Source organism: Perognathus longimembris, chromosome 13, assembly GCF_023159225.1.
Source record: "Perognathus longimembris pacificus isolate PPM17 chromosome 13, ASM2315922v1, whole genome shotgun sequence".
Lineage (NCBI taxonomy): Eukaryota > Metazoa > Chordata > Mammalia > Rodentia > Heteromyidae > Perognathus > Perognathus longimembris.
The window spans coordinates 49,672,199-49,744,287 of record NC_063173.1 but is presented as its reverse complement, the minus strand read 5'-3'; the positions used below and the strand labels follow the sequence as shown (position 1 = coordinate 49,744,287).

The 72,089-nt window shown below is 38.1% G+C and overlaps 4 protein-coding genes across 4 annotated transcripts; all 4 read left to right on the top strand.

Moving 5' to 3' along the window:
* The first annotated feature begins 7,551 nt into the window (after positions 1-7,551).
* LOC125362487 (olfactory receptor 4C45-like) lies at positions 7,552-8,478 on the top strand. Its single transcript, XM_048361323.1, has one exon. It carries the CDS (start codon positions 7,555-7,557, stop codon positions 8,476-8,478), a length of 924 nt encoding a protein of 307 aa, XP_048217280.1. The 5' UTR covers positions 7,552-7,554.
* An 11,639-nt stretch (positions 8,479-20,117) lies between these two features.
* Positions 20,118-42,305, top strand: LOC125361412 (short coiled-coil protein-like). Its single transcript, XM_048359886.1, has 3 exons — positions 20,118-20,122; positions 29,510-29,519; positions 42,007-42,305. Exon 3 carries the CDS (start codon positions 42,057-42,059, stop codon positions 42,303-42,305), a length of 249 nt encoding a protein of 82 aa, XP_048215843.1. The 5' UTR covers positions 20,118-20,122; positions 29,510-29,519; positions 42,007-42,056.
* On the top strand, positions 37,590-38,525 carry LOC125361411 (olfactory receptor 4C45-like). The gene has a single exon (XM_048359885.1). It carries the CDS (start codon positions 37,602-37,604, stop codon positions 38,523-38,525), a length of 924 nt encoding a protein of 307 aa, XP_048215842.1. The 5' UTR covers positions 37,590-37,601.
* A 24,200-nt stretch (positions 42,306-66,505) lies between the features above and the next one.
* LOC125362486 (olfactory receptor 4C45-like) lies at positions 66,506-67,435 on the top strand. Its single transcript, XM_048361321.1, has one exon. The coding sequence runs from the start codon at positions 66,506-66,508 to the stop codon at positions 67,433-67,435; it is 930 nt and encodes a 309-aa protein (XP_048217278.1).
* The last annotated feature ends 4,654 nt before the right edge of the window (positions 67,436-72,089 follow it).

Here is a 72,089-nt window from a genome sequence, read left to right as displayed (position 1 = left end):
ATATTCAAGGATGTCTGAATTTTTTGAAATATTACTTGATGTGATGGAGTTATTGTAATAATATCAGTGGGGGCTTTATCCCTTAAAGAGTCAAAAAGAGGAAGCAGATCTTCTGTAGGCAGGTGAAGCCAAGGCCTTAACCAACTCACCTAACAGCTTTTGTAACTCCACCAAAGTATAGGATGACTGGAAGGATAATTGAGGCTTAAGGGGACAAACAGAGTCTAGCCTAAGCTCGGCCCCCAGAATCTTAAAGGGAGGTAAGGTCTGAACCTTGTCATTGGATATGTGCAATCCTCCCCTTTGTAGGAGTGTCTGAAGTTTTTTATAGGCGGCGCCCAACATTTGGGCGTCCACTGCCCCAATAATGATGCCATCCATATAAACATATGAAATAATGTCTGATTGGCTCTGAAGGTGTTGTAGGACTTGTGACACATAATGTTGACAGAAGGTTGAACTGTTAGCCATGCCCTGAGGTAGTACCACCCACTCATAGCTTTGGTCTGTCCCCTGGTAGTTAACCGAGGGGATGGAGAAGGCAAATTTCTCACAGTCCTGTGGGTCAAGAGGAATGGAAAAGAAGCAATCCTTGATGTCTATTACAATAAGAGTCAGATCACGAGGAATGGAGGGGATCCATGGAGCGAGAATCAACCGCTCATTAATTTTTCTTAGGCCCTGTAACATTCTCCATTTACCTGTAGCCTTTTGTATAACAAATACAGGACTGGTCCAAGGACTCAACGAGGGTCTAATATGTCCTAGGGTCAACTGTTCTGATATTATTTCTTTTATTTTTGTCGTTTGTCTAAGGGGAGTGGCCACTGTTACACCCACACTGGAGGACCCGGGAGCCATTGATTGGCAGGGACAGTAGGAACAGTGGCCTCTAGGATTGGGGGTGAGGCCTCATATGGGGGACAGGAAACTTCTGCCTCAAGACCTCAAAAGGAGGATCTCCCCGACAGTTGCTAAGGTTACCTGACAGGCCAAATTTTTGTTGGTATTCATCATCCTCTGGGATATCACAACATATCCCTTTATGCTTCAGGTTCCCCCAAAATATCCTGTCCCAGCAGATTAGCTGTTATGCCAGATGCCAACAAAGGGTGTACTTCTCCCTGACTACCATCTACATCCCTCCAGGTAAGCCAATCCTTGGTTTCTTCAGAACTAGTACCACTTCCTACCCCCAACAAGTGAGGCCCAGGGGTCAGCTTCCATTGTGGGGGAACCTCCTCTTTTCTTAATATTGTCTTGTCTGCTCCAGTGTCAATCAAGCATCGGAACCTTTTCCCCGCTATGAAGATATCCATTTTTGGCCTAATTCCCGGGACTATTGGGACTGTCCAGTGGGCCCTAGGCAGGTCACTAGACCGGTCGCCTCCTTTGGGTGATGGGGCTGAAGGGCACCCCACTGTCAGTTTAAAGGCTTCCTCTCAATGTCAAATTTGGACCTACAATCCCTTCGCCAATGAAGTCCCTTTTTCACTGGGGGCAAGGTGTTTTAGGCAGAGGTTGCCCGTTGGCCTGGCCTGAGGGACGTTCTTGCAAGGCACCAGGTCTTACCCAGCCTGTAGTACACTCTCTCTTGAATTGGCCCTGTTGGCCACACTCATAACAGACCCCTTTGTTAGCTCTGCTGAAAGAAGCAAGGGCAGAGAGCACCTCGGTAAGCAAAGCCATCTGGGCCTGTAAGGCCTCCGCCAACGACTGTGTCTGGTGGGCCTGAGTACCAACCTCCTTGGTGGCAACTATCCAACTTCCCATAAATCTATCCTTCATTCCTGTATAGGCAACTTTGTGGTCTGTGGTCATTTCCTCCCAAACCAACATCTTAACAAATTGATCCTGCAGACGCCCTGGAGGGAACTTTCTTTGGAGACTATTTTCCAACCTGTCGAAAAAGGTGGCAAGGTCCTCCATAGCCCTTTGAGTAATTCCTGTTATCGGGGGCTCTGAGGGGCCCTCCTATAACCTCTTCCATGCTGCCAGTACCAAGGTCCGCTCCTGCTCTTGATAGGGGGCAGGAATAGCAGCCTGTTCGAGGCATGTAGAGAATTGATCATTGGACCTCTACAATATTCCAAAAGTTATGGGGACTGGGGGATTAGCAGCTTGATTTCTCTCAGCCTGAGCATGGCATTCGTCGTTAAAAAAAGGCACACAGTGTTAGGTACAGCAGGCCAGGAATTACGGCCTTAGTTAAAATTTTCCAATCTTGGGTAGTGCACTGTTGATGAGCCAGACCCTGGAGGATGGTTTTGGCCCAGGGCAAATTAGGTCCATCCTTGGAAACTGCGTTTTTAAGTTCTTTAAGATCCTGGGCCTCCCAGGGGTACTACAAGGCCAGCCTATTGCCTCCTGGGTTAGCATTCACTGGGAAGGCCATGCACCATGAGTGTGAGCTGCGACTGATCTTACAAAAGGGTTGCTCAACAGGCTTTCCCAGGTTCATACAGGGTGGCAAGGAGCTTCCGGTAGGGGAGGGGTGATAATACGGCGGCCCCTCCCCACCTTGCCTGTCTGCCACATATTCTGGGGCAGGGGCACTTGGCTCAGAATCTAGGGGCTTAGGCCAAGGCTCAAAAGGGTCTATGGGCCCATCATTGGAGTGCGTCCTTAAGCCCTTCTCCTCCTGGGCAGCGGGAGGGCTGTCTTCCCCCCATCCAATACGTTCCTCCGCAGATGCTTCCCAGGCTGAGTCGCTCCCCCTTGGGGGGCCTGGGGAAAAGCAAGCCTTAAGGGAAGAGAGGGTTGGGTAAACTCTGAGAAGGGGGTCCTCTCCCAAGCTAACTTCCCTCTTCCTCACCACTTGTTCTACGCGGTCCCAAGTAGCCCAGTTGAAAAGGTTGGCGGCCACCAACCAGGGCGCAGCACGCATCAAGGTTTCCCAGATCTTTTTGGCCTGGAGTCAGAGATTTCTAAACCTCGGCTTTTAAGCATGAATCCCAGCGCTTTAAGCACTGGATCGTCATGCTGAGTGTGAGATTGCCCCATCTTTTCGGGGATACCCTTACCTCGGAACTCGCTTGGCTTGACGTGCTGAATTTCACTTTTGGCAGACACCTTTGTGCCCCATGTTTGGTGTCATGTGTCGGGGTTTTTAGCCACCCACACTCCCCCAACCTGCAGGAGAGATGGGGAAGGCACACCCCGACAGGGCAAGCCAAGAAAGGAAAGTGCCAGCATATTGCCTGCACCCAGCCCACCCTCACCAGAGGACAATCAGATGCGTCTGGGAGTCAGGTCGATGCAAGATCTTGTTAATTGGGGAAGTAGATGCAACTAATATAAGGTACAGGAGCCAATCAGGTCTAAGATCGGCAGGAAGGGGAGGGGTGTGCACCTATCTAGGGACTGTTCATCAAGAGGAGGAAGAGCCAGGGACCAACCCTAGAGGCGGCCAGATTTGTCAAAGCCCACAGAACCGCATCCAGGTTCACTGCCAGGCGCCATCTTAGCCACACGTGGCCCCAGGGCTGGGAAACAGACGGGGCCAGCCGGGCATGTCTCACACTGTGTCATAAGAAAGCTCTATGGTTAGTCTTTTGAGGCATCTCCATACTGCTTTCCAGAGTCGTTGAACAAATTTACATTCCCACAAACAGTGTGGTGGCATTTCTTTGGGCCACATCCCCACCAGCATATGTTTTTGTTAGTTTTCTGCACAATGACCATTCTAACTGGGGGGAGGTGGAATCTCAATGTAGTTTTTATTTGCATTTCTTTGATGGCCAGAGATATTGAACATGTCTTCATATGTCTATTGGTCATTCTTAATTCTTCTTAGAACTCTCTCTTTAAGTCTTCAGCCCACTTATTAAATGGATTATTGCAAGTCTGTAGATTTGTTTGGGGGCCCTAATTATTTGAGCTCTGAGCATATTTTGGATATGAGACCCTTTTCTGATGCATACCTAGTAAAAATTTTCTCCCATTCTATAGGCTTTCTGTGTATCTTCCCAGCTATGTCCTTTGGAATGCAAAAACTCTGCAGTTTGATGCAATACCATTCATTCAACCTTTCTTTGATTTGCTGTGTTTCTGGATCTTTGTTTAGGAAGTTTCAACCCATCCCAAGGGTCTCTAGTGTTTCTCCTATCCCTTCCTGTAATATTTTTAGGGTATCAGTTCTTACACCTAGGTCTTTGACCCATTTGGAATTTATTCTGGTGCAGGGTGAACTATAAGGATCTAACTTCCATTTTCTGCATGTTTATAGCCAATCTGCCAGCTTCATTTGTTGAACCGGCTGTCTTTCTTCCAACCTGTGTTTTTGGTTCCCTTATCAAATAGGCAGTGATAATAAGACTGTGGGTTCATTTCTGGGTCTTCTGTTCTATTCTGTCTGTCCCCAGGCCTATTCTTTTACCAGTATCAAGCTATTTTTAGTACAATGGCTTTGTAATAGAATTTGAAGTTCAGTACTGATATTCCTCCATAATTGTTCTTCTTTCTAAGGATTGTTTTTGCTACTTAGTGTCTTCCATTACTACATAAGAATTTTGGGATTACTTCTTTCATACCATTGAAGAACGTTGTTGGGAATTAGGTGAGTATTGCATTGAATTTGTAGACAGCTTTGGGCAGTATTGCTATTTTCAAGATGTTAGTCCTTCCTATCCAGGAGCATAGATGGATTTTCCATTTCATAAAATCTGCTTCAATGTCTGTTTCCATGTTTTCAAAGTTTTCATGATAAAGATCCTTCACATCCTTGGTTAAGTTCATATCTAGGTATTTTTTTAAGCTGTTACAAATGGAGTTGCTTTCCTGATTTCAGTCTTTCTCTTCTCATTGTTGTCATGCAGAAAAGCTACTGATTTTTAAACTATACTTAAAACTACACCATATCCTAAGCCAGGTTCAACAATATGTAATGCATAAACATGAAGTTAAATCCAGAAGCATAGTATGCAACTTAGATCCTAAACTAGAGCCAAAGCACAGGATTAATCCTATCTCAGCCTCAAATCTAAAACTAGTTACTAATGACATTTATGTGTACCAATTGGGAAAAGTGAAATACACTAACTATTGTCCTGGCAATGATTCCAGTACAACTGTTTAGTAATCCTCTTGTGGGGTCAAAGGATGACCAAATTCTGCACGTTGTAAAATGTACTTAAGGTTTTCTCTAGAGTCAGGGAATAAAGAATCACAGCAGAGGAAGAGTCTGTGCGTAAATGACAGAAACAGAGCTATGGGACAAAATGAAGATTTATTTTGGAGACAGTACTCTTCAGTGGGTTAGTGGGAGATCTTGAGCTAAAAGAAAAATGCAACCTCTGCACAATGTTTTTGCACACACTAAGGAAAAATATTTGGCCAAAATGATTAAGGATCAGAACTCAACAAAGTTGATTACATTTACTTCCTCCTTTTGTACTTGACTATACTAGTTTCTGAATTGCATAGTTAAGGATTTATTCTACTTGGATTCTACTTTGGATTGAACATAATTCAAAGATAGCAGGATATATATATATATATATATATACATATATATGACTTTCTTAGACTTTTATAAGAAAACAGAAAATGTACAAATTAAATCCTAGAATAATCAGTTTGCTACCTGAAACAATGCATTGCAGCTAACAGTGAGATCTAAAAGAACAAAAATGTCCAAATTGGAGAATTATGTAAGAGATAATGTTTCAAGTGCCCTACATTGAATATTATGGAATCCTTGCACGGCCAAAGGAGAAGAAACCAAAGATGGAATTAAATCTAAAAGCAGATGGTTCCGTAATTGGCTTCACCCAGGTCAGTGAGAACTGTATCTTCTTCAAAAAATCCAAGATTAACTTATTTGGGCAAGGTAGAGTTTTCTGAAACAATTTTAGAGTTACATATATGACTTCAGTCTGAGTATCCTTACTATGAAAATGAATTTTGTCATACTGTCACGGAAGTATCAACAGAAAATATTATCTGCAATTTGCGAATTAAGATGCTCTTAAAATGACTTGGCTTATTTTGTCAGTCCTGGGGCTGACTTGAAATTTTTAAACCAATTTTACTACACACACTTGTGTCTTATTATGCATATTCTATAAATTTGTATTTGTAATAGTATTAGGAGTTGGTTTTCCTTTTTGTGATTTCAATGCTGTCACTCTGATAGGATTTGTGAATTAAATCTATTAAAAATGACTGGGAAATTATTAGCAAAAGCCATCACCTTTAAGAGACAAAATAGAAAGAAATAGACTCAGAAAATAAAATGTCCTGAAAATTAAAGATCTGCCTCCAGACATGTATTGATGCTAACAGCTAAAAATGATAACTTCTACCCTGAAATTATCTTTGGAAAATTATGTGCCATGTGTTTTGGCAGAGATTTGGGATATGAGCAGAAAAAGGAAAAAGGTGAACAAAGCAGATTATGCTCATGTACACCACAATATATGTTCTGTCTGGAAAATGTACCTCTAGATAATTTGAAAATTGCATGTTTTTGTATGGACAATATTTGTACCAGTTAAGGAAAACTGAAAGTATCTTTTAAACTACTGAATTGATGCCTAAGGGAAAACTTATTTTATCTTAGCAGTCTCCTAACATTTATATGTTCTCAGTAAGATATATGGGATAAACTAACGTTTCATTTAATTCTATTAGTAGAATGTGAGATGGGAAAACTGGGAGAGAATGAAGGAAGTTGTAACACAGTTTAAAAGGAAATTGTACTAATTACCTGATTTATGTAACTGTCACCCCTGAATACTTCACTTTTACAATAAAAATGTCAAAAATCTAAAAAAAAAGTTAGTGGAGCTATATACCTAGCAAAAGCATAATGCTAAACTGCTCAAGTTTCAGTTGCAAAGAAAATTTCCATGAGAAAAAATTCATAGGCATTTTGTAGTATTTTCATGTCTCCACCCAAAGGGATAGAAGAAAGGAGCATGAAATAAAGAGTTTTAAAGAGGCAGACATGACAGCAATGGCAATTAAATAAATTATACTCCATTAACTTTAATAACAGTAGGGTCATACTACTCAAAAAAGAAGAAGCTCTATCTGCAGCCCTATTTATGGGGCCCTGTGTTTTCATATAACAAAAAAGAAGAAAAAGTCACAGAGTGAAGCTGCCTTCGATTTAGTAAGACTTCACTCTTAGTATCAGAAAACAAATGACTTTAATAGAAATTGAGTTTTGTATAACTATAATTTGACAGAGAAATAGGTTATGATGAATTCAAAATAATTACTGTTGATGATACCTATTGCCAGTCCACAAAAAGAAAGCTAAGCCATTTTTGAGATTTGTTTTACTGCAAACTGGATCCACAGTAGATATTCATGAGAGAAACTTATTTAGTATGCAAAATGTAAGATATTATTCCATTAAATGAGTGAGGACAAAATTACTATGCATTGGAAATTCTTTACAACCATCTGAAAAGTGGCATCAATTTCAGGAACTAAAATGAAACAGAGGACAATATATTACTGTATTGAATTCAACCTCACATCACTGAGAAGTACTACTTATTTTCAGGTGGACGACATGCAGACAGCCCAAGATATATTAACACAATGAATAATGTGACAGAATTCATCCTGCTGGGTCTCACCCAAAATCCTGAACTCCAGAAGCTCTTGTTTGCTGTGTGTTTAATCACCTATTTGGTGACACTGGCAGGGAACACATTCATCTCAGTCACCATCTTCATCAGCCCAGCCCTGGGGTGCCCAATGTACTTTTTTCTGTCCTACTTGTCCCTTATAGATGCCCTCTTCTCTACTTCCATTGCTCCCAAAATGATCGTGGACTTGGTCTCTGAGAAGAGTACCATAACCTTCAATGGATGCATGACACAGCTTTTTGCTGAACATTTCTTTGCTGCAACAGAGATCATCTTACTGATTGCCATGGCCTTTGACCGCTATGTGGCCATCTGCAAGCCCTTGCACTATGCCACCATCATGAGCAGCCCCTTGTGCTCTTTCCTGGTGGGGGCAGCTGGAGTATTGGGGTTTATTCATGGATTGATACAAGTTATGTTCATTGCCAAGTTGCCCTTCTGTGGCCCCAATGTCATTGACCACTTTGCATGTGACTTAATACCACTGCTGAAGTTGGCCTGCACCAACACTCACACTTTGGGGCCTCTGATCGCTGCCAACAGTGGGTCACAGTGTTTGCTCACTTTCACTATGCTGCTTGCTTCCTATGTGAACATCCTGTACTCCCTGAGGAATCACAGTTCTGAGGGACGTCGCAAAGCCCTGTCCACCTGTGCCTCTCATATCACTGTGGTAATCTTGTTCTTTGTACCTTGTTCATATCTGTACCTAAGGCCCATGGTCTCCTTCCCCACTGACAAAGCTGTCACTCTGTTCTGCACCCTAGTAACACCTATGTTGAACCCTTTAATCTACACTCTCAGGAATGAGGAAATGAAAAGGGCTATGAAGAAGCTATGGGGTCAAATAATGGAAACTGAAGTAAATAAATAAGCAAATCTCATGATTCTTGTAGATAATTGGTGTTGTGTTGTCCTTACTTATTCTGTCTCCTGATAAAATTATGATAGTCATGTTTTTATGAATCAAAATTTAATTCACATAACAAGTATAATTTTTGAAGCATGAAAACTGTTTATATATAAACTATGTGTTTGATCATGTACAACAAATGATCTTTTCCTATTCCTTAAATCTCTACCACTTACTGTGTCAGGAATACTTTTAAGTCCTCTCTCCTTGTGCTCTCGCACTATGTAATCAATTTCAGTGAACAACACCCACCTATTATTTTATACATATTAGTAGATTTCATTACACAGAAGACTGTTTTGGTACTCAGTAATCAGTCTTACACTATGCCTCTTTTTCCTATGCTCTTAGCTGCTTGGACTACTAGTATCTTTTCACCTTCCACAAAAGTGTTTAGTTATTAACAAATAAGAGTAATAACATACAGTCTTCCTCTTTCTATGGAAGGCTTATTTCACATCTGTGATGTCTTACTCTTTGGGCTGATTCTTATTAGTAAAAGAAATTCCCATTGCACAGTATGTAAAATACTGAAAGCAAAATTATAGATACCAAAAGAACCTGTCAGTTCATAATCTGAAAATAAGTTTCAAATAAGTGACAGTAGTTCAAAGACTGAGAAGTTTGATGGATGTCATGAGGAAAAAAGGGATACTAGACACTGGAATGATCAAGACACAGTGCACATAATTTGACATGCTGAATTGAAGTGTCTTTGTACAACTTTTTAAAGATTATTTTTAAATATATTGTATGTAATATATTAAACACATTATACTAGAATTATATTATATCACATATAATACATTACAGTATATGTAATATACAATTTATGCTGTAATATGACATATGCTACATGTTATATATTGTTATATTTTATTTTGTACTATCTATGACAATATTTACAATATATTATATATAACAATATAAAATACACTATACTAAATACTATACTGTATATGGTACATAAGGAGTTGTTTTCTCAATAGATGTTAATTTTCATTTATTATTATAGTAATACTATGTTACATACAATACAGGATAAGTAATATATATGCCATCCAATTACGAGTAGCAATAGAGTAATAATGAGTTATCATCATAGCATGGACATACCTTGGGGCCAGTGTCCTTGTCTCTGGAAACTAAGTGTAAATTCATCACCAACTTTCTACGCTCAGTGCAAAATGTTCACAGATATCTCTGCAGTTTCAAATAGGGATGCAGGAAACAATGACTATGAAATGCCTGGACACAACTTGAGTTCAAAAGTTCTCAGGAATGGCGGATCCTGTATTCATCCTTGACTCTGGAAAATGCAGCTAAAGGATGACATGATCCAAACCCTGCTCAGTGTCTAAGCTTTTGATTTCTGTGAAAAAGCTCAAACACCTGCCCAATAGAGGAATTAAAGTTCACCTGATACTGACTTTCCTTGTGATTTCATCAAGTCAGATCTCACATAGAAAGCCTGGAAGAGAAGCAATGCTGTGTCCCAATGTCCTCTAACTGTCCATTGGGTATACACTTGCAAATGTTGATGAAACATAAATTCACCTTTCAAACACTTAGTTTTGGTTCATCAGAAAGGAAGAATTTTAAGTGACCTAACAAAAAAAAATCAAGAATGAAGATATTGATGATAATGATCATAAATATTTATTGAGGACTTCCTGTGAATAAACTGATCTAATCATGCATTCACATTTTAGAAACAGTATATATCACTTATGAACATATTTATTTGAAAAATAAAATGTCACATTCTAAATGCATTGTATGACTTTCTCCAAATATAATCATAATTTGAGGATATCCAAATCAAAGTAATTAATATGTGTACTATATGTTACAGTTATTCTTTTTCTATCAGTCACTAAAATAGAATTAGCTAATGGTATTCACTAATTATTGTAAAATTATTATGATAAAATTAGGCTTAGGCAGAATCTCTCTTCAAATATCAGAATAGACAAAGAGACAAAAAAGCACTTTCCCCAATCCTATCTTGTACATTATTTGAGTTCTCAGCCAGAGAAATATGAAAGAAAAGGAAATAAAGAGGATCCCTACCCAAAAAAAAGTCACATTGTCTCTATTTGCAGATGACATGACTCCTTACCTAAAGGACACAACCTAACACACTCTTACATCTAGTAAGCACTTTTAGCGAGATGGAGGGGCACAAAATGAGCATTTAAAAAATGAGTCCTACTTCTATGATAATATATGGTAATAATAAACAAGCATAGAAAGAAACAGAAAAATAATTCAATAAAGAAGAGCCCAAAGGTAAAATAACTAGATGTCAACTTATCTAAAGGAGTGAAAAAAAATGAACACTACAAACCATTGAAGAAAGTGAATAAGAAATTATATGATAAAAAGTCCTTTTATGTTTAAGGACTATCAATATTAATATTGTAAGGTTGTATAGACTACCAAAGCAGTATAAAGATTTAATGCAATCACAGTCAAAATTTCAGTGACATTCTTCACAGAAAAAGAGGGTTAAAAACAAATGCTAAAAAGAAAGTCCTATGGAAGTAGAAAAGACCCAGATTGACTCAAAACAATCTTGAGGGGAAAAAAGAATGAGAGAGTTATCTTAAGAAGTGACTTCAAATTATAACACTATTGAATTAGAGTAACATAAACAGCATTGTTTCATGTTGGCACCAAAACAGACAGGGAATAAAAAGACTTAGTGCTAAGCACTGGTAATCATCAATATCTACATCTCAACAAGGGTGCAAACACATATGGTACTGGAAAGATTAAACATTCACATGAAGATTAAGTCCTCATGCAAAATCAATTAAAGATACCACAAAGGCCTTAGTGTGGTCATTAATACATGATCTGAAACCGTGACCTTCTAGAGCAAAAATAGGGGAAGCACCTCAAAATATAGACAGGAACATGCACTTCCTTTTTCTTGTTTATTGATCAATTGAGTTGGTTTGTTGTTGTTTATGAAACCCTGTGTGGAGTGCTCTCAATAGAGGGTAGTGTGAGAGCTGCTGTTGTGTATGAAATGCTGATCCATTGGTTTGGCTCCAGGTTCCACAGCAATATGTGTCACATGACTGTGGAAGCACATGGCTCTCTTTTCAGCCTTATCCCATTTACCAGGATAATGGGCTCTTTGCACGAGTCCATGTCACAACTAATGCTGAAAGGAGTGAGGGGAATAAAGGAGAATGACCTCATGTACACAAGGGTTGAGTCTGGCCATGCTAGAAGGGATGGCTATTGAAAACAACAGAGGAGGCTTCAATGCAGCCCTAACATCTCCTTGGGGTTAAGAATTCCAACTTCAAGGCCTTCGGTCATAATATCAAATATGATCATTTCCCCTCATTGGCTCCTCAGCCAAGCACACACATCAACTATCTGAACCTGTGGTTCCTCCCTTACTGAGCAGGATTACCATGGCAACAACACATTACCACTAATAAAACTAACCTAATCCCAGGTCACATGTCCAGGTTCACATATTAATAGATGAATGATCTAACTCTGACTCTGGAGGATCAAAAGACAAACAGGAAAAAAAACCTGAAGCACTATGAATACTTGTCCAACACAAGCCACTTATCCCTGTATTAAATTTTCTGACGCCACCTTAAAATTGAAAAGGTCAGAATGCCCTTGAGGCCCTGCTTTTACACTCTGTACTCCTACTGTAACACAAGGTCAAGTGAGACTTTGCCCTTCTGCTGCTGAGGAGGTTCCTGAGTTACAGTTTGACAGATGTACCATCCCAATTGAACTCCCCACCTGTCACTCTTCTCAATAGAAGGGGTTTCCCCAAGGAATCCCAGGGGGATTATTGCCTCTCCATTCCTCATAGGTCAGTGAAACTGTAAGGCCTAGACAAAATATCAATACAATCTAAATAATTTAGGTAGCCAGAAGTCAGTGGAGCTAGGATACTTTGAGTCATTATTTAAAACGTACCAATGTTCTTCCCTAAATTATTGAGTTGAATAAAACTGTTTTACTTTCCCACACCTAGAGAGTTAAAATCAGTCCCTCTCAGCCACAGCCAACTATTAACAATGTTAATCCCTAGCAGCTATTCTAAGAAAATACCAAGAATTTAGACTCTAGGAAACGTATATCTAACCCCCTTTTTGCAGTAAACTCCCCTGTTTCAGCCAATCAGCAGGTGGCAGAGAAGGCCTCAAGATCCAGCTGCTTCTTCAGGCAGCAAGATAATGGCTAGACAGCCCTGCAGGATGGCACATATATCATGAGGACCCGGACCATTGCACTTAAGTGATCGCCCCCATGAGCCAGCCAACCACCTTGTCCAGACCTATATCCCCCACCAGCTACACCAAACAGCTTTTCAAATTGTTTTACTATATTTTCGCAGCACGATGCAATTTGCTGTATGATACTATGAAGCCGGAAAAGCCCCCTGACAACCCTATAAAAACCCTGCTATATAGAGGGGCGGGCTCTCAATCCAGGTCAGCTGCATCAGTGAAGGTTGTGAGTCCAGGCTCCAGCTTATAATAAAGACTCTCATGCACTTGCATCGGAATCAGCTCCTTGGTGGTCTTTGGGGACCCCTGAAATCTGGGCTTATCAATAATAAGAGTAGTAGTATTTCACAAGTGGCCTGAGATGGCAGAGATGTCTACCTCCATGCCCCTTGCAGTGGCCACAGAGGGACTAGAGCCAAGCTCTGCAGGCTCTTCTCACCCCCACGATTCCATCAAGCCCATTACCTTGGGTGGAATTTTCTTTAGTATAGCAAGCACTTTCATAAAAAGACTCTAGTAGCTCAGGAAGAAATATCAAGAATTTTAAAATGGTATTACATCATATTAAAAAGAATTCTCACTGTCAAAAGACACAAATGCCAGAGCAAAGACACAAGGAAAGGTCCGGAGAAATACCTAACCACCACCATCTGAGGAGGGATTCCTATCCAAGATATCCAAGTGCAAAAACCTTCAAAACTAACATGGACACAGTGGCCTATGCTGGGAATGCTAGCTATTTAGGAAATTAATATCAGAAAGATGGAGTTTTGAGGCTCATGTGAGCTAAAAAGGTTTCCAGATCTCCATCTCTATTTTGAAAAATGGTAGTGCATGCACAAAAAAAGTGTAATGAGCGGTATTGTGGCCCATGCCAAAACAAGCATAAATGTGTGGCTCTGTTAAAAAAATCACTAAGGTAAAAACTCTTTGTATGTAAATCACTTACTCAGCAAGCACCAGACTCTAAATTAAAATCCAGTAGCACCCAAATGAAATTTAACATCAAAAGAAAAAATCAAGCAATTGATAAATAAATGAGCAAACAAACTGTACAGTTTTCAGAAGAAGAAATACAAATGGCAACTAAGTGTATGCAGGAATGTTCAACCTTCTAAGTCATAAACAAAATACAAACAAAACAACACAAGTACAACCATGGTGAACACATCATGGAGTTTCCACAAAAAGATAATCAAATGTGACCCAGTCCATTATTTCTGAGTATACACAAAAAGGGATCTACTTCAGCACAGAAAAAGAAAAGCCTGTAACCTAGTATACCTCATTATTCACAATAGCCCAATCAGCATAGGTACCCAATCTCATGCAACTAATAAAAATGTGTGTGTATCAAAACTGAATGTTATGTAGCCATGAAAAGATTAGTTGAAATCATTTTCAGGAAAATGAATAGGGCTAAGGATTATGACACTGGGTAAAATAATCCTGACTCAGATAAACAAATATCTCAAACACACAAACTAGTTTTTCTTTTTATTTAAATATATTTTATTGTTATTGTAGAGGCAATGTACAGAGGGGTTACAGTTACATAAGTCAGGTAATGAGTACAATCTTTTTAAACCATGTCACCCCCTCCCTCACTCTAACTGTATTTTTTTAAAAATGAAAGTAGAAAGGGGACTGTTTGGGAACAGGAAGGAAATAAGGAAGTGTTGAATGGTAGTGTATAATCAAAGTATATCATATCAAGTCATAAAAATGTCATTATATAATCTATTACTTTGTACAACCTGAAAAATGATGACTGTTGAAAATGCAGCTGTAAGCTTTACTGTTATTCTCAGGTCCAAGACTTCAGAATTGTGTGAACTTTGCTGCAAAGCAAAAATTGGTGAAAGAAGAAAGAATGAATGGAAGGAATAAAGGAAGGGAGGAAGTGAGGAAGGCAAGAAAGGAGGAAGGGAGGGATGGGAGGATCAGGAAAGGGAGGGGAGGGAGGGAAGGGGATGGAAAGGAAAGGGCAAAGGAAAGGGAAGGAAGGGAAAAGAAAGGAAGAGAAAGTAAGGGAAGGGAAGGGAAGGGAAGGGAAGGGAAGGGAAGGGAAGGGAAGGGAAGGGAAGGGAAGGGAAGGGAAGGGAAGGGAAGGGAAGGGAAGCAAGGAAGGAAGATAGTTGATTCCATTAGTGTTTGTGCCCTATTCTTCATCACTACATAAACTAAAAAAGATAACATAGATTAGTCTCCATTAAGGACTCTGATTCTTAATCTCTAGATATATTTGTTCATGTTCACACATGTGTTTGACTAGGAGTGATTTTCTCAATAGCGATTGTTTGAAAGTTTTATGTCTTAATCATATTGTTTCTTTGTAGAATACAGAAAAAAAACTATATGCCTCTAAGTTGATTATGTAAAGCTGTCATCTGAATAATCACATCGAAAGAAGTTGATGTGGTATTTTTGTGCTGGTCCTGGGGCTTGCACTAAGGGCTGGATCCTGTCTCTGAGATTTTTGACTCAAAGCTAGCACTCTACCTCTTGAACCATAGCTCCATATCCAGCCTTTTTTTTTTTTTTTTTTTTTTTTTGATAGCTAACTAGAGATCAGAGTCTCACAGACTTTTCTTCCCAGGCTGGTTTCAGACCATGATCCTCAGATCGCAGTGACCTGAGTAGCTAGGATTACATGTGTGAGTCACTAGTGCCTGGTAACACATGTGATTTCAATGTCTTCCAATCACTCGCTGGTAGCTGGGAACTCTACCATCTAAATCCCTTCAGCTGTTGATTTTAAAAAATCATTTTTCTAATACCCCAGGGTAATCAGCCACATAATTTTGAATTCTCACATTTCCATTCCTCAAAGCAGCCATACTGTATATATGTACCATATTAAAAAAAAATCACTCCATCTTAAACTGTATGCTTACACAGATATCATATACTAGGCCAGGTTCAATGGTATTACAATGATCCAAAAAGTATTAAATATTCTATTACTCAAGTGTCATGCTAAATGACAGCCAAGACACTTTAATCCCAGCTAACCTGTATTTCTTTTTTTTAATTGGGAAAAAGCACTATGTCATGGAGGAAAAGCCTTCAAGTATGAGCAGTTAGCTGTAAGCTGTATTCAGGGATTACCGGTGTTATCATTTTCAGAATTGTATGTCTATAGTATATATTCTTGTTGATATGATACTTTTCACACTAAAAATGGATAAAAAGAATACTTATTTAAATTTACATTTATAATGCCTATTCTATACACAAGACTCATGCTGAATGACAGCCAAGACACTTTAATCCCAGCTAACCTGTATTTCTTTTTTTTAATTGGGAAAAAGCACTATGTCATGGAGGAAAAGCCTTCAAGTATGAGCAGTTAGCTGTAAGCTGTATTCAGGGATTACCGGTGTTATCATTTTCAGAATTGTATGTCTATAGTATATATTCTTGTTGATATGATACTTTTCACACTAAAAATGGATAAAAAGAATACTTATTTAAATTTACATTTATAATGCCTATTCTATACACAAGACTCATGCTGAACGACAGCCAAAACACTTTAATCCCAGCTCAACTGCATTTCTAAAACTAGTCACTATTGACTTTTGTTACCAACTGGGAAAAAAATAAAACAACTTAACAGTTACCATTGGGAAGATGTTAGCGAGGCAATTACTGATCCTCTGTGTACATGGCCAATGCATGACCAAATCCTGCACTTGGTGAAAGTGCATTTAAACCTTTCTCTAGAGTCAGTGAAGACAGAATCACACAGAAGAAAGGATCTGACCACAAATGGCATAGCGGAGCTATGAACCAACAAGAGGAGGAAGATCCGTTTGGGACATACTAATAAAGCTTAATTGGTTCTTAGGCAAAGAGCATTTAAAGAAATCATCAGTCAGAACTGAGAGGAATGTTTATGGATCCTTACGCAGCAGAAGTTTGGCCTGATTGAAAAAACCATGTCTAACAAAGTCAATTTTATTCACTTCCTGTATTTAGGTTAGAGCTGAATATTATAGTGGGATGCATGTCCTGCTAAAATTTGTCTTTATTCTAACTGTTTCAACTTTGGAAGAATTTTAAGGTTATTTAAGGCAACGTGTGTCTGGAATAACTTTTGTAGGTACGTATATGACAAATATTTTTATTGTTCTAAGAAAATGTTTTGAATATGATAACATGAAAATATCCATAGAAAACACTTCACCTAACTCAAGTCAAATGCTATTGCAAAAATCTGATATATTTTAACATAGTGGTTAATGTTTATGAACATTAAGCATACTGATTGTACACTGTTTTTGGTAATGCCATGAAGTTTTTGTTTTGTTTTGTTTTTTATGCTTTTCATGATTTCCCAGATTCCATTCCTTATTTAGCTGTATTTGTGAATTAAGTTCACAAAGAATGAGGAGCTATAAAGACCATCCATGAGAGCCAAAAGAGAAACTAAACAACTCAAAGAAGTATTTCCCCAAACTCCCATATATGATCCATACTTGTACTGGCGTTATGAGTTAGGAATCCTAATATCTGTGCCCAAAAATTGTCTTTGGACAATTATGAGCTCTGTTTTGGGGCACAGATTGTAAAAAGAAGAAGAAGGGAAGTGAATGAATCATGTAGCTCCTGCTCTTTGTATTAAGAATATGCCTCTCTATTGAAAATTCACACTAAAATCAGTCCAAAATAGGTATTTAATTTATTCAAGAATCTACCTACATCAAGAAAAAACTAAAATTTATCTTACTCAAATGAGTTAATGCTACAGGGAAAAGATGTGTGATCATAGCTTTCCCAAACATAGTTTTTCACATCCACAGGAATGTCAAAGGACCTAATGTTTAATTTCATTCCTTTTGGAAAATGTGAGTGGACATATTTATGGAAATACTTTAGGGCATATTCCCATAGAGGATCAAATTTCAACACCAAGGAAATTTTGTTTATAAAATACCATGAACATATACTTGGAATCTGTATCACTTATGTATCAACCTCTGAAAGTATGAAAGGAATGAACAAGAAATACAGAGACACGTGGTGCCAGACATAACATGAAGGGCTAATAAAAAGAGTTGAATATACGTGTATTAGAATTAGAAAAGGGAAAAGGAACACCAACATAGACAGACAAAAATAAAAATACAACCGAATGCAACAGAAATATTTACTTAACTTTATAGTGTAAACCAATTTTACAACTCAAAGGGGGAGAGAGAAACAGGGATGGAGAAGCAGGAGGAAAATGAGGGAGAAGGGAACAAGGTGGATAAGAAATGTATTCACTGTATTATGGGTGAAACTCTAACCCCTCTGTATTTCACTTTCACAATCAAATAAATTTTTAAACTAAACACCTGTAACCAGTAACTTTGTTTTTCAAATTTTTCTTATCAAACTGATGCACAGAGAGGTTACACTTTCATATATTAGGAATTGGATACATTTCTTGTACTGTTTGTTACTTTGTCCCTCATACCACCCTCCCCCCCCTTACCCTTTCTCCCCCTGAGGTGTTCAGTTCACTTACACCAAACAGTTTTGCAAGTATTGCTATTGTAGTTGTTTGTCTTTTTTTACCCTGTGTCTCACAATTTTGGTATTCCCTTTCAATTTCCTAGTTCCAACCAGTATACACGGTCTCCAATATACTCAGATAAGATTACAGAGCTAGTGTAGGTACAACCATAGAAAGGTGATACAAGAACATCATCAATAGTAGAAGCTACAGATACACATGGGATGTTGAAAGTAGTTACAACTGTGATATAACAATTGTCTCCATAACATGGAGTTCATTTCACTTAGCATAGTCTTATGTGTTCATAAGGGTATAGCAATCGGGCCTTGTGATGCTCTACTATGAGTTGCCTATCCCTGAACTAATTATTCCCAATAAGGGACACAATAGAGTCCATGTTTCTTTGGGTCTGACTCACTTCACTTAGTATAATTTTTTTCCAAGTCCTTCCATTTCCTTAAGAATGGGGGAATGTCATTCTTTCTGATAGAGGCATAAAATTCCATTGTGTATGTGTACCACATTTTCCTGATCCATTCGTCTACTGAGGGGCATCTGGGTTGGTTCCAGATTTTCGCTATGACAAATTATGCTGCGATGAACATTGTTGTGCTGGTGGCATTACTGTGATTTTGTTTGTGGTCTTTTGGATAGATACCCAAAAAGTGGGGAGGCTGGGTCATAGGGGAGTTCTATACTTAGCCTTCTGAGGAATCTCCATACTGCTTGCCAGAGTGGCTGAACCAGTTTACATGCCCACCAACAATGAAGTAGGGTTCCCTTTTGGCCACATCCCCTGCAACAATTGTTATTGTTCATTTTCTTGATTTATGACATTCTTACTGGGGTGAGATGGAATCTCAATGTTGTTTTGATTTGCATTTCTTTTATGACCAGTGATGTAGAGCACTTTTTCATATGTCTCTTAGCCATTCTCATTTCCTCATCAGACAAGTCTCTTTGTAAGTCTTTAGCCCACTTGATGAGTGGGCTATTGGTTCTTTGCGGTTATATTTTGGAAGAGGGTAATGTTTTAGTTCTGCATATATTTTAGATATGAGGCCTTTGTCCGTTGAATGGCCGGAAAAGATCTTCTCCCACTCTGTGGGCTTTGTGATTATCTTGCGAGCTATGTCCTTTGCCATGCAGAAGCTCTGCAGTTTGATGCAGTCCCATTTGTCCAACCTTTCTTTGATTTGTAGCCTTTCTGGGTCTTTGTTAAGGAAGTTCCATCCTGTGCCAAGGAGCCCAAGTGTTTCTCCTACTCCTTCCTTTAGTGTTTTTAGGGTGTCTGTTTTGATTTCGAGGTCTTTAATCCATTTGGAATTGATTTTGGTGCAGGGTAATATACAGGTTCTAGTTTTAGTTTGTTTCATGTGTTGAGCCAGTTTTGCCAGCACCATTTGTTAAAGAGGCTATCTTTCTTCCACACTATTGTTTTAGCTCCTTTATCAAAGATTAAGTAGGCATAGTTCTGTGAGTTCATTTCTGGGTCTTCAATTCTGTTCCATTGGTCTTCAGGCCTGTTCCGGTGCCAATAACAAGCTGTTTTTTATTGCTACAACATTATAGTACAGCTTGATGTTGGGTATTGTAATTCCTCCAGCACTGTTCTTTCTGCTTAGGATTGTTTTTGCTATTCTAGGTCTTTTATTGTTCCATATGAATTTCTGGATTGCTTCCTCTATTTCATTAAAAAGTGGTGTTGGGATATTAATGGGTATTGCATTGAATTTGTAGATAGCCTTTGGCAATATTGCCATTTTGATTATATTAATCCTCCCAATCCAGGAGCATGGGAGGTTTTTCCATTTCCTTAGTTCTGACTTAATTTTGTTTTTCAAGCTTTTAAAGTTCTCCTCAAAGAGGTCTTTCACTTCTTTGGTTAAGGTTATTCCTAGGTATTTTATGTTTTGGGGGGCTATTGCAAAAGGACTTGCTTTCCTAATTTCAGCCTCGGTCTTCGGGTTGTTAGCATAGAGAAAAGCCGTTGATTTTTGAAGGTTTATTTTCTATCCTTCAACTTTGTCAAAGTTTTGGATCAGCTCTTGTAGCTTGGGGGTAGAGTCTATGGGATTCTTTAGGTATAGGATCATGTCATCCGCGAAGAGAGAAAGTTTAACTTCATCTTCTCCTATTTGGATCCCCTTTATATTTTCTTCTTGCCTAATTGCTCTGGCTAGGAATTCTAGTACTATGTTGAAGAGCAGGGGAGAGAGTGGACATCGTTGCCTTGTTCCTCATTTTAAAAGGAATGGCTTTAGTTTATCCCTATTTAGAGTTATGCTTGCTGTTGGTTTATCATAAACTGCCTTGATTATATTCAGGAATGTTCCCTGGAATCCCAGTTTTTCCAGGGCTTTAAGCATAAATGGGTGCTGGATTTTATCGAACGCTTTTTCCGCATCCAGAGATAAAACCATGTGGTTCTTTAGCTTGCTCCGGTTGATGTGATGGATTACATTAATTGACTTGCTTATATTACACCAAATGTGCATCCCTGGAATAAAACCAGTTTGATCGTGGTGTATGATTTTTTTTTTGATAACCTGTTGAAGTCGATTGGCCAGAATTTTGTTGAGAATTTTTGTGTCTACTTTCATCAGGGAAATCGGTCTGTAGTCCTCTTTCTGTGATGAGTCCCTGCCTGGTTTTGGGATGAGGGTTATACTGGCTTCATAGAATGAGTCTGGTAGTGAACGTTCTCTTTCAATTTCATTGAAGAGTTTGAGAAATATTTGTGTGAGTTCTATCTTGAAGGCCTTGTAGAATTCTGCAGTGAATCCGTCTGGACCTGGGCTTTTCTTGGATGGGAGATCATTTATTGCCGTTTCTATTTCAATACTGCATATGGTCTGTTTAGAAGGTTTAAATCTTCATGTTTGAGTTTGGGGATATGAATTTTTTCTAGGAAATCATCCATTTCTTCCCAGTTCTCAAATTTGTTGGCATAAAGGTTTGCAAAATAGTCCCTTATTATTTTCTCAATTTCGGTTATTTCTGTGGTGATGTTACTTGTTTCATCTCTTATCTTGTTTATTTGAGTGTGCTGCCTTCGTTTTTTGATCAGGTTTGCCAGGGGTCTGTCTATCTTGTTGATTTTTTCAAATAACCAACTCTTTGTTTTGTTGATTCTTTCTATGGTTTTTTTCGTCTCTAATTGATTTAATTCTGATTTGATTTTAATTATTTGCTTCCATCTATTGACGTGGGGTTTGGCTTGTTGTTCTCTCTCAAGGAAATTAAGGTGCTTCTTTAAATTATTGAGTTGCTGTTTCTCCAGTTTGTTGAAGTATGCACTCAGAGAAATAAATTTTCCTCTGAGTACTGCCTTTGCTGTGTCCCAAAGGAGCTGGTACTTTGTGTCCTTAACTTGGTTGAATTCCATAAACAATTGAATTTCCGTTTTAATTTCTTCAATGACCCTCTGATGGTTCAGCAGTGTGTTGTTTAGTCTCCATGAATTGTAGGATTTTCTGTGGAGGCTGATTTAGTTGAGCTCTAATTTTATTCCATTGTGGTCTGAAAGAATGCGGGGAATGGTTTTGATACTTCAGAATTTGTACAGATTTTCTTTGTGCCCTAAGATGTGATCTATTTTGGGGAATGTTCCATGTGCTGCGGAAAAGAATGTGTATTCGGTTGTTGCTGGGTGGAATATTCTGTAGATGTCGGTTAAGTCTAGTTGGTCTATGGAATTATTTAGTTCTGCTTGGTTTCTTTGTTCAGTTTTTGGCGTGTTGATCTGTCCAGAGGTGATAATGGGGTGTTAAAGTCCCCAACTATCAATGTGTTTGGGTCTATGAGTGTTTTTAGAGTCAGTAGTGTTTGTTTGATGAAGTTGGCTGCTCCTGCATTTGGTGTGTATATATTTAGAATTCTTATATCTTCCTGTAGGAGAGATCCCTTTACTAGTATGTAGTAACCTTCTTTGTCTCTTCTTACCTTTTTTAATTTGAAGTCAATTTTGTCTGATACTAGGATTGCAACTCCAGCCTGCTTATGGTGGCCATTTGCTTGATAGATTTGATTCCAGCCTTTCACTTTTAGAAGATGTTTACTTTTGCTGGATAGATGTGTCTCTTGGAGGCAGCAGAAAGATGGATCTTGATTTTTGATCCAACTTATGAGCCTATGTCGTTTGATTAGAGAATTTAGTCCATTAATGTTGAGAGTTAGGATTGAGAGATGATCGTTTGTTCCCTTCATTATCACTATCTTGTTTAAAGCTGTGTCTTCCCATTTCTTGATCTGATGTTAACTATTTAGGGTTCATTTCTCTGTCTGTATTGGGATCTTGATTATTTTCCCTGTATAGTAGATCTTTGAAGATTTTCTGTAAAGCTGGTCTGGTGGTGATATATTGTTTCAGTTTTTCCTTACTTTGGAAGACTTTTATTTGACCTTCGGCTATGAATGAGAGTTTAGCTGGGTACAGAATTCTTGGTTGATAGTTATTTTTATTTAGTGTTTGGTATACTTCATTCCAGGCTCTCCTTGCTTTCATGGTCTCTGCTGAGAAGTCTGGGGTAATTCTGATTGCTTTTGCTTTATATGTGATTGTTTTCTTCTCCCTAACAGCTTTGAGAATTTTTTCCTTGCACTCTACTGAACCTGTTTTGATCACTATATGTCGGTGGGATGTCCTATTCTGGTCTGGTCAGATTGGGGTTCTAAATGCTTCTTGTATCTGTATAGGACTTTCCTTCTGGATATTTGGGAAGTTCTCAGCTAATATTTTGTTAAATAGGTTGCCTATCCCATTAACCTCTTTCTCCAAGTTTTCCTCAATACCTATTATCCTTAAATTGGGCTTCCTGATGGTGTCTTGAATCTCCTGTAGCGATCTGTTTTGTTGATTGGACTGGATTTGTATTGATTGTTGATCTTTCTCCATAGAATCTAAGGAATCCTCAGCTCCTGAAATTCGCTCCTCTGCTTCAGTTAGTCGGGACTGTAAGCTAGCTACTTGATTTCGAATCTCTTTTCCTTCTGACTGGTCTTTCCTGATGATTTCCATGTCATTTCTTAGGTCTTTATGGACTTCTTTACTTCTTTAACTTCATTACTTTGGTTTTGAGTCTTGTCTCTTAAATCTTTAAGCTGGTTAGCTATCTTTTCATTTGACTCTTGAAGATCATTTATCTTTCTATTTGTGGATGCCATGAAATTCTCCATTAATTGTTGCTTTGCCTCCTCACACTCTAGAATAATTGACTGAAGAGATTCAAACTTTTCATTTATCATGTTTATCAGTAGACTTTGTAGAGCATTTTGAGGGTTCTCTTCTATGTCTTTGATTGACTGCTCTGCTTCCTGCTTGTTTTGAGTGGGGGATAAGATTTCATTGTTTGCCATCTTTCTTGTGTTCCTTCTGCCTATTTGGACTGGGAATGCCAATCTACAAGCACCTATGAGCACCGTTTAAGACCCAAAGCAGCCCTTACCAAGCACTGTTGTTGAAATTTTACAAGTTCACAGTTATATACAGATACCCTGTATACCTGTCTATAAAATTAGATTTGGTGTTACTTAAGAATACAATTTCAATATAGCAACCGATCCTGGGCCCTGTAATCAGTAGTTACTTATTTACTGTTACAACCCTAAAAGCAGTTCTTGTTTTTATATTAAGTTCTTTTAGGATTGGCTTTCTCTGTGAACCCCTTTGATTCACTCAGATTAAGCTGGGATACCCTCTATCCAATAACCAGGAGTCAATGGAAACTGGAGATCCAGGCACTAAGGCAGGAGGGTAAGTTGGAGGTAGTAAAGAGAATAGAGTAAAATGTATTGGGCAGGGGGGTGGTGGTTTTGGTTTAGTTTCAGTGACGTGGAAATGTGGAGAAGAGTAGAATCAGTAGAAAGAACAAGGTTAAAATGATTGACAATGGAGAGTTAGCAGGAAAGAGTGGAGGTGTTATTCATAGGAAAGTAATTTTTAGAGAAAGAGAATGCAAAGAGAGTAATAAAGTAAAGATAGTGGAAGACAGATGCACAAAACAGAGAAAAATCACTTAAAAAAGAAAATAAATAAAAAGGAAAAAAAAAACAGAAAAGGAACAACCCAAACAAACAGCAAAAAAAAAAAAACTTGATAAAACAAACAGGTAAAAATGGAAAACAAAACAAACAATAAAACCTACGAAGTTTCAGAAGTGAAAAAAAAATGGAGTCCTCCTTGTTTGGGTGGTCTTTCCCCAGTCTCTGGTTTCCTCGCGATGGCCTGCTCTCTATTTTGCTGCTTGGCTGCTTGCTTGATTTCAGTTTGCAGGGGGTGGTTCCATTCTGATCCTTCACCTCTGTTGGTGCAATCCTGGGTCTCTGTGGTTTGCACAGCTTGCTGGCAGTCCTTGGCGTCCTCTGTAGATGGGGACTTGAGGAGTCTCAGGAACCGTAGCTCCTCTGTCTACTGTGGGGCCGCTGCCTTTAACGCCTGGCTATGAATAGGCTGTGGACTCAGCAGAGTGGGGCACCTTTGGCCTGTTTTATCCAACTGAGAGTTGCTTGCCTGGGGGAGGCTACACGCTCCTGGGCGGGGTGGCCTCCTTGGTGGAGGTGGCTATGGAGTGCAGCTCAGTTTCGGGCTGGGAATTGGGCTTCCTCTGTGGCAGGACTGTTTAACTTTCTCAGGAACTGATTGTTCCCCTGTCTGGTGTTTCCATGCCACCGGGAGCTGCTCTCTGCATTCGCCGTGAATTTAGAAATTCCAGCAGGCAGGACGGGGCACCTCTGGCTGAGCCGTGGCCCAGGACACGCCTCCCGCCTGGGCAGGGGGCATTCTCCTGGGTGGAGGTGACTCACAGGTCGGTCCCTCTTGCCCTTTTCAAAGATGGCTACTTTGACCTCACTTTCCCCAGGCCGCTTTAGTTCCAATCTGGTCTGACTCAATGCCAGTGGCAAAGATGTTGCTTTGCTCTGGTGGTGGGGGAAGGGCTGCCTTCCAGAAGCTGCTCTGTGGGCGAGAGTGGGAATGTCTTTCGTGGGGTACTCACGCTTTCTCTGCGATTTCAGGTCGTCCGTGCTCAGCCACCGTCTGGAGTATTTCTCCATGGTCTACGCTGTGTGCTTTAGCTGCATGGCTTGCGGGTTGCTGTGCTGGGCGCTGTGCCAGCACTGGCACTGGCATGGCAGTAGGACGCTGCCTGGAGCTCAAATCTGTGTTTTCAGATGAGCAAAGTTGATTTTTCCTTCCTGGCCAGAATCCCTGTACTGTTAGAACTTACTCTAGCTGTATTTCTAGGCATAAAAGTTTCTATGGGGTGATAAAACTACAGTGTTGGAGGGAGCGCAGATAGTGCTCTGCAGCTCCTCCGCTGTCTTCCTCCTGTCTCACTAGTAACTTTTAATAACAAGATTTTCTTGGCTTCAGAAAGGAAGAAACTCCAACTGTTGCTTCATTTGCACAAGTGTGTGCATTCATGTGAGAGAAAGGAAGCATAAATCATAGAAAAAAGCCATTTTAAATTTAACAAAACTGAATGTTCAATTTTAGATACATAACAGACTACATGAGAGAATTCTGTCCCTATGCCATAAAGGTTATTATAGCTTCAAACTATATGATATTTATGATAGTGGATGCCACTCCACAAGATATAATTACACCATTTTGAGTTAGTTAAAAGAAAGAAAGTTAGTTTCGTACTAAAGTCCCAGAAATGCAACAAATCAAAGGAAGGTTGGACAAATGGGACTGCTTCAAACTGCAGAGCTTCTGCAGGGGAAAAGACATAGCTTGCAAGATGAACAGAAAGCCACATATTGGTAGAAGATCTTTCCCAGCCATACAATGGACAAGGCTTCGTATCTAAAATATACACAGGACTTAAAAAATTAAATTCCTCCTAAACAAATCCTCAAAGAACCAATGGCTCCCTCATGAAATGGGCTAAAGACTTCAAAAGAGACCTCTCTGAAGAGGAAATGAGAAAGCCAAAAGACACATGCAGAAGTGCTCTACATCATCTATATAAAAAATCTATATAAGAAATCTATATAAGAAATGCAAATCAAAACATCATTGAGATCCCACCTCACCCCAGTAAGAATTTCCATTATCAGGAAAACTAACAATAACAAATGCTGGAGGGGATGTGGACAAAAGGGAACCCTACTACATTGTTGGTGGGAATGTAAACTTGTTCAACCACTCTGGAAAGTGGTATGGAGGTTCCTCAGAAGACTAAACATAGAAGTCCCCTATGATCCAGCATCTCCACTTTTGGGCATCTACCCAAAAGTTTACAAGCAAGATTACACTAAAGCCACCAGTTCATTGCAGTACAATTTGCCATCGCTAAATTATGGGACCATCCCAGATGCACCTGAGTAGATGAGTCGATCAGGAAAATGTGCTACATAAATACAACGGAATTCTAGGCCTCTATCAGAACGAATGATAATCGCCCATTGGTAAGGAAATGAAAGGAATTGGAAAACATTATACTAAGTGAAGTGAGCCAGGCCCAAAGAAACAAGGAATCTATGGTTTCCCTCATAGAGAATACCTAGTACATGTTTATGCTAGTCATAGCAGAAAATCCCAATAGCCACTAACTATGCCCTTATGAACATATAAGATGATGCTAAGTGAAATGAACTCCATGTTATGGAAAAAAATGTTATATCATTGTTGTAATTATTTTCAACATGCCATGTGAAACCATACCATTCTTTTCTTCTCTCATGTTCTCTTCTTGTTGTTTTACCTCCGCTATCACTGCATCTGATCTTAGTTACCCTGGATAACTTGTATACGTGTATCAGAACTAGGGACCAGAAAGGGAATACCAAAATCAAGAGACAAAGGACAAAAAGACAAACGATTCCAAAAACAATATTTACAAAAACATTTTGTGTAAATCAACTGTACAACTCATGGGTGGATTGGAAAAGGGGGAGGGAGGAGGCGGTGGAACAATGAGGGAGGAGGTAACAAGTTGAGTAACAAATGTACTCACTCCTTTACATATGAAACTGTAACCTCTCTGTACTACACTTTGACAATAAAGGAAAAATTATAATTTTTTTTAAAGAAATGAAGTTAGGAAGTGAGGCCTGGTACGTAAAACTAATGACACATTGATTTACTAACTAATTCAGAAAACAATTCCATGAGTTTAGAATGGAAGTCACGAAGGACCTTCAGGAAGTCAAGAAAGAAATGGAAGCAAAAAATGGATACAGTACACTCCTCCGTTAAAGAAGACCTTAACATCCTGAGAATCAAAATGCATTAAAAAAAAAAAAAAGATTTAAAATACAACTCTTTAACGGAAGAAATTTCCACAATCAGAGCTGATCTGGCAACCATAAATAGCTCGCTGACATCCATAAACTCCACACTTGGAGCCACATCACAAAGAATTGATCATATTGAATCCTGAATCTCTCTTTTGGACGATGATGCAGCCGATAAGGACCAGAAAATTACCACACTCCAAGAAATGGTAAAACTCCAGGGCAGACTAATCCAGTAGCTAGTGGACAAAGACAAGAGCTATAATCTCCACATAATTGGAATAGATGAAGGAGCCGAATACCAGAGCAGAGGGCTACAACATATTTTCAATAGAGTAATTGCAGAAAATTCCCCAATCTCACAAGGGACCTCACCCAACTAACCGAAGTCTATAGGACGCCTGGCAGACCAGACCCTAGAAAATACTCGCCCAGGCACATAATAATCAAGATTTCAGATCTCAAGAATAAAGAGCAAATTTTGAATGCAGCCAAAACGAAGAAAGAGTTATATTGCAATGGAAAAAGGATCAGGATCTCAGCTGACATCTCCACACAAACCAGGCAAAGATTCAACAAAAAAAGAGAACTACAGACCAGTATCACTAATGAACACAGACGCAAAGTTCTTCAATAAAATATTAGCTAACAGGATCCAGAAACTGATCAAGAAAATTATACATCATGATCAAGTAGGCTTCATCCCACAGACAAAAGGATGGTTCAACATCCGTAAATCAATCAATGTAATTCACCACATAAACAGAACTAAAATCAAGAATCACATTGTTATCTCAGTCAATGCCCAAAAGGCCTTTGACAAAATATAACATCCATACTTATTAAAAGCTCTGGAGAGAACAGGAATAGATGGAACATTCCTTAAAACAATAAAAGCCATATAAAACAGACCAACTGCTATTATCGTATTAAATGGGGAGAAACTAAAATCATTCCCCCTAAACTCAGAAACAAGACAAGGAAGCCCACTCTCCCTACTTCTTTTCAACATAGTGCTGGAATCCCTAGCCATAGCAATAAGGCAAGAGGAGGACATCAAAGGGATACACATCAGCAAAGAAGAAATCAAGCTATCCCTATTCGCAGATGACATGATCTTATATCTGAAGGACCCAAAAAACTCAGTCCCCAAACTCCTACACCGAATAAACCATTTTGGAAAAGTAGCAGGATACAAAATCAATCCACAAAAGTCAGAAACTTTTCTGTACACCAGCAATGTACAAACAGAAAAGGAAATTATGGAAACAATACCATTTACAGTAGCTAAAAATAAAATAAATTACCTAGGGATCAACCTAACTAAAGACGTGAAGAACCTATTTAATGAGAACTATAAAAAATTAAAAGGGGAAATCAAACAAGACACCATGAGATGGAAAGACCTTCCATGCTCATGGGTAGGCAGAATCAATATAGTGAAAATGGCCATATTGCCCAAATTGTTATGCAAATTCAATGCAGTCCCCATCAAGATCCCAGCTACATTCTTCACTGAAATAGAGAAAGCAACCCATAAATTCATATGGAACAGCAAAAGACCTAGAATAGCCAAAGCAATTCTATGCCAAAAAAGTAGTGCAGGGGGCTGGGGATATGGCCTAGTGGCAAGAGTGCTTGCCTCGTATACATGAGGCCCTGCGTTCAATTCCCCAGCACCACATATACAGAAAATGGCCAGAAGTGGCGCTGTGGCTCAAGTAGCAGAGTGCTAGCCTTGAGCAAAAAGAAGACAGGGACAGTGCTCAGGCCCTGAGTCCAAGCCCCAGGACTGGCCAAAAAAAAAAAAAAAAAAAAGCAGTGCAGGAGGTATCACAATGCCAGACATCAAGCTCTATTATAGAGCCATCATAACAAAAACAGCCTGGTATTAGTATAAAAACAGACCTGAAGACCAATGGAATAGAATTGAAGACCCAGAAATAAAACCGCACTCTTACAGTCAGCTGATAGTCGACAAAGGAGCTAAAGACATACAATGGAAAAAACAGAGCCTCTTCAACTACTGGTGCTGGGAAAACTGGGCAGCCATATCCAGAAAACTCAAAGTAGACCCTAGCCTATCACCATGCACCAAGATCAACTCAAAATGGATCAAGGACCTCAATATCAGACCTGAATCCTTGAAACTACAGAAGGACAGAGTAGGAAAGACGCTAGAACTTATAGGCACAGGAAGGAACTTCCTGAATATAGTCCCAGGGGCACAACAGAAAAATGGGACTCGACAAATGGGACTACTACAAAATAAAAAGTTTCTGCACAGCTAAGGACATAGCCACCAAACTAGAAAGACAGCCAACCATATGGGAAATGATCTTTACCAGCACAGCAACAGACAAAGGCCTAATATCTGCCATCTACAGAGAACTCAAGAAACTAACCCCCTCCAATCCCAGTAAACCAATTAGGAAATAGGCAAAGGAGCTAAAGAGACACTTCACAAGAGAAGAGATAAAAATGGCAAAGAAACATATGAGGAAATGATCAACATCCCTGCTAGTAAAGGAAATGCAAATAAAAACAACCCTGAGATATCACCTCACTCCACTTAGAATGGCCTATACTCAGAACTCAGGCCACAACAAATGCTGGAGAGGGTGAGGGGAAAGAGGAACCCTTCTCCATTGTTGGTGGGAGTGCAAATTAGTACAACCACTTTGGAGAACAGTATGGAGGTTCCTCAAAAAGCTCTACATAGACCTACCCTATGACCCAGCCACACCACTCCTAGGCATCTGTCCTGAACAACAGGTCCCAAGATGTCAAAAATACATCTGCACTTCCATGTTTATTGCTGCACAGTTCACCATAGCCAAAATATGGAAACAACCCAGATGCTCCTCCACAGATGAATGGATCCAAAAAATATCGTACCTATACACAATGGAAGACTACATAGCGATTAGGAATGGTGAAATATTGGTATTTGCAGGGAAATGGTCAGAACTTGAACAAATAATGTTGAGTGAGACAAGCCTAGAACACAGAAAACAAAGGGGCATGATCTCCTTGATATATTACTGTAAAGGTGTGGGGGAGGGGGAGACAGTAGAGACCAGCTCTGTGAAACCAAAAACTTCTTGTCAAATGGTATTCCCCACAGGTTTGGGTCAGCGACCCTACATTATGTAACTAAAACCAAACAACTACTCAACATATAAAGGCTAGACCTCTCAGTGGATCACAACAGCTCAAAAGCTATGTATGTATGCTCATATAAGACAAGGATAAGCAAATTCTATTGTTGACGTTACATTTAAAGTCCTAGGTGAATTTCCTTTGGCGTAGGCCACGTGGCTACTGTATATGTTTTTGGTACACTGTGTAATGTATATATGTCTACTGGATCTAGGGAAGGGAAAGGAAAACATGGTGTAAGATAGCACAAGAAATGTGCACACTGCCCTATTATGTAACTGTACCCCTTTTGCATAACACCTTGTCAAAAAAATTTGTTTAATTAATAAATAAATTTTTAAAAAACTAGAAAAACAAAACAAAACAAAAAACCCAATAAAACAAATAAAAATGGAAATAAAAAAACGAGGTCTCAGAAAAGAAAAATTTCAAAACAAAAAAGTTTAAAAAATGTTTTTTAAAAAATGGAGTCTTTCTTGTTTGGGTTTGCTTTCTCCAGTCTCTGGTTTCCTTGCAATGGTCTGCTGTCTATTTTCCAGCTGCTTCCCTGATTTGACTTGCTTTCAGTTTGCAGGGGGTGGATTTCCTTTGACCTCCCTCCCCTATTAGTGAAATTCTGGGGCTCTGTGGTTCACACAGCTTGCAGGTAGGACTTGGGTGTCCTCTGTAGATGGGGATGTAAACAGTCTTGGGAACCGTCGCTCCTGCTGTCTGCTGTGGGCCCACTGCCTTTAATGCCTGGCTCTGTGGACTCAGCAGGGTGGGGCGCCTCTGGCCTGGTTTACCCGACTGAGAGTCGCTTGCCAGGGGGAGGTTCCTCCCTCCTGGGCGGGGCAGCCACCTGGGCGGAGCTGGCTATGGAATTCAGCTCTGTTTCCGGCTGGGAATGGGGATTCCTCTGCAATGGGATCCTTTATCTGTCTCAGGAACTGTTTGTGCTCCCGTCTGGTTGTTCTGGGCCACCAGTAGCTGCTTGCTGCTTTCGGGTTTTATTTTAGAAATTCCAGTGGGCAGGGCAGGGCACCTCTTGCTGAGTTCACCTGAGTCTGTGAGCTGCGGCCCCGGGAAGGATGAGCCTCCTGCCTTGGCAGGGGCCGTTCTCCTGGGCGGAGCTGGCTGTCACTGGTTGGTCCCTCTTGCGCATTTCAAAGATGGCCCCTTTGTCCTCACTTTCCCCAGGCCCACTTAAGTTCCATTCTGGTCTGACCCTATGCCAGTGTCAAAGATGGCGCTTTGCTCTGTTAGTGGGGAAAGGGCTAGCTTCCAGATGCTGCTCTGTCGGCGTGAGTGAGAATGTCTTTTGTGAGGTACTCATGCTTTCTCTTTGATTTTGGCCCATCCATGCTCAGCCTGTGATCTGTATCTGTCTGCCGCCATCTGGAGGATTTCTTCCTGATCACCACTGTGTACTTTAGGTGCATGGAATGTGGTGTGTTGTGCCAGCACCGGCACTGGCATGGCAGTGGGATGCCACCTGGAGCTCAAATCTGTGTTTTCAGGGCAGCAAAGTCAATTTTTCCTTCCTGGCCAGAATCCTAGTACTATTATAATTCACTTGGGCTGTCTTTCTAGGAGTAAAAGTTTATCTGGAGTGGTAAAACTGGGATGGCTGAGGGAGCTTAGCTAGGGCTATGCTCTTGATCACATTTTTAATGCTGCTTTCTTCCTATATAAACATCCTGTTCTCCCTGAGGAATCAGTTTTAAGTGATGTCACAATGCCCTGTCCAACTCTGATTCTCACATCACTGTGGTGATCTTATTCATTGTAACTTGCTCATACCTACACATAAAGCCTGTGGTCTCTTTCCCCATTGACAAAGCTGTGGCTGTGTTTTTCACCCTTTTAACATCTATGTTGAATCCATTAAACTACACAATCAGGATGAGGAAATGAAAAGGGCTATGAAGAAACTCTGGGGTCAAATAATGAAAGTTGATGATATGTAAGTCTCATAATTTCTGTGTCTAAAAATATACAGATATTTTATAGATATCATTCTTCCTCATCATTAAGTAAATTTAAAATAGTGATTCTTTCTGCTTCAAAATTTATGTGACAGAATACTAACAATTATGTACAGACTACAGCCAGTGAGTTCTGTTGAATCACATAAAGGTAGTAAGCATTTCTAGTTCCTTTATTACATTTTATTTCTGTATCAGCAATCTTTAATCTTCTCCATTTTGTTATTCATGAAATGTAAGAAAAATATTCATGAATTACTGTGTGGTAGTGTATTAGAAAAAAAGAATAAGCCCTGATATTAGAAATGCCCTTGAGGAGGACAAAATAGACCTCTTTAGGATGCAGTTCCTCTACAATTGGGGTAGGCTGGCAAGATGTAGAGCCTCTGAGACTTACCCAGAAGGAACAAAAAAGACACATTCCACAACCTACTGATCTCTGGGCTCTTTTGCATTGAAAAATCTACAGTGTCCTCCTCCTAGCCAAGGAAACAGATAGAAATCACTGCATGTGACACCTTCATATCCAATCTGGAGGACTATAGCATGCCAGCTAAGAGGATTTTGTTTCACAACATTCCCTGGCACTTTACTCTTCCATTCACTAACATTGCCTCTGTTCCCACCTTCCATCCATCAGAATTCTCTGTTTGGTAAAGAATATAAAGGATCCAAGACACCTGTTACGTATGACAGCCCACTGGAAAGAAGTTAGTAGGCCTTCGAAATTCCCCAACCTTGGTAGCTGAAATCCTCCACCTAAATCCCTTCAGTTGTCAAGGATAAAACATTTTCCACATTCTTTGCCTAACCAGAGTATTGGCATTTCTAGTCCTCAAAGCAACTATGCTATTTAAATAAGTCAGGGTTTATGAGAGGAATCCGTTCTCTAATGCTCACTAATGTTTATCACCACAAGATATCCTCAGCATTGACCCGATGAGATTGCAGAAAAACTCAATCGAGAGGTTTTCAAATTTATGTTATTGATGAATGCCAAACTATAGCAAGGATATACGCTTTAACTTTATTCTAACTACATTTCTAAAACTGGTCACTAATAATTTTTGTTCATAGCATCCATGATTATTTCTACCTTGTTCATAATAGCCAAAAAATGGAAACAGCCCAGATGTCATATAACAGATGAGTGGATCAAAACAACATGGTGCCCATATACAGTGGAATGGTACATAGGCACAATAAAGAAAATATTAAGTCACTTTCTGGGAAATAGATGGACCTAGAACAAATCCTGTTAAGGGAGATAAGCCAAGGTCAGAGACACAAAGGACTCTTATTTTATCTCTTTTAGGGAAGTTAGATCTAAATACCCTAGGACTTGATAAATTATACTGAACTCTAAGCATTCACACACAGTGAGACAAAAGGAAGATACTCTTAGGGGGAGAACACAGCAGCAGTGCCTTTGTGCTTCTGATCATACATAATAGTATTGGTTGAATAAAAAAATCCAGAAAATGAAGATAGAGAATTTTTCTTTATGTTTTCATTTCTTTCCATCTTGTTTGTTCATTTATCAGATTTGGGGAAGGCAAGAGGGGCACAAAACGGGAGGGGCAAAGGGAAAACAAATGTAGCAGTGGTACTCACTAGAGTCTACATTGAAAATGTTCTATACAACTTGTGAATGGTGATGGGAGGGAAAAACTGGATGGAAGCAAATGAAAGGGTAACATTGTCCACAAAGAAATGTACCCATAACATCACTTATGTAACTGGAACTCCACTGTTATATCACCTTTATATTAGCAATAAAAAAAACAAAAATAAATGGAAAGAAAATGGTCACTAATGGTTTGCTCATACCAGCTGCGATTAAAATAAATCACACTGACTTTTGTCTCACAAAGTTTCTAGCAAAAGCTAATTACTAATCCTCTGGGTAATTCAGTAGCCAAAGCATGACAAAATCTAAATTCTGTAAGTATATTTAACTATTGCTGTAGAGTCAATACAGAAAGAATCACAAAGAAAGACAGTGGGTAAATTGCAGTGTAGAGCCAAAGACCAGCAAAGGAAAGATTTGTATGGGAGACTGCACTTGAGCTTGGCTGGTCTTAGAAATGAGAATTTAGGTGGTAAGTGAAACACTTTATATGTCCACTTGGCTCATGTGCTTAACAAGGCAAATACATTTTAGCCTGTAAACCAACTTGAACATGTAGCATCTATTATTGATGATGTTCTTGTATCACCTTCCTGTGGTTGTACCTACACTATCTCTGTAATCTTATCTGAGTATATTGGAAACCGTGTATACTGGTATTAGCAGTAGGATATTGAAAGGGAATATCAAAATTGAGAGACACAGGGTAAAAAAAGACAAACAACTACAAAAACAATACTTGCAAAACTGTTTGGTGTAAGTGAACTGAACACCTCAGGGGTGGAAAGCGAAAGTGGGTGGAGGGAGGGGGGGAAGGGACAAGGTAACAAACAGTACAAGAAATGTATCCAATGCCTAACGTATGAAACTGTAACCTCTCTGTACATCAGTTTGATAATAAAAATTTGAAGGAAAAAAAAAAGAAATGAGAATTTAGGTGATAAGTGAAACACTTTATATGTCCACATGGTTCATGTGCTTTACAAGGCAAATACATTTTGACCAAATTGACTGTAAAACCAACCTGATCATGTTGATTTCTTTCATTTCTATATTTGAAAATTGAAATACTAATTGCTCATTTGGACGATTGGGCCTTGGTCCCATTATTTTTCCTTGAAATTGAGCATAATTGAATGGTGGCAGGATAATATTAATTATTGAAAACTTCCTTACACCTTCATTGGAAACCAGGAAAATAAGTAGATACTGAGTTGTAGAAAAATCAAAGTGTCCTAATGGATGTATCATACTTTTTTCTTCAAAAAGAAACTCACAAACAGATATACTAAAAATGGTAACAACACAAGCAAAAGTGTCCATATTGGAAGGATGTGTAGACAGATAATCATTCTGGTGCTCACACCTTTCAACTCATGGAGTCCATCTAGTACAGATTGTTCACAGGAGAAGAAATAAATGGCAGCATTCATTCTGAAAACAGAGGGATCCATAATCAACTATACCCAGGTCAGTAAATACTACATCTACGCCCCAAATTTTAAGATTATTTAGGGAATTTTGTAGGTACATATATGACTTAAATATTTTATTGTGGTAAGAAAACAAATTTGAGTATGATAACATGAAAATATTCATAGAAGATACTTCATCTAATTCAATTCAAACGCTATTGGAAAAATCTAATACATATTAACATGGAGGTTAATATTTATGTACATTAAGCATACTGATTGTACACATTTTTATTAATTCCATGAATGCTTCTTTTTACTTTTTCTGATTTCAAAGCTGTCATTCTGTACTTAGCTTTTGTGAATTAAGTTCACAAAGAATGATGAGCTATAAATACCACCCACTTGAGCCAAAAAAGAAAATAAAAAACTCAGAGAATTATTTCCCAAAACTCCCATATATGCTCCTGACTTGTATTAATGTTATGAGTTAGGAATCCTAACTTCTGTGTCCAGAAATTATCTTTGGACAATTATGAGCTATGTTTTGAGGCAGAGATTTGAAAAAGAAGGACAGTGAATGAATATTGTAGCTCATGTTCTTTGTATAAAGAACATGCCTCACTATTTAAAACCGACTTAAATATAAGTCCAAAATATGTATTTAACTTATTCAAGAGATCTACCTGTATCAAGAAAAAAATAAAGGGCTGGGGATATAGCCTAGTGGCAAGAGTGCCTGCCTCGGATACACGAGGCCCTAGGTTCGATTCCCCAGCACCACATATACAGAAAACGGCCAGAAGCGGCGCTGTGGCTCAAGTGGCAGAGTGCTAGCCTTGAGCGGGAAGAAGCCAGGGACAGTGCTCAGGCCCTGAGCCCAAGGCCCAGGACTGGCAAAAAAAAAAAAAAAGAAAAAAAGAAAAATTCCTCTTACTTAAATGAATTAATGCCACAGGGGAAAATTGTGTTATCTTAGCTCTCCCAAACATAGTTTTTTCATGTCCACAAGAATGTCAAACTACCTAAAGTTTCCTTTGATTCCTTTTGTAAAATTTGAGTAGAGATATTTATGTAAAGAATCTAGGGCATACTCTTATAACAGATCAGAGTTCAACAACAGGAATATTTATTGATAAAATACCATGAACATATACTGGGAATCTGTATTATTTATGTATCAACCTCTGAAAGTATGAAAGTAAAGAGCATAAAATGCAGAACCATGTAGAGCCAGACATAACATGAAGGGCTTTTGAAAGAGTTGTAACAAGTAGCCTTTAATAACAAGAGTTGTTTGACTTCAAAAGGGAAGAAACTCCCAACTGTAGCTTCATTTTCACAAGCATGCGCATTCATTTAAGGAAAAGGAATCATTAATCATAGAAGGAAGCCATTGTAAATTTAACAAAACTGAATGCTCAATTTTACACACAAAATGGACCACATAAGAGAATTCTGTCCATACACTTGTAATTGGCCATAAAGGTTGGTATAACGTCAAAGTATATGATATTAATGATGCTGGCTGCCACTCCATAAGCTACAATTAAGCCTATTTTGAGATTTTTAAAAGAGAGCAAGTTAGGAGTAGAGGCTTACTCCATGAGCCAAATGCTAAATTGATTTACTGTGTTACCTATAAGGTATTTTTAGTATTTAATTGAAGTGAATCAGAATAGATTATCCTCCTTCTGTTCTTTACAAAGATCTATCAAAATGGCACAGGTGAGAAAAAAGCAAAGTTGAACCAATTTCAGAGGGAGAATGAAAACAGATGACTAAGTATTTTTGTACTGACTCCAACGCACATCAAGACGTAGCACTATTGATTACCAGGTGGACCACAGGCAAACAACACATGATATATTAATACAAACAATGAACAATGTGACAGAATTCATCCTGCTGGGCCTCACCCAAGATCCAGAACTCCAGAAGCTCTTGTTTGCTGTGTGTTTAATCACCTATTTGGTCACAATGGCAGGGAACACATTCATCTCAGTCACCATCTTCATCAGTCCAGCCCTGGGGAGCCCCATGTACTTTTTTCTCTCCTACTTGTCCCTTATTGATGCTCTCTACTCTACTTCCATTGCTCCCAAAATGATTGTGGATTTGGCATCTGAGAAGAGTACCATATCTTTCAATGGTTGTATGACACAGCTTTTTGCTGAACACGTGTTTGCTGCAACAGAGATCATCTTGCTCATTGCTATGGCCTTTGACCGCTATGTGGCCATTTGCAAGCCCTTGCACTACACCACCATCATGAGCCGCCCCGTGTGCTCTTTCCTGGTGGGGGCAGCTGGAGTATTGGGGTTTATTCATGGATTGATACAGGTTATGTTCATTGCCATGTTGCCCTTCTGTGGCCCTAATGTCATTGACCACTTTTTATGTGACTTAATACCACTGCTGAAGTTGGCCTGCACCAACACTCACACTTCGGGGCCTCTGATCGCTGCCAACAGTGGGTCACAGTGTTTGCTCACTTTCACTATGCTGCTTGCTTCCTATGTGAACATCCTGTACTCCCTGAGGAATCACAGTTCTGAGGGACGTCGCAAAGCCCTGTCCACCTGTGCCTCTCACATCACTGTGGTAATCTTGTTCTTTGTACCTTGTTCATATCTGTACCTAAGGCCCATGGTCTCCTTCCCCACTGACAAAGCTGTGACTGTGTTTTGCACCCTAGTAACACCTATGTTGAACCCTTTAATCTACACCCTCAGGAATGAAGAAATGAAAAGGGCTATGAAAAAGCTCTGGGGTCAAATAATGGAAACTGCAGTAAAGAAGTAAATCAATAAGCAAATCTCATGATTGTTGTAGAAAATCTGTGTTGTGTTGCCCTTACTTATTCTGTTTCCTGATAAAATTAAGATAGTCATGTTTTTTATGAATCAATATTTAATTCACATAACAAGTATAATTTTTGTAGTATATTAATTATGTGTTTGAAAATGTACAACAAATGATCTTTTCCTTTTCCTTAAATCTCTACCACTTACTCTTTCAGGAATACTTTAAGTCCTCTCTTCTTGTGCTCACGTACTGTGTAATCAATTTCAGTGAACAACACCCACCTATTATTTTATACATATTAGTAGTTTTCATAACACAGAAGACTGTTTTGGTACTGAGTATCCAGTCTTATACACTATGCCGCTTTTTCCTATGCTCTTTGCTGCTTGGACGACTAGTATATTTTCAACTTCCACAAAATTGTTTAGTTATTAACAAATAAGAGTAATAACATATAGTAGTCCTCATTCTATGGAAGGCTTATTTCACATCTGTGATATCTTACTGTTTGATCTGTGATGTTTCTTACTAGTAAAAGAAATTCCCATTGCATAGCATGTGAAATACTGAAAGATAAATTATGGATACCAAAAGAACCTGTCAGTTCATAATCTGAAAATAAGTTTCAAATAAGTGACAGTAGTTCAAAGACTGAGAAATTTGATGGATGTCATCAAGAGGTAAGGGATGATAGCCGCAGGAATGACCAAGACACAGTGCACATAATTTGACATGCTGAATCAAAGTGTCTTTGTACAACTTTTTAAAGATTATTTTTAAGTGTATTGTATGTGATATATTAAACATATTGTATTAGAATTATATTATATCACATATAATACATTACAGCATATGTAATAATCAATTTATGCTGTAATATGATGTATGGTACATGTTATATATTGTTATATTTTATTTTGTACTATCTATGACAATATTTACAATTTATTATATACCAATATAAAATATAGTATACTAAATACTATATTGTATATGGTACAAAAAGAGTTGTTTTCTCAATAGATATTGATTAATATTAACTATTAACTTATTATTATACTAGTCCTATGTTACAACAATACATGATAAGTAATATATATGCCATCCAATTATATGTAGCAATAGAGTAATAATGAGTTATCATCATAGCATGGACATACCTTGGGGCCAGTGTCCTAGTCTCTGGAAACTAAGTGTAAACTCATCACCAACTTTCTACTCTCAGTGCTAAATGTTCACAGATATCTCTGCAGTTTCAAATAGGGATGCAGGAAACAATGACTATGAAATGCCTGAACACAACTTGAGTTAAAAAGTTCTAATGAATGATGGATCCTGTATTCATCCTCGCCTCTGGAGAAAGCAGCTAAAGGATAATATGAGCCAAAAGTTGCTCAGTGTTTATGCTTATGATTTCTGTGAAAAAGTTCAAACACCTGCCCAGTAGAGGAATTAAAGTTCACCTGATACTGACTTTCCTTGAGATCTCATCAAGTCAGATCTCACATAGAAAGCCTTGATGAGAAGTGATGCTGTGTCTCAATGTCCTCTGACTGTCCATTGGGCATACATTTGCAAATGTTGGTGAAACTTAAATTCACCTTTCAAAGACTTAGTTTTGGTTCCTCAGAAAGGAAGAATTTTAAGTGAGCTAACAAAAGAAATCAAGAATGAAGACATTGTTGATGATAGTGATCATAAATATTTATTGAGGACTTCCTGTGAATAAAGTCCAGATCTAATCATTTATTTGCATTTTAGAAACAGTATATGTCTTTTATGAACATTTTTATTTTAAAAATAAAATGGCATATTTAAAGTGCTTTGTATGACTTTCTCCAAATGTGATCATAATTTGAGGATATCCAAGTCAAAGTAATTAATATGTGTATTATATGATACAGTTATACTTTTTCTATGAGTAATTAACATAGAATTAGCTAATAGTATTCACTAATTATTTTAACATTATTATGCAAAAATTAGGCTTAGACAGAATCTCTCTTCAAATATCAGAATAGACAAAGCGACAACAAAGCACTTTCCCCATTCCTATCAAATACAGTGTTTGAGTTCTCAGACAAAGTAATATGAAAGACAAGGAAATAAAGAGGATCCCTACAAAAAAAAAGTCACATTGTCTCTATTTGCAGATGACATGACCCCTTACCTAAAGGACACAACAAAACATACTGTTACATCTGGTCAGCATTTTTAACGAGTTGGAGGGGCACAAAATGAGCATTTAAAAAATGAGTCCTACTTCTATGATAATACATGCTAATAATAAACAAGCGTAGAAAGAAACAGAAAAATAATTTAATTCAGAAGAGTCCAAAAGTAAAATAACTAGATATAAACTTAACTAAAGAAGTGAAAAAATGAACACTACACACCACTGAAGAAAGTGAATAAGAAATTATACGATAAAAAGTCCTTTTATGTTTAAGGACTAACAATATTAATATTGTGAGGTTTATAGACTACCAAATCTCTGTACAGATTTAATGCAATCACAGTCAAAATCTAAGTGACATTCTTCACAGAAAAAGAGGGTTAAAAACAAATGCTAAAAAGAAAGTCCTATGGAAGTAGAAAAGACCCAGATTGACTCAAAACAATCTTGAGGGGAAAAAAGAGGAATGAGAGAGATATCTTAAGAAGTGATAAACAGCATTGTTTCATGTTGGCACAAAAACAGACAGGGAATAAGAAGACTGAGTGCTAAGCACTGGTAATCATCAATATCTACATCTCAACAAGGGTGCAAACACATATGGTACTGGAAAGATTAAACATTCACACGTAGAAGATAAGTCCTCATACACAATCAATTAAAGATACCACAAAGTCCTTAATACATGATCTGAAACCGTGACCTTCTAGAGCAAAATAGGGGAAGCACCTCAAGATACAGGCACAAACATGAACTTCCTTTTTCTTGTTTATTGATCAGTTGAGTTGGTTTGTTGTTGTTGTTTATGAAACCCTGTGTGGAACGCTCTCAATAGAGGGTAGTGAGAGAGCTGCTGTTGTGTATGAAATGCTGAACCAGTGGTTTGGCTCCAGGTTCCACAGGAATATGTGTCCCATGACAGGGGGAGCTCATGGCTCTCTTTTCAGCCATATCCCATTTCCTAGTACAATCGGCTCTTTGCACGAATCCGTGTCACAACGAATGCTGAAAGGAGTGAGGGGAATAAAGGAGAATGACCTCATGTACACAAGGGTTGAGTCTGGCCATGCTAGAAGGGATGGCTATTGAAGACAACAGAGGAGGCTTCAATGCAGCCCTAACATCTCCTTGGAGGTGAGAATTCCAACTTCAAGGCCTCAGTCGTAATCTCAAACATGATCATTTCCCCTCATTGGCTCCCAGGTCACATTCCCAGGTTCACATATTAATAGATGAATGATCCAGGTATGACTTTGGAAGATCAAAAACCAAACTGGGATGCCGCCCCTCCCGGCCCCTCAGACGACCATTCATCAGGGGTTTCTGGTCCCAGGCGCAGTTCGGTGGCCAGGATGATGAACGCGGACATGGACCCAGCTGATGCTGAAAATCAGGTGGAACTGGAGGAAAAAACACGACTTATTAATCAAGTGTTGGAACTCCAACACACACTTGAAGATCTCTCAGCAAGAGTAGATGCAGTTAAGGAAGAAAATCTGAAGCTAAAATCAGAGAACCAAGTTCTTGGACAATATATAGAAAACCTCATGTCTGCTTCTAGTGTTTTCCAAACAACTGACATGAAAAGCAGAAGAAAGTAAGGGATTGAGTTCCCTTCTCATTTATGGACTTGCTGCCTCTCTCTCTCTCTCTTTCTCTCTCTCTCTCTCTCTCTTTCTCATTCTCTCTTTCTCTCTCCCATTCCCTCTCTTCTTCCCTTCCTGCTCCCTCCTCCTCTTCTCCCTTTAAAACTTGGGTAGATTCCAAAAGTTACAGTACCTTTGTTTGTGGCTTCCTTGAATATTTATGAAGATAATGTCAAATCTAGGCAAAATTAACTACTTAACCAAAGCCTTCATGAGTCTGTGTATTATGTTAGTCTAAGAAAATGTGCAGATTTATTGTAGAGACTTTATAATTAGAATTGCATATATTTATGAAACTTGAAAATGAATGTTTTATTGAATTTGCTTTGATATATAGGCTTAGCAGTGTCTTTTATTACACACTTACTTAGTAAGATATACAAGCAAATAACCATGTTGTGAAAATGTGACCAAAATCATGTACTGGATGCACAGCTTTATGTCTGTACCCACCCGCCATTGTGTGCCTCTCCTCCATCTTCATCCCCCTCTACTCCCCTCCTCTTAAGTCAAGATGTGTTCCACATTTGTAAAAGTAGTTGGACTTGTAATCACCTTGACAGTAACATGATCAGTAACTCCTGAAGTTAACCAAACCCTTGCCTAAAGATTCTCAGTTGTGCTTTCTAGTAACAAAAAAAGACTGCCAGTTTCTCTTTAACCAGTTGAAAAACAGGTGGAGGCTACTAAGAGGATTTAGTTTGAAACTAAATTCTCAAGTTGAGGTTTGTTTAAAAAAATTGTTTTTGCACTAAATAACCCACTTGGTACCTGAAAAGATAGGAATTTTGGTTATGTGTCTATTAGAAGTAGAAAATCTTGGAGGAATAGAAATGGTAGAAAATAGCATGATAAAAGTAACAACCTACTCCAGATATTTTCACTGGAGACTCGTATTATCTCTGGCACAGAGCAGATCTTCTGAGGAATGAATGAATGGGAAATATATATATATATATATATATATATATATATATATATATATGTAAAAATGGATGAAGTTTGACTGATCTTACAGAAGCCACATGCTATACCAGCTCTATGGTTTGGTTGCAAGGTTTATTTGTTGTACCCAGTCAATTGTTACCAAATTCCTTGAAGAGTGTATTAGTATTAGAATCACGAATGAGAGAGTTTTAGATGTATAATTGGTAACTCGTATTTTTATCTCACCCTTTCTGTAAAGTCAACTAATTGGTTTGTAGACTTTTAGTCATTCTTTTAACAATTTTTAAAAATTCAGTTCATAGATTCCATTGGTAAAGGAATCAATATCAGAGGTAATATTGATATTATACTAGGAAAGGAAATCCACTAATAGAGCTTGTGGTTATTAGATTTGAGCTATTTTAATGATGGGATAATTTTCTGTGTTAGTATAAGATTTGATGAATGACTTTAACTATATGAAGGTATACTAGTCATACTGCAAACATTTTGCATCCCTTTTGTGACTTCATTTTACAAATATTGAAAATCGTGTCACATTTCTGCTTTGCTGTTTAATAAAAAGATGTTTCAGAGGGAAAAAAAACAAACAGAAAAAAAAATGAATCACTATGAATACTTGGCCAACACAAGCCAGTTATCCCACCTTAAATCTGAAACGGTCAGAATGCACTTGGGGCCCTGCTTTTAAAGTATGTACTCCTACTGTAACACAAGGTCAAGTGAGATTTGCCCTTCTGCTCCTCGGGAGGTTTCTGTCCTCCTGAGCTCACTTCAGGACAAATGAGTTACAGTTTGACAGATGTACCATCCCAACTGAACTCCCCACCTGGCACTCTTCCCAAAAGAAGGGGTTTCCCCAAGGAATCCCACGGGGATTATTGCCTCTCCATGCCTCATAGGTCAGTGAAACTGTAAGGCCTAGACAAAATATCAATACAATCTAAATAATTTAGGTGGCCAGAAGTCAGTGGAGCTAGGATACATTGAGTCATTATTTAAAATGGGCCAATGTCCTTGCCTAAATTATTGAGCTTGAATAAAACTGTTTTACTTTCCCACACCTAGGGAGTTAAAATCAGTCCCTCTCAGCCACAGCCAAATATTAAAAATGTTAATCCCTAGCAGCTATTCTAAGAAAATACCGAGGATTTAGACTCTAGGAAACACATCTCTAACCCCCTTTTTGCAGTAAACTCCCCCATTTCAGCCACTCAGCAGGTGGCAGAGAAGGCCTCAAGGGCCAGCTGCTTCTTCAAGCAGCAAGATAATGGTTAGACAGCCCTGCAGGATGGCACATATATCATGAGGACCCTAAACATCGCACTTAAGTGACCGCCCCATGAGCCAGCCAATCACCTTGTCCAGACCTATATCCCCCTCCAGCTGCACCAAACAGCTTTTAAAATTGTTTTATTATATTCCCGTGGCACGATGCAATTTGCTATATGATAATATGAAGCTGGAAACACACCTTACAACCCTATAAAAACCCTGCTATATAGAGGGGCGGCCTCTCTATCCAGATCAGCTGCATCAGTGAAGGTTGTGAGTCCAGGCTCGAGCTTGCAATAAAGACTCATGCACTTGCATTGGAATCAGCTCCTCGGTGGTCTTTGGGGACCCCTGAAATCTGGGCTTATCAATGATAAGAGTAGTGGTATTTCACAAGTGGCCTAAGAAGGCAGAGATGTCTACCTCCATGCCCCTTGTAGGGGCTACAGTGGGACTAGAGTCGAGCGCTACAGGGTCTTCTCACCCGATGATTCCATCAAGCCCATTTCCTTGGCTGGAATTTTTTTTAGTATAGCAAGCACTTTCTGAAAAAGACTCTAGTATCTCAGGAAGAAATATCAAGAATTTTAAAATGGTTTTACAGCATATTGAAAAGAATTCTCAGTGTCAAAGACACAAATGCCAGAGCAAAGAGACAACCAAAGGACCAAAGAAATACCCAACATCTACCATCTTAGAAGGGGTTCCTATCCAAGATATGTGAAATGCAAAAACCTTCAAAACCGACATGGACACAGTGGCCTATGCTTGGAATGCTAGCTATTTAGGAAAGGAATGTCAGAAACAAGGAGTTTTGAGGCTCATGTGGGCTAAAAAGGTTTCCAGATCTCCACCTCTACTTTGAAAAATGGTAGTGCATGCACAAAAAAAGTGTAATTAGCTGTATAGCCAAAACCAGCATAAATGTGTGGCTCTATTCAAAAACTCACTAAGGTAAAAAGTCTTTGCATGTAAATCACCTCCTCAGCAAGCACCAGGCTCTGAATTAAAATCTAGTAGCACCCAAATGAAATGTAACATCAAAAGAGAAAATCAAGCAATTTACAAATGCACAAACAAACTGTACAGTTTTCAGAAGAAGAAATACAAATGGCAACTAAGTGCATGAAAGAATGTTCAACCTCGACTTCTGGGAAGACATTGGAGGCACAGCACAGCCTTAGCTGAGATCCCTCCGACATCCCAGTTTTCTCACCCCATAGAAACTTTCCTCCTAGAAAGAGAGACATAGTAAGTTCTAACAGTACAGGGATTCTGGCCAGGAAGGAAAAATCGACGTTGCTCATCTGATAACACAGATTTGAGCTCCAGGCGGCGTCCTGCCGCCCCGACAATGCCAGCACCAGCACCAGCACAGTGCCTGGCACAGCAACCTATACTCCACGCAGCTAAAGCAGACAGCATAGACCAGGGAGAAATCATCCAGACGCCGGCTGAGCACGGACGACCTAAAATCGCAGAGAAAGCGTGAGTACCCCAAGAAAGATATTCTCACTCGCGCCCACAGAGCAGCTTCTGGAAGGCAGCCCTTCCCCCACCAACAGAGCAAAGCACCATCTTTGCCACTGGCATAGGGTCAGACCAGATTGGAACTAAAGCGGGCCTGGGGAAATCGAGGTCAAAGGAGCCCTCTTTGAAAAGGGCAAGAGGGGTCGACCAGTGAGAGCCAGCTCCACCCAGGAGAACGCCCCCTGCCCAGGTGGGAGGCGTGTCCAAGGCCTCGGCTTAGCCAGAGGTGCCCCGCCCTGCCCACCGGAATTTTTAAATTTAAAGTGATAGCAGCGAGCAGCTCCCGGCGGAACAGAAACACCAGATGGGGGAACAAACAGTTCCAGAGACAGTTAAACGGTCCTGCCACAGAGGAAGCCCAATTCCCAACCCGAAACAGAGCGGCATTCCATAGCCACCTCTCCAAGGAGGCCACCCCGCCCAGGAGGGAGGAGCCTCCCCCAGGCAAGCAACTCTCAGCAGGGTAATACAGGCCAGAGGCGCCCCACCCTGCTGGGTCCACAGTCTATTCAAAGCCAGGCGTTAAAGGCAGTGGCAACACAGCAGACAGAGGAGCCACGGTTCCTGAGACTGCTCAAGTCCCCATCTACAGAGGACGCCCAAGGCCTACCTGCAAGCTGTGCGAACCACAGAGACCCAGGATTGCACCAACAGGGGAGAAGGGTCAAAACAGATCCAGCCTCTGCAAACTGAAATCAAGTCAAACCCAGCCAATCAGGAAAATGGACTGCAGACCATGGCAAGGAACCCAGAGACTGGGGAAAGACCACCCAAACAAGAAGGACTCCATTTTTTTTCTTTTCAAACATTTTTTAAACTTGAAAAAAAAATTTTTTTCACTTCTGAAACGTCGTTGTTTATTTTGTTGTTTTGTTTTCCATTTTTACCTTTTTGTTTTGTCAAGTTTTATTCTTCTTTGTTTGTTTGGGTTATTCCTTTTCTGTTTCTTTTTCCATTTTATTTTTTTTCTTTTTTAAATATTTTTTCTCTGTTTTGTGCATCTGTCTTCAAGTTTTTTTACTTTATTTCTCTCTTTGCGTTCTCTTTCTCTAAAAATTACTTTCCTAAGAATAAAACCTCCACTCTTTTCTGCTAACTGTCCATTGTCTATCATTTTACCCTTGTTCTTTCTACTGATTCTACTCTTCTCCACATTTCCACGTCACTGAAACTAAACAAAAATCACCACCCCCTCCAACACATTTTAATCCTTCTCTTTACTACCTCCAATTTACCCTCCTGACTTACTGCCTGGACCTCCAGGTTCCATTGACTCCTGGTTATTGGATAGAGGGTATCCCAGCTTAATCTGAGTGAATCAAAGTGGTTCATAGAGAAAGCCAGTCCTAAAAGAACTTAATATAAAAACAAGAACTGCTTATAGGGTTGTAACAGTAAATGAGTAACTACTGAATACAGGGCCCAGGATCGGTTGCTATATTGAAATTGTATTATTTAGGAACACAAAATCTAATTTTATAGACAGGTACACAAGGTATCTATATATAATTGTGAGCTTGTAAGATTTACACAACAGTGCTTGATAAGGGCTGCTTTGGGTCTTAAACGGTACTCACAGGTGCTGATAGACTGGCATTCCCAATCCAAATGGGCAGAAGGAACACAAGAAAGATGGCACACAATGAAGTCTTATCCCCCACTCAAAACAGGCAGGAAGCAGAGCAGTCAATCAAAGACATAGAAGAGAACCACCAAAACGCTCTACAAAGTCTACTGATAAACATGATAAATGAAAAGTTTGAATCTCTTCAGTCAATTATTCTAGAGCGTGTGGAGGCAAAGCAACAGTTAATGGAGAATTTCATGGCATCCACAAATAGAAAGATAAATGAACTTCAAGAGTCAAATGAAAAGATAGCTAACCAGCTTAAAGATTTGAGAGACAACTCTCAAAACAAAAGTAATGAAGTAAATGAAGTAAAGAAGTCCATACAAGACCTAAGAAATGATATGGAAATTATCAGGAAAGACCATTCAGAAGCAAAAGAGATTCAAAATCAAGTAGCTAGCCTACAGTCCCGAAAAACTGAAGCAGAGGATCGAATTTCAGGAGCTGAAGGTTCCTTAGATTCTATGGAGAAAGATCAACAATCAATACAAATCCAGTCCAATCAACAAAACAGATCGCTACAGGAGATTCAAGACATGGTCAGGAAAACCAATTTAAGGATAATAGGTATTGAGGAAAACTTGGAGAAAGGGGTTAATGGGATAGGCAACCTATTTAACAGAATATTAGCTGAGAACTTCCCAAATATCCAGAAAGATAGGCCTATACAGATACAAGAAGCATTTAGAACCCCAATCTGACCAGACCAGAATAGGACATCCCACCGACACATTGTGATCAAAACAGGATCAGTTTGGTACAAGGAAAGAATCCTTAAAGCTGTTAGGGAGAAGAAAACAATCACATATAAAGGAAAAGCAATCAGAATTACCCCAGACTTCTCAGCAGGGACCATGAAAGCAAGGAGAGCCTGGAATGAAGTATACCAAACACTAAATAAAAATAACTACCAAGCAAGAATATTGTACCCAGCCAAACTCTCATTCATAGCCGAAGGTCAAATAAAAGTCTTCCACAGTAGGGAAGAACTGAAACAATATATCTCCACCAAACAAGCTTTACAGAAAATCCTCAAAGATGTACTATACAGGAAAAATAATCAGGATCCCAATACAGACAGAGAAATGAACACTAAATAGTAAACATCAGATCAAGAAATGGGAAGACACAGCTTTAAACAAGATAGTGATAATGAAAGGAACAAACGATCATCTCTCAATCCTAACTCTCAACATTAATGGACTTAATTCTCCAATCAAACGACATAGGCTCATAAGTTGGATCAAAAATCAAGATCCATCTTTCTGCTGCATCCAAGAGACACATCTATCCAGCAAAAGTAAACATCTTCTAAAAGTGAAAGGCTGGAATCAATCTATCAAGCAAATGGCCACCATAAGCAGGCTGGAGTTGCAATCCTAGTATCAGACAAAATTGACTTCAAATTAAAAAAGGTAAGAAGAGACAAAGAAGGTTACTACATACTAGTAAAGGGATTTCTCCTACAGGAAGATATAAGAATTCTAAATATCTACACACCAAATGCAGGAGCAGCCAACTTCATCAAACAAACACTACTGACTCTAAAAACACTCATAGACCCAAACACATTGATAGTTGGGGACTTAAATACTCCACTATCACCTCTTGACAGATCAACACGCCAAAAACTGAACAAAGAAACCACAGAACTTAATAATTGCATAGACCAACTAGACTTAACCGACATCTACAGAATATTCCACCCAGCAACAACAGAATACACATTCTTCTCCGCAGCACATGGAACATTCTCCAAAATAGACCACATCTTAGGGCACAAAGAAAATCTGTACAAATTCTGAAGTATCAAAACCATTCCCTGCATTCTCTCAGACCACAATGGAATAAAATTAGAGCTCAACTCAAACAGCCACCACAGAAAATCCTACAATTCATGGAGACAAAACAATACACTGCTGAACCATTAGTGGGTCATTGAAGTAATTAAAATGGAAATTCAAATGTTTATGGAACTCAACCAAGTTAAGGACACAAAGTACCAGCTCCTTTGGGACACAGCAAAGGCAGTACTCAGAGGAAAATTTACATCTCTGAGTACATACATCAACAAAGTGGAGAAACAGCAACTCAATAATTTAAGGAAGCACCTTAATTTCCTTGAGAGAGAACAACAAACCAAACACCAAGTCAATAAATGGAAACAAATAATTAAAATCAAATCAGAATTAAATCAATTAGAGAAAAAAAAACCATTGAAAGAATCAACAAAACAAAGAGTTGGTTCTTTAAAAAAATCAACAAGATAGACAGACCCTTGGCAAACCTGACCAAAAAACGAAGGCAGCACACTCAAATAAACAAGATAAGAGATGAAACAGGTAACAACACCACAGAAATAACCGAAATTGAGAAAATAATAAGGGACTATTTTGCAAACCTTTATGCCAACAAATTCGAGAACTTGGAAGAAATGGATGATTTCTTAGAAAAAATTCATATCCCCAAACTCAAACATGAAGATTTAAACCTTCTAAACAGACCCATATCCAGTATTGAAATAGAAACGGCAATAAATGATCTCCCATCCAAGAAAAGCCCAGGTCCAGACGGATTCACAGCAGAATTCTACAAGGCCTTCAAAACAGAACTCACACCAATATTTCTCAAACTCTTCAATGAAATTGCAAGAGTACGTTCACTAACAGACTCATTCTATGAAGCCAGTATAACCCTCATCCCAAAACCTGGCAGGGACTCATCACAGAAAGAGGACTACAGACCGATTTCCCTGATGAACATAGATGCAAATATTCTCAACAAAATTCTGGCCAATCGAATTCAACAGATCATCAAAAAAATCATACACCACGATCAAACTGGATTCATCCAAGTTATGCAAAGTTGGTTTAATATACGCAAGTCAATTAATGTAATCCACCACATCAACTGGAGCAAGGTAAAGAACCACATGGTTTTATCTCTGGATGCGGAAAAAACATTCGATAGAATCCAGCACCCATTTATGCTAAAAGCCCTGGAAAAACTGGGATTCCAGGGAACATTCCTGAATATAGTCAAGGCAGTTTATGAAAATCTAACAGCAAGCATAATTATAAATAGTGAAAAACTTAAGCCATTCCCTTTAAAATCAGGACCAAGGCAGGGATGTCCACTCTCTCCCCTGCTCTTCAACATAGTACTAGAATTCCTAGCCAGAGCAATTAGGCAAGAAGAAAATATAAAGGGGATCCAAATAGGAAAAGATGAAGTTAAACTTTCTCTCTTCGTGGATGACATGATCCTATACCTAAAGAATCCCATAGACTCTACCCCCAAGCTACAAGAGATGATCCAAAACTTTGGCAAAGTTGAAGGATAGAAAATAAACCTTCAAAAATCAACGGCCTTTCTTTATGCTAACTACCCGAAGACCAAGACTGAAATCAGGAAAGCAACTCCTTTTGCAATAGCCCCCAAAAACATAAAATACCTAGGAATAACCTTAACCAAAGAAGTGAAAGACCTCTTTGAGGAGAACTTTAAAAGCTTGAAAAATGAAATTAAGTCAGACCTAAGGAAATGGAAAAACCTCACATGCTCCTGTATTGGAAGGATTAATATAATCAAAATGGCAATATTGCCAAAGGCTATCTACAAATTCAATGCAATACCCATTAATATCCCAATACCATTTTTTAATGAAATAGAGGAAGCAATCCAGAAATTCATATGGAACAATAAAAGACCTAGAATAGCAAAAAAAAAAAAAATCCTAAGCAGAAAGAACAGTGCTGGAGGAATTACAATACCCAACTTCAAGCTGTATTATAAAGCTTTAGTAATAAAAACAGCTTGGTATTGGCACTGGAACAGGCCTGAAAACTAATGGAACAAAATTGAAGACCCAGAAATGAACCCACAGAACTATGCCTACTTAATCTTTGATAAAGGAGCTAAAACAATAGTATGGAAGAAAGATAGCCTCTTTAACAATTGGTGCTGGCAAAACTGGCTCAACACATGCAACAAACTAAAACTACATCCTTATATATCACCCTGCACCAAAATCAATTCCAAATGGATTAAAGACCTCGAAATCAAAACAGACACCCTGAAAACACTAAAGGAAGGAGTAGGAGAAACACTTGAGCTCCTTGGCGCATGACGGAATATCCTGAACAATGACCCAGAAAGGCTACAAATCAAAGAATGGTTGGACAAATGGGACTGCATCAAACTGCAGAGCTTCTGCATGGCAAAGGTCATAGCTCGCAAGATAAACAGAAAGCCCACAGACTGGGAGAAGGTCTTTTCCGGCCATTCAACGGACAAAGGCCTCATATCTAAAATATATGCAGAACTAAAAAAATTACCTTCTTCCAATACAAAACCGCAAAGAACCAATAGCCCCTCATCAAGTGAGCTAAAGACTTACAAAGAGACTTCCCTGATGAGGAAATGAGAATGGCTAAGAGACATATGAAAAAGTGCTCTACATCACTGGCCATAAAAGAAATGCAAATCAAAACAACATTGAGATTCCATCTCACCCCAGTAAGAATGTCATAAATCAAGAAAATGAACAATAACAATTGTTGCAGGGGATGTGGCCAAAAGGGAACCCTACTTCATTGTTGGTGGGCATGTAAACTGGTTCAGCCACTCTGGCAAGCAGTACGGAGATTCCTCAGAAGGCTAAATATAGAACTCCCCTATTACCCAGCCTCCCCACTTTTGGGTATCTATCCAAAAGACCACAAATAAAATCACAGTAATGCCACCAGCACAACAATGTTCATCGCAGCACAATTTGTCATAGCGAAAATCTGGAACCAACCCAGATGCCCCTCAGTAGACGAATGGATCAGGAAAATGTGGTACACATACACAATGGAATTTTATGCCTCTATCAGAAAGAATGACATTCCCCCATTCTTAAGGAAATGGAAGGACTTGGAAAAAAATTATACTAAGTGAAGTAAGCCAGACCTAAAGAAACATGGACTTTATGGTCTCCCTTATTGGGAATAATTAGTACAGGTTTAGGCAAGTCATAGCAGAGCATCACAAGGCCCAATAGCTATACCCTTATGAACACATAAGATGATGCTAAGTGAAATGAACTCCATGTTATGGAAACAATTGTTATATCACAGTTGTAACTACTTTCAACGACCCATGTGTATCTGTAGCATCTATTATTGATGATATTCTTGTATCACCTTCCTGTGGTTGTACCTACACTATCTCCCTAATCTTATCTGAGTATATTGGGAACCGTGTATACTGGAACTAGGAAATTGAAAGGGAATACCAAAATTGAGAGGCACAGGGAAAAAAAAAAAAAAAACCTACAAAAGCAATACTTGCAAAACTGTTTGGTGTAAGTGAACTGAACACATCAAGGGGGAGGGGGAAAGGGGGAGGAGGGAGGGGGTTATGAGGGACAAGGTAACAAACAGTACAAGAAATGTATCCAATGCCTAATGTATGAAACTGTAATCTCTCTGTACATCAGTTTGATAATAAAAAATTGAAAAAAAAGAATGTTCAACCTCCTAAGTCATAAATAAAATACAAAAAAATACAACAACAGAAGAACAGCCGCAGTGAACACATCGTGGACTTTCCACAAAAAGATAATCTCCAAGTGACCCAGTCCATTATTTCTGGGTATACACAAAAAGGGACCTACCTCAGCACAGAACAAGAAAAGTCTGTAACCTACTTTATCACATTATTCACAAGGGCCAAATCAGCATAGGTACCCTATTCTCACGCAACTAATAAAAAAGTGTGTGTGTGTGTCAAAACTGAATGTATATAGCCATGAAAAGATTAATTTAAATCATTTTCAGGAAAATGAATGGGGCTAAGGATTATGACACTGGGTGAAATAATCCTGACTCAGATAAACAAATATCTCAAACACACAAACTACATGTTTTCTTTTTATTTAAATATATTTTATTGTTATTGTAGATGTGATGTACAGAGGGGTTACAGTTACATAAGTCAGGTAATGAGTACAATCTTTTTAAACCATCTCACCCCCCTCCCTCTCTCTATCTGTATTTTTAAAAGAAATGAAAGTAGAAAGGGGACTGTTTGGGAACAGGAAGGAAATCAGGAAGTGTTGAATTGTAGGGTATAATCAAAGTATATCATATCAAGTCATAAAAATGTCATTATATAATCTATTACTTTCTACAATTAATACACACTAATGAAAATTACAAAAAAGGATTATGAATAGGTTTTCAGAAAACCTAAAAAATGATGACTATTGAGAATGCAGCTGAAAGCTTTACTATTTTTCTAAGGTTCAGGACTTCAGAATTGTGTGAACTCTGCTGCAAAGACAAATTGGTGAAAGAAGAAAGAATGAATGGAAGAAATAAAGGAAGGGAGAAAGAGAGGAAGGTAAGAAAGGAGGAAGGGAGGGATGGGAGGAGAGGGAAAGTGAGGGGAAGGAGGGAAAGAGATGAAAAGGAAAGGAAAGGAAAGGAAAGGGAAGGAAAGGAAAGGAAAGGGAAGGAAAGGAAAGGAAAGGGAAGGGAAGGGAAGGGAAGGGAAGGGAAGGGAAGGGAAGGGAAGGGAAGGGAAGGGAAGGGAAGGGAAGGGAAGGGAAGGGAAGGGAAGGGAAGGGAAGAGAAGGGAAGGGAAGGGAAGGGAAGGGAAGGGAAGGGAAGGGAAGGGAAGAGAAGGGAAGGAAAGGACATGAAAGGAAGACAGTTCATTCCATTAGTGATTGTGTCCTATTCTTCATTACATAAACAAAGAGATAACATAGACAAGTCTCCATTAAGGAGTATGATTCCCAATCTCTAGATATATTTGTTCATGTGCACACAAATGTTTGACTAGGAGTGATTTTCTCAATACCGACTGTTTGAAAGTTTTATGTCTAAATCAAATTATTTCTTTGTAGAATACAGAAAAAAAAAGATATGCCTCTGAGTTGATTATGTAAAGCTGTCATCTGAGTAATCACATTGAAAGAAGTTGATGTGGTATTTTTGTGCTGGTCCTGGGGCTTGCACTAAAGCCCTCAGATTTTTGACTCAAAGCTAGCACTCTACCTCTTGAGCCACCCCTCCACTTCCAGCCTTTCTTGATAGCTAAGTAGAGATCAGAGTCTCACAGACTTATCTTCCCAAGGTGGTTTGAGACCATGATCCTCAGATCTCAGTGACCTGAGTAGCTAGGATTACAGGTGTGAGTCACTAGTGCGTGGTAACACATGTGATTTCTATGTCTTCCAATCACTCACTGGTAGCTGTGAACTCTACCATATAAATCCCTTCAGCTGTTGATTTAAAAAAATCATTTTCCTAATAGCCCAGGGTAATTAGCCACGTCATTTTGAATTCTCACATTTCCATTCCTCAAAGCATACTGTATATATGTACCATATTAAAAAAAATCCATCTTAAACTCTATGCTTACACCCACATCATATACTAGGTCAGGTTCAACAGCATCACAATGAACTAAAAAGTATTAAATATTCTATTACTCAAGTCTCATGCTAAACGACAGCCAAGACACTTTAATCCCAGCTCAACTGCATTTCTAAAACTAGTCACTATTGCCTTTTGTTACCAACTGGGAAAATAATAAAACAACAGTTACCATTGGGAAGATGTTAGCAAGGCAATTACTGATCCTCTGTGTACATGGCCAATGCATGACCAAATCCTGCACTTGGTGAAAGTGCATTTAAACCTTTCTCTATAGTCAGTGAAGATGGAATCACACAGAAGAAAGATTCTGACCGCGAATGGCATAGCGGATCTATGAACCAACAAGAGTAGAAAGATCCGTTTGGGACATACTAATAAAGCTTAATTGGTTCTTAGGCAAAGAGCATTGAAAATAAATCATCAGTCAGAACTGAGAGGAATGTTTATGAATCCTTATGCAGCAGAAGTTTGGCCAGTTTGAAAACACAATGTCTAACAAAGTCAATTTTATTCACTCGCTGTATATAGGTTAGAGCTGAATACTATAGTGGGATGCGTGTCCTACCAAAAATTTGTCTTTATTCTAATTGTTTTCAACTTGGGAAGAATAAGTTTAAGGAGATTAAAAGATATATCATTTGAATAGTTACCTTATACACTCATGAAAATCCAGAAAAGCAAGAGGACATAAAGCCATTAGTTTCCTTAATGAAGCACCTTCTTTCCTAATTGTATCCAAAATGACCATGACAGTCATATAACCTAAAATATCCAAAATGCAGAATATTCCAAAGATTAGTAGTTCCAATGTCCTACCCATCCATTCATGGAGTAGTTTCACAGCCGTGTTGCATAGATTTGGAGAAGAAAGCAATGCCTACACCCCAACTGCAATCAGAGGATCCATGTATTAACTGCACCCAGGTCAGTGAAAACTACATCTTAATCACAGATTTTGAAAAAATTCCTTAAACTTTCACTGGAAACCAGGAAACTAAGTACCTAGAGTTGTAAAACAATCAAATTTTCCTGATGGATATAGCATGCTTTTTCTGGAAAAGGAAAAATTACAAACAAAAATACTAGCAATGGCAATCATACAAGCAAAAGTGTCCAAATTGGACAGCTGTCAAGACAATCATTCTGGTGCTCTTACTGTTCAACTCATGGAGTCCATTTAGTAAGGATTGTTCAGAGGAGAAAAAAATAAATGACAGAACTCATTCTGAAATAGTTAACTGCACCCATGTCTGTAAATAATACATCTCTGTCCAAAATTTTAGGGTTATTTAAGGCAATTTGTGTCTAGAATAACTTTTTTAGGTACATATATGACAAATATTCTTATTGTTCTAAGAAAATGTTTTGAGTATGATAACATGAAAATATCCATAAAAAACACTTCACCTAATTCAACTCAAATACTATTTGAAAAATTGGATATGTTTTAACATTGTGGTTGTTTATGAATATTAAGCATACTGATTGTATATATTTTTTGGTAATGCCATGAAGTCTCTCTCTCTCTTTTTTTTTTTTTTTTTGCTTTTCATGATTTCCCACCTTCCACTCCTTATTTAGCTGTATTTGTGAATTAATTTCACAAAGAATGATGAGCTATAAAGACCATCCACGGGAGCCAAAAAAGAAAGTATGCAAGTCACAGAATTTTTTCCCCAAACTTCCATATATGCTCCTGACTTGTATTAACATGGTGAGTTAGTAATCCTAACATCTGTGCCCAGAAATTGTCTTTGGACAATTATAAGCTATGTTTTGGGGCACAGATTGTAAAAAGAAGGAGAAGAAGGGCAGTGAATGAATCGTGTAGCTCCTGCTCTTTGTATTAAGAATATGCCTCTCTATTGAAAATTCATATTAAGATCAGTACAAAATATGTATTTAACTTATTCAAGAATCTAACTATATCAAGAAAAAAACTAAAAATTCATCTTACTCAAATGAGTTAATGCTACAGGAGAAAATTGTGTGATCTTAGCTTTCCCAAACATAGTTTTTTCACATCCACAGGAATGTCAAAGGACCTAATGTTTCCTTTCATTCCTTTTGGAAAATGTGAGTGGACATATTTATAGAAATAATCTAGGGCATCCTATAGAGGATCAACTTACAACACCAAGGAAAATTTGTTTATATAATACCATGAACATATACTTGTGATCTGTATCATTTATGCATCAACCTCTGAAAGTTTGAAAGGAAAGAGCATGAAATACAGACCCATGTATTGCCAGACATAACATGAAGGGCTAAGAAAAGAGTTGAATATACGTGTATTAGAATTAGAGAAAGGAAAGGGAACAACAACATAGACAGACAAAGATAAAAATACAACCCAATGCAACAGAAATACTTACCAAACTTTATGGTGTAAACCAATTGTACAACTCATAGGAAGAGAGAGAAACGGGGAGGAGGAAGCAGGGGAAAAATGAGGGAGAAGGTAACAAATTGGATAAGAAAAGTACTCACTGTATTATGGGTGAAACTCTAACTTCTCTGTATTTCACTTTGACAATCAAATATTTTTTTAAAAAAACAACTGTAACCAGTAGCTTTTAATAACAAGATTTTCTTGGCTTCAGAAAGGAAGAAACTCCAACCGTAGCTTCATTTGCACAAGTGTGTGCATTCATGTGAGAGTAAAGAAGCATAAATCATAGAACAAAGCCATTTTAACTTTAACAAAACTGAATGTTCAATTTTAGATACATAACAGACTACATGAGAGAATTCTGTCCCTATGCCATAAAGGTTATTATAATTTCAGAATATATGATATTTATGATAGTGGCTGCCACTCCACATGATATAATTACACCATTTTGAGTTAGTTAAAAGAAAGAAAGTTTCGTACTAAAGGCCCAGAAACGCAACAAATCAAAGGAAGGTTGGTCAAATGGGACTTCATCAATCTGCAGAGCTTCTGCAGGGAAAAGGACATAACTTGCAAGAGGAACAGAAAGCCCACAGATTGGGAGAAGTTCTTTCCAAGCCATACAATGGACAAGGCTTCATATCTAAAATATATGGAGGACTTAAAAAATTAAATTCCTCCTAAACAAATCCTCAAAGAACCACAGCCCCCTCATGTAATGAGCTAAAGACCTAAAAAGAGACTTCTCTGAAGAGGAAATGAGAATAGTCAAGAGACAAATGAAGAAGTGCTCTGCATCACTGGCCATAAAAGAAAGGCAAATCAAAACAACATTGAGGGGGCTGGGGATATGGCCTAGTGGCAAGAGTGCTTGCCTCATATACATGAGGCCCTAGGTTCGATTCCCCAGCACCACATATACAGAAAATGGCCAGAAGTGGCGCTGTGGCTCAAGTGGCAGAGTGCTAGCCTTGAGCAAGAAGAAGCCAGGGACAGTGCTCAGGCCCTGAGTCCAAGCCCCAGGACTGGCAAAAAAAAAAAAAAAATTGAGATCCCACCTCACCCCAGTAAGAATGTCCATTATCAGGAAAACTAACAGTAACAAATGATGGAGGGGATGTGAACAAAAGGGAACCCTACTACATTGTTGTTGGGAATGTAAACTTGTTCAACCACTTTGGAAAGTGGTATGGAGGTTCCTCAGAAGGCTAAACATAGAGTTCCCCTATGACCCAGCAGCCCCACTTTTGGGCATCTACCCAAAAGTCCACAACCAAGACCACACCAAAGCCATCAGCACAACTATGTTCATTGAAGCACAATTTGCCATCGCTAAAATATGGAACCAACCCAGATGGCCTGAGTAGATGAGTCAATTAGGAAAACGTGCTACATATACACAATGGAATTCTATGTCTCTATTAGAATGAATGATAGTGGCCCATTGGTAAGGAAATGGAAGGACTTGGAAAAAATTATACTAAGTGAAGTGAGCCAGACCCAAAGAAACAAGGACTCTATGGTTTCCCTCATAGAGAATACCAAGTACATGTTTATGCTAGTCATAGCAGAAAATCCCAATAGCCCAATAGCTATGCCCTTATGAATGCATAAGATAATTCTAAGTGAAATGAACTCCATGATATAGAAACGAGTGATATATCACTGTTGTAATTACTTTCAACATGCCATGTGAAATCGTAGCTTCTATTATTTATGATCCTCTTGTATCTCCTTCCTGTGGTTGTACCTGCACTATCACTGTATCTTATCTGAGTACCTTAGAAACTGTATACACTGGTATTAGAACTAGGAAAGTGAAAAGGAATATCAAAATCGAGAGACAAAGGATAAAAAGACAAACGACTCCAAAAGCAATACTTGCAAAACTGTTTGGTGTAAACCAACTGAACAACTCATGGGGGAAACTGAAAGGGGGAGGGGGGGAATGAGGGAGGAGGTAACAAACAGTACAAGAAATGTACCCAAGGCCTAACGTATGAAACTGTAACCTCTCTGTACATCCCTTTGACAATAAATAAGAAAAAAATAAAATAAAATAAAATAAAAACAAAAATAAAATAGTAATCCATTCTTCTTGAGATTTTATGTGACAAAAGAGTTAGTTGAGTAGGAAGAAAGATGGTAGAAAAATGGAGGATGTAACAAGTTTAACAAGAAATCTACATAGTACCTAGTTTATGTAACTGTAACCCCTCTGTATATCACCTTGCCAATAGAATTAATTTAAAAAATAAATTACAGAATATGTTTAATCACATGAAGTTGATAAGTACTTCTGTCTCCATAAATGTCTATTATTTCTGAATCAGAATATTTAATATCCTCTGTTCTGTTATTCACAAAATATAAAATAATTTTTCATGAATTACTGTGCTGTACAATATTAGAACTTTTCTTCCTATGGAAATTTATCTTGTTGCCCAGTATCACATCCTACCTCTATTGGTCTTCTTTTGTCCTTCCTAACTTCTTCAGACCAAAATTGAGTTTTCAACTTTTATGAGATTGAATTACTATTTTTGCATTTTATCTATGAGTAAGAAAATACAACAGTTGTCTTTCTTTGCCTGATTTGCTTCCTTTTGTTACGGCCTTCTGTTTCTACTCAGGTTGTCACAAAGCACTAGATTCCGTTCTTTGTACAGCTAAATATTGCACAGTGTAAACATACCAAATTTTCTTAATCCACTCATTCATGGCTGGACACAACAAATTTTATTAAAAGCACATGTAAGGTGCTGGACTGACATACTCATTAAGACACAGTCGGGATGCTGCCAAAAGCTCACAACATATTTTGGAGTCCATGCAGTGTTTTGCTTTTTCAAATCATAACAAGAAGAAATATTAGCACATCTAATTTATCTTAATACTCTTAGCAAAGCACTCATAAGATGCAATTTTTAATATTTTTATGAGGAAAGCCCCCACAAGGATAATGTACAAAGGGCTTGTAGAAGTCCAATTGTTGTCTTAACTCGAGATGTGAAACCGGTCAACAAAATTCTTGGCAGCTTTCATGATCACCACCATAGCCAGAATAAAGTTGTATTTTAAAAGAGGAAACACATCTGCACATGTAAAAGGGATGTATCATGGTATGGAATGTCTTTAACAAATGCCCTGAGCAACATATAGAATTGTTTATAACATTTTATTTTCTTTAAGTACTTTTACAAATCAGTTATCATGCAACAAAGTAGTTTATGAATACAGTGACTCTTGCTCATTGTCACCTCCTTCAACATTCTTTCAACCCACTCCTCCCTACCTACCCTTTAATTTGTAGGTTAAGTATTGAAATTTTTTGCTATTTAAGGAAGTAATTTAGATATGCAATGAATCTTGGTCTGTGTCATCCCTTCAACATCTTCACTCCCCTTTAACCCACTCCATCCCTTATTTGTCTCAGTTTTGTGGGATATGCAATGTATTCTTGCCTGATGGCTACCCCTTCCTCTCTTCAGTCTTCTACTCCTCTAACCTGGCCCTTCCTTCTTTCTATTACCCATTTCCTGGCACAAATTTTGGGGATCTTTGACTTAGTATTTCTAAAGGATACTGTTTGCGGTGGGGCAAAGGATGAACCAATTCAGCAGTGGTACTTACTGAAATGAACTATATAACTTTGGGGAGAAGGGATTGAAGAGAGGACAAACTGGGAGACAACGATGGAGGGGTGACACTTTGTCCTAAAGGAAATGTACTCATACCTGACATGTGACTGTAAGCCCTCCGTACATCACCTTAAAGTTTAAAAGAAAAGAATACAGTTTACATTCTCAATCAATTTTACTTCAATTAATTCATTTAACCACTTGGATACCACCCAGTGTGGTATCAGGGAGTCCATCTAGTAGGGATTGTTCAGAGGGGAAGTAATAAATGGCAGCACTCATTCTGAAAACAGAGGTATCAATAACTAACTGCACCCAGGGCAGTAAATATTAAACCTTTTCCAAACATTTTAAGCTTATTTTAGAAAATTTTTGTCTGCAATAACTTTTGTAGGTACATTGTGACTGAAATATTTCTATTGTGCTAAAATTGAATTTGAGTATAACATTAAAATGTCCATAGAAAACAACACTTCACCTAATTCAAAGAAAATTATATTGGAAAGATTTGGTCATTTTTAAATATTGTGGCTAATATTTATATACATTAAGCACACTGATTCTATACATTTCCATTGGTAATGCTGTAAACTTTTTTTTTGTTTTACTGATATCCAAGCTGCCATTCTGAACTTTTCTTTTGTGAATTAAATTCGCGAAGAATGACGGGTCACAAAGACCACAGGAGCCAGAAACATAAAACAAACAAGTCAGAAATCTTTCCCAAACTCCCCTGTATTCTCCTGACTTTTAATAATGTTATAAGTTCAAAATCCTAATTTCTGTTCCCAGAAATTGCTTTGGAAAATTATGGGCTATGTGTTATGGGCAGAGATTGAAAAAAGAAGAAGAAGGGCACAGAATGAATAATAGAGAACTGAGCAGATGGGAGCCAAAGAAAAATTTATTTAAAAATCCTAAGAAGACACAAAAGATTCAAAATGGACAAAGTACTCGAAGAAGAAAGAAAGAGTGATGCTAGAGGTATCTTAATGACTGACTTCAAAATACAAAATACAGCCACAGTAATAAAACAGCATAACTTAATGTTGGCACAAGATCACAAACATAAAACAATGCATTTGAAAAGAGATAAGCCCTCACTGCTAATTATTTGCAATTCCACATGAATGTCACATAAATCCACTTGCAAAGGATTCAGAATAGGACCCTGTACAAAATCAACTAAGACTAAATCAAATAACTTCATGTGAGACCTGTAACTTTGAGCCTACTACAGAGACACTGAAGGAAAATGCCTGAGAGAAGCATAGACAGGACTTTGTTACCAGAACTCCAGTAGCTCAGGAATCAAGAAGGAGGATTGACAAGTCCGATTGTCAAGAAGGAAGATCTCAGTGCAAGGTAAACATGATCAAACTACATTTATACTTATATGAGTCTAACTAATAAATATCCTAATAAAATCCATTATTTTACATGATTAACATGTGCTAATAACACTTACAAAGGAAATGATGATTATGAGTCAATTTGCTGAAAGATGATGGTAAGAAACAATAATTTGAAAATACCCATGAAAGGTTTGTTTCTCTTTTGTAGTCTCTGGTTGCAGAAATGTATCAATTTAGTTTAAAGGAAAAGACATATTTACAAGGAAGAAAGAAGATAGAGGAGATGGAAGGAGAGGAAGGAGAGAAAGAGCAAAATGAGAAAAGGGAAGAGAATGAAGAACAGGAAGAGGAGGAGAAAAGTGATTACATGATAGGTTGTCCCCAGTTCTTCACGCTGCAGAAGCTGAAAGAAATAAGACAGTGCTCCATCCTAGACTGCTTTTCCCAACCCTCGCATATATTGTCCATGGACTTTTGCTGAGTGTGATTTTCTCAATAATTTCTAAATCTATCATCATCTTCCTTTTATGCAGTACAGAAAAAGAGATGTATGCTTCTCGATTAACTATGAAAATGTGTAAAAAAATCACACTGAAAGCCATGATCTGACATTTCAATTATCCAAACTTTGGTGGCTGAGGATTCTCCCACAAAATCCCTCAGTTGTCAGTAAGAAAATCACTTCCACAGTTGCTCTGAAGAATCAGCCATATAATCTTTAATTATGGTACATCCATTCATCAGAGCAGCCATTTTGTCTATATGAGTCATATTATCAGAGAGAAACCCATTCTCTATACTTTGCACTACATAAAAACCACACTATATCTTAAGCCAGACTCAACAATGTTCACAAACAAGAAGATATTTTCAAAGGATGGTGCACAACTGAGAACCTAAACTAAAACCAAACTACTGCACTAACCTCATCTCAACTGCAGATCTGAAACTAACCACTAGTGACATTTATGTGTACCAACTGGGAAATGTGAAAGATACTATTGTCTTGGCAATGATTTCAGTACAACTATTTAGTAATCCTCTAGAGACTTGAGGGACCAATGGATGACCAAACCCTGCACTCGGTAAATTGTACTTAAGCATTTCTTGAATCAGGGAATAGAAAACAATGCATAAAGGACAGGAGCAGAGCCAGGGATCAACAAAATATTTATTTCAGTGACATTACTCGAGTTTAGTTAGTGGGTTTTGAAAGGATATCTTGAGCTAAAACAGAAAAATACTATTTCTATACATTGTGTGCTCTTAAGAAAGAAACTATTGGCCAAATTAAGGAAAAGAATACAACAGAGGTAATTTCATTTACTTGTACATTTTATGCTTGAATATTTTTTGAATTGACTACTAGGGATTTATTTTGCTTGTTTTTAACTTTGGATTGAACATAACTCAAAGATAGCCAGGCAGGTGATAGCTAGACAGAAGGACAGACAGTTAGATTATAGGTAGTCAATGACTTTCTTAGACTTTTGTAAGAAAACAGAAATGTTTACTAATTAAATCTTAGAATAATCACGGTTTGCTACCTGGAACAATACATTGTGGACACCCTGATTGACAGGAAAACTACAAGAGAAAAAATGTACAAATTGGAGAATTATCTAAAGACATAATGACTCTAGAGGCAAACACTGAATCCCATGGAGTCCATGCGTTTGGCTAAAGGAGAAGAAACCAAAGACAGCATTCAACCTGAGGATTCCATAATCTCCTCCACCCAGGTCAGTGAAAACTACATATTTTCCACAAATTCTAAAATTTACTTCTTTAGGCAATGTGCTTTTTCTGAAACAATTTTAGAGATATATATGTATGTATATATATATATATATATGATTTCAATCTGAATATGCATACTATGAAAATGAAATTGGACAAGCCAGTATGCAAATATCATTTGAAAGCCTTGTCTATAATTTGCTTAATCAGCTGCTGTTAAAATGACTTGATAATTTTAAGCACAACTTGTAATAAGACATAAACTTTTAATAAGACATAAGTGTCTTATTAAACATACTGATTCTATACATTACTATTTACAATAGCCTTAAGAGGTGGGTTGTCTTTGTGTGATTTCCATGGTGTGACTCTGACAATAGGCATTCTGAATTAAATATAATAAGAATGACTAGCAATAGCCATCATCTTTAATAGACAAAATATCAAGAAAACAACTAAGGGAATAAAATTTCATAGAAATCAAAGATTCAGATTCAGACATTTATTGATGCTGAAAGCTCAGAATGTTACCTTCTAACCCATAAATATCTCTGGAAAATTGTGAAAATTGTGTAGATTATTTTTTGGCAGAGATTTGAGATAAGAAATGAAAAAAGGAAAGAGAGTGAATGAAACCAAAATTCATGTTCAGTCTGGAAAATGCATCTCTGGCTCATTCAAAAATTACATATTGTAAAGGCAATATTAGGATCAGTTAACAAAGAAAACTAAAAATTTCTTTTAAGCTACTGAACTGATGTCAAAGGGAAAAAATCATTTTATCTTAGCCTTCTCTTAGTATTTTTATCTTCTCAGAATAAACAGGATAGATTAATGTTTCATTTAATTACATTAGTTAAATGTGAATGGAGATATTTATCCATGCCAAAGTTTAGTTGCAAAGAAAATTTCCATATGAAAAAAATCATAGACATTTTGTAGTACTTGTCCTGATCCAAATGGATAAAAAAACAGAATATGGAATAAAGAGTTATATACAGCCAGAAATAACAAAGACAATTAAATAAATTTAATGCAGTTAACTTTAATAACAATAGGATGACACTATTCAAAAACAACAATGAAATAAATTGTACTCAGTTAACTTTAATAACAATAGGTCAAACTATTCACAATAGAAGAAACTCCAGCTGCAGGCCTATTACTTAGGGCCCTGAGTTTTCTTCTATTGTTTTGTGGGTTTTTTTGTAAAGATGTACAGAGCTGTTACAGTTACACGAGTCAAGCAATGAGTACATTTCTTTTTGAACAGTGTCACCCTCTCCATTATTTTCTCCCAGTGTTTCCCGTACCAACTCCCTATTCCCCAACTTGTACAGCTGATTTCCAACATAGTTTCTAGTTAGTATTACTGCTGGATTCGTTCACCCTGAGTCACAGTGTTTCTATGCTTCCCCTTTCCCTTGGGGAGGGCCCAGTGTTTACAGTTGCCAGGAAGAATAACTCATAGAGCTCAGCTACTTTAGATTTAGTAGGACTTCACTCTTGGCATCAGGAAAAAAAAATGACTTGAATAGAAAATGGTGTTTCATATAATTAAACATGGAGAATAGATTACCATACCATAAAAATTATTAAGGATATTTTCTGCCAGTACAAAATAAGGAATTTATACCATTTTGGAGAGTTGATTTGGAGTAAGCAGGTACATTTGGAAGTGAGCCACAGTCAATATTTCTAATACAGTCAGGGGCCGGTGGCTATAGACTATAATCAGGGCTACTAAGGAGGTTGAGATCTGAGAATCTCCCATCCAAGCCAATATGGACAGGAAAGTCTGTGAGACTCTGAAACCCATGAAATACCAACAAAAACTGGAAGTGGTGCTTTAACATAAAGAGGGAGAGCACTGTAGTTGAAATATAAAGATCAGGGAAAGTGCCAAACCCCTGGGTCCTATAACTGACCAAAAATTAAAATTAAATTATTTATAACAGAACTTAATTTGCTGTACAAATTGTCAGTTATTATAAGTATCCCAGTAAAATAAACCAGCATTAAATTAAAATATATTAAGGTTTCTTTACAATTATCCGGAAAAGGGGAGAAGTAAGTACACGGGTCCATCCATCAATTTCAGAGACCAGGACAATAGAGATGACAAAGGATTTTTGTACTGACTTCAACCTCACATTATGGAGAAGTACTATTTATTTCCAGGTGAATCACACAATCCAATATACATTAATGCAAACAATGAACAATGTGACAGAATTCATCCTACTGGGCCTCACCCAAGATCCAGAACTACAGAAGATCTTGTTTGCTGTGTGTTTAATCACCTATTTGGTCACACTGGCCGGGAACACATTCATCTCAGTCACCATCTTTATCAGTCCAGCCCTGGGGTGCCCCATGTACTTTTTCCTGTCCTACTTGTCCCTTATAGATGCTTTCTACTCTACTTCCATTGCTCCCAAAATGATTGTGGACTTGGCCTCTGAGAAGAACACCATATCCTTCAATGGCTGCATGACACAGCTCTTTGCTGAACATGTGTTTGCTGCAGCAGAGATCATCTTGCTCATTGCCATGGCCTTTGACCGCTATGTGGCCATCTGCAAGCCCTTGCACTACACCACCATCATGAGCTGCCCTGTGTGCTCTTTTATGGTGGGGGCAGCTGGAGTACTGGGAGTCATTCATGGATTGATACAGGTTATGTTCATTGCCAAGTTGCCCTTCTGTGGCCCCAATGTCATTGACCACTTTTTATGTGACTTAATACCACTACTGAAGTTGTCCTGTAATGACACTCACACTTGGGGCCCTCTGATCGCTGCCAACAGTGGCTCATTGTGTTTGATCACCTTTTTGATGCTCCTTTCTTCCTATGTGAACATCCTGTACTCCCTGAGGAATCACAGTTCTGAGGGACGTCGCAAAGCCCTGTCCACCTGTGCCTCTCACATCACTGTGGTGATCTTGTTCTTTGTACCTTGCTCATACCTATACATAAGGCCTGTGGTCTCTTTCCCCATTGACAAAGCTGTGGCTGTGTTTTTCACCCTTTTAACACCTATGTTGAATCCTTTAATCTACACCCTCAGGAATGAGGAAATAAAAAGGGCTATGAAGAAGCTCTGGGGTCAAATAATGAAAGTTGATGTTATGTAAATCTCATGATTTCTGTATTTAAAAATATACAGATATTTTCTAGAATATCATTCTTCCTCATCATTAAGTAAAATTAAAATAGTTATCCTTTCTGCTTCAAGTTTCATGTGACTGAATACTTATATTTACAGACTGATGAGATGTGTTCAATCACATGAAGTGAGTAAGCATTTGTATTTCCTTAAAAGCCTTTTATTTCTGTATCAGGAATGTTTAATCTCCTCCATTTTGTTATTCATGAAATGTAAAATAAATGTTCATGAATTACTGTGTGGTACTGTATTAGAAAAAAAGAATAAGCCCTGATGGTGGCAATGCCCTTGAGGAGGACAAAACAGACCTCTTTAGGAGAAAGTTTTTCTATACTTGGGGTACACTAATAAGAGGTAGAGCCGCTGAGACTCACCCAGAAGGAACAAAAAGGACATATTTCACAACCTACTGATCTCTGAGCTCTGACAAATCTACACCGTCCTCCTCCTTGCCAAGGAAGTAGATAAACAGCACCTCATGTGACAGTTTCAATTCCCAGCTGGAGGACTATAACATGTCAACTGACAGGCTTTTGTTTCCCAAGTTTGCCTGGCACTTTACTCTTTCATTCACAAACATTGCCTCTGTTCCCACCTTCCATGCATCAGAATTCTCTGTTTGGTAAAGAATATAAAGGATCCAAGACACCTGTAACATATCACAATCCACTGGAAAGAACTTAATAGGACTTTGAAATTACCCAATCTTGGTAGCTGAAATCCTTCCACCTAAATCCCTTCAGTTGTCAAGGATAAAACATTTTCCACACTCTTTGCCTAACCCGAGTACTGGCGTTTCCAGTCCTCAAAACAACTATGCTGTTTAAATAAGTCAGGGTTTATGAGAGGAATCCATTCTCTAATGCTCACTTATGTTTATCACCACAGGACATCCTCAGCATTGTCACAATGAGATTGCAGAAAAACTCAGTTGAGAGGTTTTCAAAATTACGTTATTCATTTTGCATCCCAAACTATAGGTAGGACATAAGCTTTAACTTTATTCTAACTATATTTCTAAAACTGGTCACTGATAATTTTTGTTCATAGCAACCATGATTATTACTACCTTGTTCATAATAGCCAAAAAATGGAAACAGCCCAGATGTCATACAACAGATGAGTGGATCAAAACAACATTGTTCCCATATACAGTGGAATGGTACACAGCCATGATAAAGAAAACATTAAGTCACTTTCTGGGAAATGGATGAATCTAGAACAAATCCTGTTAAGTGAGATAAGCCAAGATCAGAGACACAAACGACTCATATTTCCTCTTCTATGCAGAAGGTAGATCTAAAATACCCTTGGACTTGATAAATTATACAGAACTCTAAGCATTCACACACAGTGAGACCAAAGGAAGATACTCTTAGGGGCAGAACACAAAGCAATAATGCATGTGTGCTTCTGATCATTCAAAGTAGTATTGATGGAAAAACAAAATGCCAGAAAATGAAAAGAGAGAAATTTTCTTTATGTTTGTTTTCATTTCTTTCCATTTTCTTTGTTCATTTATCTGATTTGGGGAAGGCAAGAGGAGCACAAAACAGGAGGGGCAAAGGGTAAACAAATGCAGCAGTGGTACTCACTAGACTTTACATTGAAAATGTTCTACATCACTTGTGAATGGGCATGGGAGGGAAAAACTGGAGAAATATAGTGAGGGGGTAACATTATCCACAAAGAAATGTACTCATTACCTCACATATTTAACTGGAGCTCCTCTGTTACATCACCTTTATAATAGCAATAAAAAATAAATGGAAAGAAAACTGGTCATTAATGATGTTCGCTTATACCACCTGGGAATAAAATAAATCACACTGATTTTATCTCACAAACATTCTAGCAAAAGCTAATTGCCAATCCTCTGGGTAATTCAGAGGCCAAAGTATGACCAAATCTAAATTCTATCAGTGTATTTAACTGTTGCTGTAGAGTCACTAAAGAAAGAATCACAAAGGACAGTTAGTAAATTACAGTGTAGAGCCAAGGACAACAAAGGAAAGATTTTTTGGGGAGACAGCACTTTGGCTTGGCTGGTCTCTTATAAAATAGGGTAGAAACAAGAATTTAGGAGATAAGTGAAACACATTTTGTTTCCACATGGTTGATATGCTTTACAAGGCAAATACATTTTGACCAAATTGGCTGTAAAACCAAACCTAACCATGTTGATTTATTTCATTTCTATATTTGAAAGTCGAATATATTAATATTTGCTCATTTGGACAATTGGGCCTTAGTCCCATTATTTTTGCAGGAAATTGAGCATAATTGAAGGGTGTCAGGATAATATACAGTTTGGAAAATTTCCTTACACTTTCATCAGAAACCAGGAAAGCAAGTAGATACTGAGTCAATAGAACAGTCAAAGTTTCCTGATGGATATAGCATGGTTTTTCTGGAAAAGGAAAACTTACAAACACACATACTAAAAATGACAAAAACACAGCAAAAGTGTCCAAATTGGACAGCTGTCTCGACATCATTTTGGTGCTCTCACCTTTCAACTCATATATTCCATCTAGTATAGGGACTGTTCAGAGAAGAAACAAATGGCAGAACTCATTCTGAAAACAGAGGACTCCATAATCAACTGCACCCAGGTGAGTAAATAATACATCTTTGTCCAAATTTTTAAGGTTATTTAAGGCAATTTTTGTCTGGAATAACTTGTATAGGCACATATATGGCTGAAATATTTTTATTGTGCTAAGAAAATGAATTTGAGTATGATAACATTAAAATATCCATAGAAAACACTTCATCTAATTCAAGGCAAATGCTACTGGAAAACTCTGATACATTTTAACATTGTGGTTAATGTTTATGTACATTAAACATACAGATTGTATACATTTTTGGTAATGCCATGAAGTCTTTTGTTGTTGTTGTTGTTGTTGTTTTACTTTTCATGATTCCAGCCTGCCATTCTTTACTTAGCATTTGTGAATTAAGTACATAAGGAATGATGAGCTATAAAGACCATCCACAGGGGACAATAAACGAAAATAAACAATTATTTCCCAAAACTTCCATATATGCTCCTGACTTGTATTAACATTATGAGTTAGGAATCCTAACTTCTGTGCCCAGAAATTGTCTTTGGACAATTATGAGCTACGTTTTGGAGCAGAGATTAGAAAAAGGAGAAGAAGGTGAGTGAATGAATATTGAAGCTCCTGCTCTTTGTATTAAGAATATGCCTCTCTTGAAAATTCACATTAACATCAGTCAAAAATATGAATTTAACTTATTCAAGAATCCACCTGTATCGAGAAAAAAACTAAAAACTCATCTTACTGAAGTGAGCTAATGCCACTGGGGAAAGTGGTGTTGTCTTAGCTTTCCTAACATAATTTTTTCATATCCACAGGAATGTCAAAGTTTCTGTTGATTTCTCTTGTAAAATGTGAGTGGTGATATTTATGTAAAGAATCTAGGGAATATTCTTATAACAGATCAAAGTTCATCAACAGGAATATTTATTTATAAAATACCATGAACATATACTGGGAATCTGTATCATTTATGTATCAACCTCTGAAAGTATGAAAGTAAAGAGCATAAAATGCAGAGCCATGTAGAGCCAGATATAACACGAAGGGCTATTAAGAGTTGTAACCAGTAACTCTTAATAACAAGACTTGCTTGGCTTCAGAAGGGAAGACACTCCACTGTAGCTTCATTTGCACAATGTGCATTCATTTGAGAAAAAGGAAGCATAAATCATAGAAGGAAACCACTGTAAATTTAACAAAACTGAATGTTCAATTTTATACACAAATGGACTACACGAGAGAATTCTGTCCATATACCTGTAATTGGCCATAAAGGTTGGTATAACTTCAAAGTATATGATATTAATGAAGCTGGCTGCCACTCCATAAGCCTATTTTGAGATTGTTAGAAGAAAACAAGTTAGGATTAGAGACCTACTCCATGAGCCAAATGCCAAATTGATTTACTGTGTTACCTGTAACATATTTTCAGTGTTTAATTGAAGTGAAACAGAATAGATTATCCTCCTTCTGTTCTTCACAAAGATCTATCAAAATGGCACAGGTGAGAAAAAAAACAAAGCTCCACCAATTTCAGAGGCAGAATGAAAACAGATGACTAAGTATTTTTGTACTGACTCCAACGCACATCACAGGGAAGCACTATTTATTTCCAAGTGGACCACAGGCCAACAAAGTTCAACAGCAAGGAAAATTTATTTATAAAATACCATGGATATACTGGGAATCTGTATCATTTACGTATCAATTTCCAACGGAATGAAAGGCAAGATCCTAAAATACAGAGCCATGTGGAGACAGATCTAAGATGAAGGCCTAGTAAAAGATTTGTAACCAGTAGCATTTAATAACAAGAGTTTCTTGGCTTCAGAAAGGAAGAAACTGCAAGTGTAGCTTCATTTGCACAAGCGTGTGCATTCACATGAGAGAAAGGAACCATAATTCATAGAACAAAGCCACTTTAAATTTTTAAAAACTGAATGCTCAATTTTAAAGACATAATATACACAACAATTTTAGATACATAATACACATGACAGAATTCCGTCCATATACATTTCAAATATATGTTATTTATGATACTGGCTGCCA

Bases quoted from the DNA above. Each gene is read 5' to 3' on its own strand.
- LOC125361412 (XM_048359886.1), top strand. From the start codon at position 42,057: ATGATGAACGCGGACATGGACCCAGCTGATGCTGAAAATCAGGTGGAA.
- LOC125362487 (XM_048361323.1), top strand. From the start codon at position 7,555: ATGAATAATGTGACAGAATTCATCCTGCTGGGTCTCACCCAAAATCCT.
- LOC125362486 (XM_048361321.1), top strand. From the start codon at position 66,506: ATGCAAACAATGAACAATGTGACAGAATTCATCCTACTGGGCCTCACC.
- LOC125361411 (XM_048359885.1), top strand. From the start codon at position 37,602: ATGAACAATGTGACAGAATTCATCCTGCTGGGCCTCACCCAAGATCCA.